The sequence below is a fragment of the Rhinoraja longicauda genome, chromosome 11, assembly GCF_053455715.1.
Source record: "Rhinoraja longicauda isolate Sanriku21f chromosome 11, sRhiLon1.1, whole genome shotgun sequence".
NCBI lineage: Eukaryota > Metazoa > Chordata > Chondrichthyes > Rajiformes > Arhynchobatidae > Rhinoraja > Rhinoraja longicauda.
The window spans coordinates 60076086-60148174 of NC_135963.1; positions in this window are offsets into that span (position 1 = coordinate 60076086).

Here is a 72089-nt window from a genome sequence, read left to right on the forward strand (position 1 = left end):
TTCCACTACGCCACTGTGTCATCCTAAATAATCAGTACAAACCTGCATGTCTCTGGGATGTGGGAGGAAACCATAACGCCCAGAGAAAACCCACATGGTCACAGGAAGAACATACAAACTCCGTGCATTATGCATCAGGTAATAGTAGTAGCTGTGTGGCAACACAGAGCCAACGGCAAATCTAAATATCTCCTTAATGTTTTATTAACAAAGTATATAAAGGCGTTATTGAAATCACACAATTATCGTAAAAGCTGGGGGAAAAAAACACACAGCCATTTAATGTTTAAGTTTAACATTTAAACTTAAAGACTGGGGGGAAAAGCATGCCAGTCTGGATTTGAGCTGGGTATGTGGGCAGTTGTGGTATTCTTTTTGCACTCTTTCAAGCAAATATTTAAGTGCTCCAGGCCTGGTGTAAAGTGGATGAACATCTGGTGATGTATCCTGTATCTACACACTGTGAATGGCTCGATTGTAATCATGTATTGTCTTTCCACTGACCGGTCACCTATGAGGTAGATAATAGTTCAGGACTGCTCTCTGGTTGTGGTAGGATGGTTCAGTTGCCTGATAACAGCTGGGAAGAAACTGTCCCTGAAGCTGGGGGTGTGTATTTTCACACTTCTGCACCTTTTGGCCCATCCATCCACAACCTCCATCCACCTTGGTCTCCAGGGTCAGGACACACCAGGTGATCTGGTTCCTGACTCTTGCCCTGAAGTGGTCATGCCTTGCTACAAGCTGTTCACTGCCATTGCAAGCACCAAGCCCTTCACCTGAAAGGGTCCCGTCTGTCTGTTGCCATCGGGTGCTTGCATCAGCTAGTGTGGCCACACATAAGAACCCTCCTTTGGTCCTGTGCCAGGCTGTTGCTGCCCAGTACCCTGTGTCACACCCACAGCCCGCAGGCCTCCAATCAGGAAAACAACCCTCCGTAAGTACAGCCAGCATGGTGGCACAGCGATAGAGTTGCTGCCTCACAGCACTTTCAGCGCCAGAGATCCAGGTTCCATTATGGCTTTGCAAAGACTCCAGACATTCTCAGCATCTATACATTCATCAGTGTCATCTTCAGTAGTGTTGGCACCTATCTTTAAACAAAATACCCTTGCCACCCTCAGGTAGAGTTGCTGCCTTACAACACCAAAGACCTGGTTCGATCCCAGCTACGAGTGCTGTCTGTATGTAGTTTGTACGTTCTCCCTGTGACCTGCATTGGGTTTCCTCCCACACTCCAAGGACGTACGGGTTTGTAGGTTAATTGGCTTTGGTATAAGTGTAAATTGTCCCTAGAGTGTGTTGGATAGTGTTAATGTGCAGGGATTGCTGGTCGGCGCCGACTCAGTGGGCTCTGTATCTCTAAACTAAACTAAACTAAACTAAACTACCCTTTCAACTTTTGAAATACAATGTGGGAACAGGCGCTTTGGCCCTTCCGAGTCAGTGCCGACCAGCAATCACCGCGTACACTAGCACGATCATACACATTTAGGACAATTTACAAATCTTTACTGATGCCAAAAACTACACATCTTTGGAGTGTAGGAGGAAACTGGAGCACACGGAGAAAACCCACATGATCACGGGGAGAACGTACAAACTCCGTACAGACAGCACCCGTAGTCAGGATCGAACCCGGGTCTCTGGCGCTGTAAGGCAGCAGCTCAACCCGCTGCTCTACCATCCCACCCAAGGGTGTTTTGTTTAAAGATAGGTGCAAACGATACTGAATATGACACCAATGAATGTATACAGTGGATGCTTAGATGCTTAGCCTTTTGTTTTGTATATGTCTTTTATTCTGAATGAAGCTTATTTTTGGAAATAATAAAGAATCACCTTATCTATTGCCCAAGGCTTAATTCTGACTGGGACTCCGGAACATCACAAAGCATGCGGAGGTGGGAACACAAAAAGGGTTGATTCTCTCTACCTTCTCCAGGAAACCTGGATAAATATTCGATGCAGAAGGAAAAATGAAGAGGATTGTGTGATGGAGGTTGCACATTGGTGGTGCCACATGTTCAGTTCTGGGCACCATGTTATAGGAAAGATGTTGTCACGCTGGAAAAGAATGTTGCCAGGTCTAGAGGGTGTGAGCTGTGGGGAGAGGTTGAGTAGGCTGGGACACTATTCCTTGGAGTGCAGGAGGATGAGGGGGGATCTTATAGAGGTGTATAAAATCATGAGAGGAATAGATCGGGTAGATGCACAGAGTCTCTTGCCCAAAGTAGATGAATTAAGGACCAGAGGACATAGGTGAAGGTGAAAAGATTTAATTGGGGTGATTTTTTCACACATAGGGTGGTGAGTGTTTGGAACAAGCTGCCAGAGGAGGTAGTTGAGGCTGGGACTATCCCAACGTTCAAGAAACAGTTGGACAGTTACATGGATAGGACAGGTTTGGAGGGATATGGACCAAACGCGGGCCGGTGAGAATAATGTAGCTGGGACTTGTTGGACCGGTTTCCACGTTGTATCACTCTATGACTCTATGACTATGTGCAGTGAGTTTTGTTTCTTTGACAAAGAATCAATGGTTCATTATTGTCACATATGTGCTGCACAATTAAATTGTTTTTGCATAGCTCACATCTGCACAGTGGCCATATTTTGGCACAATTTGCAATAAGTTCACAGTCCATATGCTGAATGTACTGGAGCGCCCCCAATCCAGGTAAGCCCAGGTAAGCCCAGGTAAGGCCAGGTAAGCCCAGGTAAGCCCCAGGCTGCTGCAGGGCCACCTCCATCACACAAGGGGCCGGATGCAGATGCCAGTTCTGACAACTATAAACCTCTGAAGTTTAGTTTAGTTTAGAGATACAGTGCAGTAACAGGCCCTTTTGCCCACCGAGTCCATGCCTTCCAGAGATCCCCACACACTAACACTACCCTACGCACACTAGGGACAATTTACAATTATACCGAGCCAATTAACCTACAAACCTGTACATCTTTGGAGGGTGGGAGGAAACTGAAGATCTTGGAGAAAACCTACGTAGTCACGGGCAGAAAGGACAAACTCTGTACAGACAAGCGCCCGATCGAACCCGGGTCTCTGACGCTGAGAGCGCTGTAAGACAGCAACTCCACGCTGCGCCTGGTGTGGTTAAGGCTCAGTTCGTTAAGGTTCACGTACGTCTGAATGTGCATCTATTCCTATCGTGGCAGGAAAATAAATAGGTCAATGTTCACCAAAGAGCAGTTCACAGCAGCAGTGTGTTTGGAACCGGCTAAGGAACTGAAGGCAGGAAATGTATTCTCTCAAGGCGGGAGTTCGGGGCTTTCCCAGCGCAGATTGCTTTTTGGCATCATGGTTGGACTTCTGGCACGGCTTCATTCTGCTGTCCCAGCCAAGAGTAACTCCTGCTGGAAGAGTGACAGAGTTTGCAAGTGAAAGTGAAATCAGTTGTTGGGGCTTCAGTGGAATGTTACAAGACCCCCTCAACCACACTCCGATGGAACCATTCACAACACATCAATCCATTATCCGGGCGTCTAGTGAGATGTAGCTCAAGGAATTGCTCATCTCCTTGTAAGATCAGACTTCTCAGGGATTTGGAAGTTACAAGATGGCGCTGGACTCTCTGCGTGCTGTTCCTGAAGAGGATCTATAGTGTTCGTGTATGGTGCGATTTAGTTTAGTTTAGTTTAGTTTAGTTTAGTTTAGTTTAGTGTAGAGCTACAGTGAGGAGACAGGCCCTTCCACACCAACCAGCGATCCATAGATACATAGATACATAGACAATAGGTGCAGGAGAAGGCCATTCAGCCCATCGAGCCAGCACCGCCATTCAATGTGATCATGGCTGATCATCCACAATCAGAACCTCGTTCCTGCCTTCTCCCCGTACCCAGGGCCGTCTTTACAGCATTATGGGCCCCGGGCAAAGCAGTGTACTGGGGCCCCTATGACAACTACTCACAGGAATAAAAATGTAAATGGTAAACTCTCCCCCACCCCCCTTTCCCTACCAGCCCCCCCCCTGTCGTGCCGGCGAAAAGCACTTACCAAAAAGCACTTAGCGATGGACTTAGGGTGCTACATTGTTGCGAAAAGCGCTTACAGATCGCAGTGAGAAGCACATAGGGATGGAAAAGCAAAGCACTTAGGGAGCTAATTGTTGCGAAACAGATCGCTGTGAGAAGCACTTAGGGATGGAAAATATTGCGAAAAAACACTTAGGGACCGAAAATGTTGCGAAAAAAAGCACTTATTGAACCTACATTTTTAAAGTAGTATTTATTTATTGCAAGTCACTTAACATACACAGATCAGCATGGGGCCCCTATGCTCGTGGGGCCCCGGGCAAGTGCCCATCAGGCCCATGCGTTAAGACGGCCCTGCCCATACCCCTTGATTCTGCGAGCCCTAAGAGCTCTATCTAGCTCTCTTTTGAATGCATCCAATGAATTGGCCTCCACTGCCTTCTGAGACAGAGAATTCCACAAATTCACAACTCTGGGTGAAAATGTTTTGCCTCATCTGAGACCTAAATGGCACACCCCATATTCTTAAACTGTGGCTCCTGGTTCTGGACTCCCCCAACATTGGGAACATGTTTCCTGCGTCTAGCGTGTCCAATCCCTTAATAGTTTAATAATTTTATATGTTACCAAACCAAGTGGACCCGTTGGGCCAAACCACTCCTGCATTGGTGCAGCAACCTCTCCCCACTCCCCCATATCCCCCCCCCCCCAAATCCCCCCACCCCTCCTCCCCCTTCCCCTCTCCCCCCACTTCCCCTCCCCTCTTCCCCCTCCATCCCCTCCCCCCTTGCTCCCCTGCACCTCCCCCTCCCCCCTTGCCTCCCTCCCCCTCCCGCCACCCCTCCCCCCTCCCTCCCCCTCCCCCCTCCGTCCCCCTCCCCCCTTCTCTGTCTCCTCACCCTCTCCCCCCCTCTCACTCTCCCCCCTCCTCCTCTCCCACCCTCTCCACTAGGGGTACCTCTCCTGCATTAACGCTCCTCCCCCACTCCCTCCTCCCCCACTCCCCCCTTCCTCCCAAACCCCCCTCCCCTCCCCCTCTCCTCCGCCATTCCTCCTCCCCTCGTCCCTCCCCCTCCCTCCCCTCCTCCCACACCCGGTCCCTCCCCCTCCCTCCTTCCCCCTCCCCCCGTCCTCCCCTCCCACCCTCCCCCTCCTCTCCTCCCCCCCCCTTCCTCCCCACCCCCCACCCCCCACCCTCTCCCACCCTCCCCCTCCCCTATCCTCCACCCCCTCCTTCTGCGTTTGTTCGGTGCACGTGCGGGTGCGTTTGTTCTGTGCACGTGGGACGTGTTTGTTCTGTGCACGCGAGGACGTGTTTGTTCTGTGCACATGCGGGTGCATTTGTTCTGTGCACGTGTGGATGTGTGTGTTCTGTGCACGCGAGGACGTGTGTGTTCTGTGTAACGTGTGGACGTGTGTGTTCTGTGCACGTATGGACGTGTGTGTTCTGTGCACGCGTGGATGCGTTTGTTCTGTGCACGCGAGGACGTGTGTGTTCTGTGCACGCGTGGATGCGTTTGTTCTGTGCACGCGAGAACGTGTTTGTTCTGCGCATGCGCAGGTGCGGTGGCCATCTTCCGTAAGCACCAGACCAACGGAGCCCCAACTGCACATGTGCATTTTTTGAAACTTTAAAATGTGAATAACTTTAAAAATATAGCACCGCTTTCAATGAAACTTCTTCCATAGGACCAGGGGACGACGGTGAGTGAGGTGGGCCTAGAATTGTCACGCTATCGTGTAGCGATTTGGCTGTAGTTCAGGAACAAACAAACAAACGCGAGTTTTAGTACATAGATATGATTCCTGCCGAGAGGGAGAGGGACGGGGACAACAAAGGGGGATCCAGCACGGGATACTTTGCAACTTTGTCCGCGCCCTTTATGTGGCAACTCTTTGCATACCTCGTGTATGTGACTGTGATTTGTCACCCGTGATAATGAAGTATCATTCACTCATTCATAGTCTGAATATAGTCTCTGCCACAAAGAGGTTCTTCCTCTGCATTAGCTGCTTGGTTCCAGATTCATCTTTGGAAGCACCCCTCTATCTCTGGGGCGATGTGCTTCTGTTGTCTCAAGACCACCTGTTGGGCAGTGGAAGGATGGCAAGGGATGGGAAATGGGAGATTGGTATTTCTGTGCTTCTCCTCCTCCAGAATTCCTCGCAAGCAGCCAATGTCTGCTGAATACTCATGACAATAAATCACGATAGTTATGAGATGATTGTTTTCCCTTAATGAGAAAATAGCAGAGCGTTGCCCTAGGGCGCTTTTAATGGTTCCATTACGATGTTCCAAACGACAGATCGTCATCATTTACAGCTAAATTATGAGATTCCACTTCACATAAAAAAAGCAAATGGCTGGCACGAAGTTAACTGTCATTCCATCTCAGGACAGGGATGATATTTACAAAATGCTCCAGCTTTGCTCACACAATTATGTTATTATAAGACCATAAGACATACAAGCAGAATTAGGCCATTCGGCCCATCAATACTACTCCGCCATTCGATCATGTCTGATCTATTTTTCCCTCTCAACCCCATTCTCCTTCCTTCTCCCCAAAACCCTTGACACCCGTACCAATCAAATACCTGGCAATCTATGCCTTGAAAACACCCAATGACTTGCTCCACCACCTTCTGCACAAATATGCTCCTGAATCCCAAGTACTCCTACATGCGTGTGCATGAAGGAACTGCAGATATTGGTCTACACCGAAGATCGGCACAAAAAGCTGGAGTAACTCAGCGGGTCAGACAGTATCTCTGGAATAGGTGACGTTTCTTTAGACTGAGAGTCAGGGGAAAGGGAAACGAGAGATATAGACGGTGAGGTTGAGATATAGAACAAATGATTGAAAGATATGCAAAAGAAGTAACCAAGATAAAGGAGACGGGCCATTGTTAGCTGTGGTGTAGGTGGGAACCAGTCACAGACAATGAGACTCTGAAACTGGTACGACTTTGAAACTGGTACGACTTGGGTGGGAGAGGGATGGAGAGAGGGGGGATGGAGAAGTCAAGCTCATTGTCAGCTGCCCGATTGAAATATGAGTAGCTACCTGTCTAGGATGCAAGGAATCACTGACATTTTGGGTCGAAACTTTTTATTAAGCCACGTTATGGTTTGGAGGAGAGACTGAGTAGCCAGGGGTGTGACTTGGGTACACTTTGGGAGTGAAGCTGGAAATGTCTATTGAAGGATAGATATTAAAAACATAGCAACACAGAAAACAGGTGCAGGAGGCGGCCATTTGGCCCTTCGAGCCAGCACCGCCATTCATTGTGATCATAGCTGATCATCCACAATCAGTATCCTGTGCCTGCCTTCTCCCCATATCCCTTGATTCCACTAGCCCCTAGAGCTCTATCTAACTCTCTTTTAAAATTCATCCAATGAATTGGTCTCCACTGCCCTCAGTGGCAGAGAATTACACAAATTTACAACTCTATGAATGAAAAAGTTTCTTCTCACCTCAGTTTAAATGGCCTCCTCTTTATTCTAGGACTGTGGCCCCTGGTTCTGGACTCGCCCAACATTGGGAACATATTTCCTGCATCTAGCTTGTCCAGTCCTTTTATAATTTTATACGTCTCTATAAGATCCCCTCTCATCCTTCTAAACTCCAGTGAATACAAGCCTAGTCTTTCCAATCTTTCCTCATATGACAGCCCCGCCATCCCAGGGATTAACCTGTTGAACCTATGCTACACTGCCTCAATAGCAAGGATGTCCTTCCTCAAATTAGGAGACCAAATCTGTACACAATACTCCAGATGTGGTCTCACCAGGGCCCTATACAACTGCAGAAGGACCTCTTTACTCCAAAACCCAAATCCTCGTGTTATGAAGGCCAACATGCCATTAGCTTTCTTCACTGCCTGCTGTACCTGCACGCTTACTTTAAGTAACTGGTGTACAAGGACACCAAGGTCTTGTTGCACTTCCCCTTTACCTAATTTGACACTATTGAGATAATAATCTGCCTCCTTTCTTTTGCCGCCAAAGTGGATAACCTCACATTTATCTACATTATACTGCATCTGCCACGCATCTGCCATCTCACTCAACCTGTCCAGATCACTCTGCAACCTCCTAACATCCCCTTCACAGTTTACACTGCCACCCAGCTTTGTGTCATCTGCAAACGTGCTAGTGTTACTTCTAATTCCATCATCCATAGAAACATAGAAACATAGAAACATAGAAAATAGGTGCAGATGGAGGCCATTCGGCCCTTCGAGCCAGCACCGCCATTTATTGTGATCATAGCTGATCGTCCACAATCAATAACCCGTGCCTGCCTTCTCCCCATATCCCTTGATTCCACAAGCCCATAGAGCTCTATCAAACTCTTTCTTAAATCCATCCAGTGATTTGGCTTCCACTGCCCTCTGTGGCAGAGAATTCCACAAATTCACAACTCTCCAGGTGAAAAAGTTTATTCTCACCTCGGTTTTAAATGGTCTCCCCTTTATTCTAAGACTGTGGCCCCTGGTTCTGGACTCGCCCAACATTGGGAACATTTTTTCTGCACTTAGCTTGTCCAATCTCGTTAACCTACGCTGCACTGCCTCAATTACAAGGATGTCCTTCCTCAAATTAGGAGACCAGAACTGTACACAATACTCCAGATGTGGTCTTACCAGGGCCCTGTACAACTGCAGAAGAACCTCTTTACTCCTATACTGAAATCCTATCGTTATGAATGCCAACATGCCATTAGCTTTCTTCACTGCCTGCTGTACCTGCACGCCAACTTTCAGTGACTGGTGTACAAGGACACCCAGGTCTCGCTGCACCTCCACCTTACCTAACCTAACTCCATTGAGATAATAATCTGCCCCCGTGTTTTTGCTGCCAAAGTGGATAACCTCACATTTATCTATATTATACTGCATCTGCCACGCATCTGCCCACTCACTCAACCTGTCCAGGTCACCCTGCAACCTCCTAACATCCTCTTCACAGTTTACACTGCCACCCAGCTTTATGTCATCCGCAAACTTGCTAGTGCTACTTCTAATTCCCTCTTCCAAATCATTAATATATATGGTAAACAGTTGCGGCCCCAACACCGAGCCTTGCGGCACTCCACTCGCCACTGCCTGCCATTCTGAAAAGGACCCGTTTACTCCTACTCGTTTGCTTCCTGTCTGCCAACCAATTTTCTATCCATGTCAACACCCTACCCCCCAATACCATGTGGTCTACTTTGAGTCACCAATCTCCCGTGCGGGACCTTATCAAAGGCTTTCTGAAAGTCTAGATACACTACATCCACTGGCTCCCCTTCATCCATTTTACTTGTCACATCCTCTAAAAAATCCCGAAGTTTAGTCAAGCATGATTTCCCTTTCATAAATCCATGCTGACTTGGACTTATCCTTTTACTGCTATCCAAATGCACCGTTATTACCTCTTTAATAATTGACTCCAGCATCTTCCCCACCACCGAAGTCAGGCTAACTGGTCTGTAATTCCCCGTTTTCTCTCTTGTTCCTTTCTTGAAAAGTGGGATAACATTAGCTATCCTCCAATCCACAGGAACTGATCCTGAATCTATTGAACATTGGAAAATGATCACTAATGCGTCCACTATTTCTAGGGCCACCTCCCTGAGTACCCTGGGATGCAGACCATCAGGCCCTGGGGATTTATCATCCTTCAGTCCCATTATCTACCCAATACTATTTCTCGCCTAATGAAATTTCTTTCAGTTCCTCTACCCCCCCTTGATCCTCTGTCCTCCAGTACATCTGGGAGATTGTTTGTGTCTTCCTTAGTGAAGACAGATCCGAAGTACCTGTTCAACTCTTCTCTGCCATTTCCTTGTTACCCATAATAATTTCACCTGTGTCTGCCTTCAAGGGACCCACATTTGATTTTGCTACTCTTTGTCTCTTAACATATCTAAAGAAGCTTCTTTATATTCTTGGCCAGCTTCTCCTCGTACTTCATCTTTTCAGCCCGTATTGCCCGTTTTGTTACTTCTGTTGTCCTATGAAAGTTTCCCAATCCTCTGGCTTCCGGCTACTCTTTGCTATGTTTATACATTTTCTTTTAGTTTTATTCCATCCCTAACTTCCCTTGTCAGCCACAGTTGCCTCCTAATCCCCTTAAAATTTTTCTTCCTTTTGGAATGAAATGATCCTGCGTCTTCCAGATTATGCCCAGAAATTCCTGCCATTGCTGTTCCACCGTCATTCCTGCTAGGATCCCTTTCCAGTCTACCTTGGCCAGCTCCTCTCTCATGCCTTCATAGTCCGCTTTGTTCAACTGCAACACTGACACCTCTGATTTAACCTTCTCCTTCTCAAATTGCAGATTGAAACTAATCATATTATGATCACTACCCTCCAAGTGGTTCCTTTTACCTTGAGTTCTCCTTATCAAATCTGGTTCATTGGACAACACTAAATCCAGAATTGCCTTCTCTCTGGTAGGCTCCATTACAAGCTGCTCTAAGAATCCATCTCGGAGGCACTCTCGAAACTCTCTTTCTTGGGATCCAGAACCAACATGATTTTCCCAGTCTACCTGCATATTGAAATTCCCCATCACCACAGTGGCATTACCTTTGTTACATGCCAGTTTTAACTCCTGCTGCATCTTACACCCTAATCTGGGCCTTCTATTTTGGGGTCTGCAGATAACTCCCATTAGTGTCTTCTTTACCTTTGCAATTCCTCAACTCTATCCACAGTGACTCCACCTCGTCAGTCCCAATGTCTTCCCTCGTAGGGACTGAATTTCACCCCTCACCAGCAGAGCTACCCCACCTCCTCTGCCCACCTGCCTGTCCTTTCTATAGGATGTATAACCCTGAATATTAAGTTCTCAGGCCCGATCCTCCTGCAGCCACGTCTCTGTAATCCCCACAATGTCATATCTACCAACCTCTAACTGAGCCTCAAGCTCATCTACTTACTTCTTATACTTCGCGCATTCATATACAATACTTTTAAATTCCTCACTCATCTCACCCTTCACATCGATCCCTATTACACCTTGGCCATACTCTCCTATCCCTTTGTGAGCTTTAATATCAAATCATTAATATATATTGTAAATAGTTGCGGCCCCTGCACCGAGCCTTGCGGCACTCCACTCTCCACTGCCTGCCATTCTGAAAAGGACCCATTTATTCCTACTCTTTGCTTCTGTCTGCCAACCAATTCTCTATCCCCTACCCCCAATACCAGGGCGGCACGGTAGCGCAGCGGTAGAGTTACTGCATTACAGCGAATGCAGCGCCGGAGACTCAGGTTCGATCCTGACTACGGGTGCTGTCTGTACGGAGTTTGTACGTTCTCCCTGTGACCTGCGTGGGTTTTCTCTGAGATCTTCGGTTTCCTCTCACACTCCAAAGACGTACAGGTTGGAGATTAATTGGCTGGGCAAATGTAAAAATTGTCCCCTAGTGGGTGTAGGATATGCGGGGATCGCTGGGCAGCGCGGACCCGGTGGGCCGAAGGGCCTGTTTCTGCACTGTATCTCTAAATCAAAATCTAAAAAAATCTAAAATCTAATTTTGCTCACCAATCTCCTGTGTGGGACCTTATCAAAGGCTTTCTGAAAGTCTAGATACACCACATCCACTGGCTCCCCTTCATCCATTTTACGTCACATCCTCAAAAAATTCCAGAAGATTAGTCAAGCATGATTTCCCTTCATAAATCCATGCTGACTTGGACCAATCCTTTTACTGCTATCCAAATGCACCGTTATTACCTCTTTAGTAATTGACTCCAGCATCTTCTCCCACCACCGATGTCAGGCTAACTGGTCTGTAATTCCCCGTTTCTCTCTCACTCCTTTCTTGAAAAGTGGGATAACATTAGCTATCCTCCAATCTACAGGAACTGATCCTGAATCCATTGAACATTGGGAAATGATCACCAATGCATCCACTATTTCTCGAGCCATCTCCCTGAGTACCCCTGGGATGCAGACCATCAGGCCCTGGGGATTTATCAGCCTTCAGTCCCATCAATCTACCCAATACCTTTTCTCGCCTAATGTAATTTCTTTCAGTTCCTCTGTCTCCCTAGATCCTCTGTCCTCTAGTACATCTGGAGATTGTTTGTGTCTTCCTTAGTGAAGACAGACCTGTTCAACTCTTCTGCCATTTCCTTGTTACCCATAATAATTTCACCCATTTCTGCCTTCAAGGGACCCACATATTCACCATCATCAAGTTTAACGATGTGTCTGAACTTGAAACGTTTTAAACCAAGCCCAGGAGTGGTCACTGCTGGGCAGGGGCATTATCACTGCTTGGGCTGGGCTGCATGCACTGCCTCTGGCTGCAAATTCACTCCTACAACAGTTCTTTGTCTTTGCTGAAAATCCAGGGCCCAAGCTTGAGGCCGAGAGATACAAAAACACAAGAACACAGGAGAATAGCAGCAGGAGTAGGCCAACCGGCCCTCGAGCCCGCTCCGCCATTCAATACGATCATGGCTGATCCTACTCTAACCCCCTTCCCACTATCGCCCTTCTTCCCACCCAAAAGAACCGTGTGATCTCCTGGGAGAGGCAAAAAAATGGATAAAAACCCAGGCCAATTTGGGGAAAAAATCCTGGAAATTCCTCTCCGACCCCAAGCTAGGCGATCGAAACTTGTCCAGGAGATTACTCAGGTCTTACTATACTAACAATAGCTCATGTCCACTTCCTGCCCGCTCCCCGTAACCCCTAATTCCCTTGTCTATTAAAAAACAATCTATTTCCATTTTTAATTTATTTAACGATCCTGCTTCCACAGCTCCCTGAGGCAGCGAATTCCACAGGACTAACCACCCTCTGAGTGAGAAGTTTCTCCTCATCTCAGTTTTAAAAGAACCCCCTCTTATTCTAAGACTATGCCCCCTAGTTCTGGTCTCCCCGATCATCGGAAACATCTTTAGTGCATCCACCCGATCAAGGCCCCTCACGATCTTATACGTTTCAATAAGATCGCCTCTCATTCTTCTGAACTCCAATGAGAAAAGTCCCAACCCTACTTAACCTTTCCTCATATGTCAACCCCCTCATCCCTGGAACTAACCGTGTAAACCTTCTCTGCACTGCCTCCAGAGCAAGTACATCCTTTCTTAAATATGGACACCAAAACTGCACACAGTATTCCAAATGCGGTCTTACCAATACTGTATACAGCTGCAGCAACACCTCCCCTACTTTTATACTCTATCCCCCTGGCAATAAAGGCTAAGTCTCCATTGGCCTTCACTTGGCACTTTGTGCACCTGCATACTAACTTTTTGTGATTCCAGTACTAGTACCCCCAGGTCCCTTTGCGTTGTATTACCACTTGCTTTATGATTTATTTTTCCAAAATGCATAACTTCACATTTATCAGTATTAAATGTCATCTGCCAAGTCTGCCCACTCTCCTAGCTTATCTATATCCTTTTGCAGGCTTTTTCTATCCTCCTCACTTCCTGCTTTACCTTGTAGCGACCATAGAGATTAGTCTGGGAGTCGAACCCTCAAATTGGCAGCAAGGTCACGGGTGGGTGCGACCGTAGGATTGGTCCAGGGAGTTGAGCCCGCTGATTGGACAGCATCGTCACGTGGTGGTTTTGCGCCCAAAACCAGTCAGTTAGGAGAGTTCTTCGAAGTGAACAGTTAGAATTAATGGTTGTCTGTAATCTCGTTCGTTATACTTTGTAATCGAATGTTGCTGTCGCAATAAACTTCTTTAACAAAGAACAAGCCTCCAGGCTCGCCATCACCTCCCATTTTTGTGTCATTTGCGAACTTGGATTTATTACACTTGGTCCCCTCCTCTAAGTCATTTATATAAATTGTAAACAGCTGGGGTCCCAGCACCGACCCCTGCGGAACCCCACTAGTCACCGATTGCCATCCAGATTGAGATAGAGAGATAGAGAGAGAGAGGGACAGAGAGAGAGAGAGAGAGGGCAAGAGAGATAGACAATAGACAATAGACAATAGACAATAGACAATAGGTGCAGGAGGAGGCCATTCAGCCCTTCGAGCCAGCACCGTCATTCAATGTGATCATGGCTTGATCATTCTCAATCAGTACCCCGTTCCTGCCTTCTCCCCATACCCCCCTCACCTCCGCTATCCCTTAAGAGCTCTATCCAGCTCTCTCTTGAAGCATCCAACGAACTGGCCTCCACTGCCTTCTGAGGCAGAGAATTCCACAACCTTCACCACTCTCTGACTGAAAAAGTTCCTCATTCTCCGTTCTAAATGGTAGAGAGAGAGAGGTGTGAGATATAGAGAGGAGAGAAGGAGAGACAGAGAGAGAGAGAGCAAGAGAGATAGAGAGAGAGAGGCAAGAGAGAGAGAAGAGAGAGAGAGAGAGAGAGAGAGAGAGAGAGAGAGAGAGAGAGAGAGAGAGAGAGAGAGGAGAGAGAGAGAGAGAGAGAGAGAGAGAGAGAGAGAGAGAGAGAGAGAGAGAGAGAGAGAGAGAGGGATGGATGGAGTGAGTGAGTAAAAATATAATACACTTGTTTGCTCCAGATGACCAAACCAACGGTGGTGGAGTGTGAGGTGAGCTGGTCCCAAGGTGTGGTATATGTTGGCATGGGTTATGCCACAGGTACCAGCTTGCCAACCAACCCCTCTCCCCTCACCCCCCTCCGCAACATGACAAAACCATGGCTTGCACAGACAAGCTCTTTCTGCCAGCCTTCTGTTAGATCCACTACCACTTTCTCGTTAGGAGTGTTGTCGCCACTGCCATCCAAGGCAGAATGGTGGTGCAGCGGTAGAGTTGCTGCCTTACGGCACCAGAGACCCGGGTTCCATCCTGACCTCAGCTGCTGTCTGTACGGAGTTTGGACAGCCTCCTTGAGACTTCATGGGTTTTGTCCGGGTGCTCTGGTTTCCACCCACATTCCAAAGACTTGCAAGTTTGTAGGTTAATTGGCCTTTATAAAACATTCCGAGTTTGTAAGATGAGAAACTGGGATAACATGGTACTGCTGTATGGGTGATCGATGTTCAGCATGGACTCAGTGGGCCGAACGGCCTGTTTCCACACTGTATCTCTAACAAAATTAAACAAATCTAAAGAAAATGATCCCAGGAATGAGTGGATTAACATACGATCAGTGTTTGACAACACTGGGCCTGTACTCGCTGGAGTTTGGAAGGATGAGGGGGGACCTCATTAAAACGTACAGAACAGTGAAAGGCCTGGGTAGAGTGGATGTGGAGAGGATGTTTCCACTAGTGGGAGAGTCTAGGACCAGAGGTCATATCCTCTGAATTAAAGGATATTCCTTTAGGAAGGAGATGAGGAGGAATTTCTTTAGTCAGAGGTGGTGAAACTGTGGAATTCATTGTCACTGAAGGCTGTGGAGGTCAAGTCAATGGATACGTTTAAGACAGAGATAGATAGATTCTTGATCAGTACGGGTGTCAGGGGTTATGGAGTGAAGGCAGGAGAATGGGGTTAGGAGGGAGACATAGATCAGCCATGTTGCATGGCAGAGTAGACTTGATGGGCCGAATGGCCTAATTCTGTTCCATCACTTATGAACTTTTAAACCATTGAGGTCAACTGCTTCTTTTAAGTGAAAATGAACTTATTAATTAGAGGAAACTCTCATAACATAACAGGCATTGTTTTCCGGTAATTCATAACTGTTTATGATTTGTATTGATTATGCATTCACAAAATGCTGGAGTAACTCAGCAGGTCAGGCAGCATCTCAGGAGAGAAGGAATGGGCGACGTTCAGGTTGAGACCCTTCTTCAGGACTGAACTTTCTGAATTATGTATTGATTATGTGGTGGTTATTAATTTATCTGCTGTTATGCTTTACTGATGGCCACTCAGGCCTCTGCTGTGAGAGCCTCTTGTCAGCAAAATAAACTGTGAAGAGAAGTTATAAGTGGCAAAGTCCCCACCACAATGCAGCATAGTTGTCTTTGGGAAGTGTTCTTATGCCTATAATGTAATGCAGGACTCTGAGCAAATCTCACCTGTGCTCTTTGAATTCCTACTTCGATCAACCGACAAGGTGGGGCAATGGTAGAGTTGCTGCCTCACAGTGCCAGAGACCCGGGTTCCATCCTGACTACGGGTGCTGTCTGTACGGAGTTTGTACGTTCTCCCCGTGACCTGCGTGGCTTTTCTCCGAGATCTTTGGTTTCCTCCCACACTCCAAAGACATACAGGTTTGTAGGATAATTGGCTTAGTATAAATGTAAAATTGTCCCTATTGAATAGATTACTTTATTGTCACACGTGACAAGTTATTTGCTTGCATACCCAAGGTATACAAATAGTCGCCAACAAAGGGTGCTTGCAAAGTAACAAATCCCCCTCCCTGCACCAGTTCCCCCTTTATCCTTCTCCCCCTCATCCCTCCCCCACACCATGTCCCCATTGTCCATAGTTCCTTCCCTCGGCAGCGGCATCCTCACTTCAACATGTCCGTCCTCATCCATCGATCAGCGCCATCATCGACCGCCGCACCGACCTCTCTCTCCACTATCGCCACTGGGTCCTCTCCAGACGCTTCTGTGGCATCGACCCAGGCCCCAGCCCCTGGCTCCACAGGCCCCAGCCCCTGGCTCCACAGGCCCCAGCCCCCTGGCTCCACAGGCCCCAGCCCCTGACTCCACAGGCCCCAGCCCCTGGTTCCACAGGCCGCAGCCCCTGGCTCCACAGGCCCCAGCCCCTGGCTCCACAGGCCCCAGCGCCTGGCTCCACAGGCCCCAGCCCCTGACTCCACAGGCCCCAGCCCCTGGTTCCACAGGCCCCAGCCCCTGGCTCCACAAGCCCCAGCGCCTGGCTCCACAGTCCCCAGCTCCTGGCTCCACAGGCCCCAGCCCCTGACTCCACAGGCCCCAGCCCCTGGCTCCACAGGCCCCAGCCCCTGGCTCCACAGGCCCCAGCCCCTGGCTCCACAGGCCCCAGCCCCTGACTCCACAGGCCCCAGCCCCTGGCTCCACAGACCCCAGCCCCTGGCTCCACAGGCCCCAGCCCCTGGCTCCACAAGCCCCAGCCCCTGGCTCCACAGACCCCAGCCCCTGGCTCCACAGGCCCCAGCCCCGGGGTCCACAGGCCCCAGCCCCTGGCTCCACAGACCCCAGCCCCTGGCTCCACAGAGCCCAGCCCCTGGCTCCACAGACCCCAGCCCCTGGCTCCACAGACCCCAGCCCCGGGGTCCACAGACCCCAGCCCCTGGCTCCACAGACCCCAGCCCCTGGCTCCACAGTCCCCAGCCCCAGGCTCCACAGGCCCCAGCCCCGGGGTCCACAAACCCCAGCCCCTGGCTCCACAGACCCCAGCCCCGGGGTCCACAGACCCCAGCCCCTGGCTCCACAAGCCCCAGCCCCGGGGTCCACAGGCCCCAGCCCCTGGCTCCACAGACCCCAGCCCCTGGCTCCACAGGCCCCAGCCCCTGGTTCCACAGGCCCCAGCCCCTGGCTCCACAGGCCCCAGCCCCAGGCTCCACAGGCCCCAGCCCCTGGCTCCACAGTCCCCAGCCCCTGGTTCCACAGGCCCCAGCCCCTGGCTCCACAGGCCCCAGCCCCTGGTTCCACAGGCCCCAGCCCCTGGTTCCACAGGCCCCAGCCCCTGGCTCCACAGGCCCCAGCCCCTGGTTCCACAGGCCCCAGCCCCTGGCCCCACAGGCCCCAGCCCCTGGCCCCACAGGCCCCAGCCCCTGGCTCCACAGGCCCCAGCCCCTGGCTCCACAAGCCCCAGCGCCTGGCTCCACAGTCCCCAGCTACTGGCTCCACAGGCCCCAGCCCCTGGCTCCACAGGCCCCAGCCCCGGTGTCCACAAACCCCAGCCCCTGGCTCCACAGACCCCAGCCCCGGGGTCCACAGACCCCAGCCCCTGGCTCCACAGGCCCCAGCCCCTGACTCCACAGGCCCCAGCCCCTGACTCCACAGGCCCCAGCCCCTGGTTCCACAGGCCCCAGCCCCTGGCTCCACAGGCCCCAGCCACTGGCTCCACAGGCCCCAGCCCCTGACTCCACAGGCCCCAGCCCCTGGTTCCACAGGCCCCAGCCCCTGGCTCCACAAGCCCCAGCGCCTGGCTCCACAGTCCCCAGCTCCTGGCTCCACAGGCCCCAGCCCCTGACTCCACAGGCCCCAGCCCCTGGCTCCACAAGCCCCAGCCCCTGGCTCCACAGGCCCCAGCCCCTGGCTCCACAGGCCCCAGCCCCTGACTCCACAGGCCCCAGCCCCTGGCTCCACAGACCCCAGCCCCTGGCTCCACAGGCCCCAGCCCCTGGCTCCACAAGCCCCAGCCCCTGGCTCCACAGACCCCAGCCCCTGGCTCCACAGGCCCCAGCCCCGGGGTCCACAGGCCCCAGCCCCTGGCTCCACAGACCCCAGCCCCTGGCTCCACAGACCCCAGCCCCTGGCTCCACAGACCCCAGCCCCTGGCTCCACAGACCCCAGCCCCGGGGTCCACAGACCCCAGCCCCTGGCTCCACAGACCCCAGCCCCTGGCTCCACAGTCCCCAGCCCCAGGCTCCACAGGCCCCAGCCCCGGGGTCCACAAACCCCAGCCCCTGGCTCCACAGACCCCAGCCCCGGGGTCCACAGACCCCAGCCCCTGGCTCCACAGACCCCAGCCCCTGGCTCCACAGACCCCAGCCCCTGGCTCCACAGACCCCAGCCCCGGGGTCCACAGACCCCAGCCCCTGGCTCCACAGACCCCAGCCCCTGGCTCCACAGACCCCAGCCCCTGGCTCCACAGGCCCCAGCCCCTGGCTCCACAGGCCCCAGCCCCTGGCTCCACAGGCCCCAGCCCCTGGCTCCACAGGCCCCAGCCCCTGGTTCCACAGGCCCCAGCCCCTGGCTCCACAGGCCCCAGCCCCAGGCTCCACAGGCCCCAGCCCCTGGCTCCACAGTCCCCAGCCCCTGGTTCCACAGGCCCCAGCCCCTGGCTCCACAGGCCCCAGCCCCTGGCTCCACAGGCCCCAGCCCCTGACTCCACAGGCCCCAGCCCCTGGTTCCACAGGCCCCAGCCCCTGGCTCCACAAGCCCCAGCGCCTGGCTCCACAGTCCCCAGCACCTGGCTCCACAGGCCCCAGCCGCTGACTCCACAGGCCCCAGCCCCTGGCTCCACAAGCCCCAGCCCCTGGCTCCACAGGCCCCAGCCCCTGGCTCCACAGGCCCCAGCCCCTGACTCCACAGGCCCCAGCCCCTGGCTCCACAGACCCCAGCCCCTGGCTCCACAGGCCCCAGCCCCTGGCTCCACAAGCCCCAGCCCCTGGCTCCACAGACCCCAGCCCCTGGCTCCACAGGCCCCAGCCCCTGGCTCCACAGGCCCCAGCCCCTGGCTCCACAGGCCCCAGCCCCGGGGTCCACAAACCCCAGCCCCTGGCTCCACAGACCCCAGCCCCGGGGTCCACAGACCCCAGCCCCTGGCTCCACAGGCCCCAGCCCCTGACTCCACAGGCCCCAGCCCCTGACTCCACAGGCCCCAGCCCCTGGTTCCACAGGCCCCAGCCCCTGGCTCCACAGGCCCCAGCCCCTGGCTCCACAGGCCCCAGCCCCTGACTCCACAGGCCCCAGCCCCTGGCTCCACAAGCCCCAGCGCCTGGCTCCACAGTCCCCAGCCCCGGGGTCCACAAGCCCCAGCGCCTGGCTCCACAGTCCCCAGCTACTGGCTCCACAGGCCCCAGCCCCTGGCTCCACAGGCCCCAGCCCCTGACTCCACAGGCCCCAGCCCCAGGCTCCACAGGCCCCAGCCCCTGGCTCCACAGTCCCCAGCCCCTGGTTCCACAGGCCCCAGCCCCTGACTCCACAGGCCCCAGCCCCTGGCTCCACAAGCCCCAGCGCCTGGCTCCACAGTCCCCAGCTACTGGCTCCACAGGCCCCAGCCCCTGGCTCCACAGGCCCCAGCCCCTGACTCCACAGGCCCCAGCCCCAGGCTCCACAGGCCCCAGCCCCTGGCTCCACAGTCCCCAGCCCCTGGTTCCACAGGCCCCAGCCCCTGGCTCCACAGGCCCCAGCCCCTGGCTCCACAGGCCCCAGCCCCTGACTCCACAGGCCCCAGCCCCTGGTTCCACAGGCCCCAGCCCCTGGCTCCACAAGCCCCAGCGCCTGGCTCCACAGTCCCCAGCACCTGGCTCCACAGGCCCCAGCCGCTGACTCCACAGGCCCCAGCCCCTGGCTCCACAAGCCCCAGCCCCTGGCTCCACAGGCCCCAGCCCCTGGCTCCACAGGCCCCAGCCCCTGACTCCACAGGCCCCAGCCCCTGGCTCCACAGACCCCAGCCCCTGGCTCCACAGGCCCCAGCCCCTGGCTCCACAAGCCCCAGCCCCTGGCTCCACAGACCCCAGCCCCTGGCTCCACAGGCCCCAGCCCCTGGCTCCACAGGCCCCAGCCCCTGGCTCCACAGGCCCCAGCCCCGGGGTCCACAAACCCCAGCCCCTGGCTCCACAGACCCCAGCCCCGGGGTCCACAGACCCCAGCGCCTGGCTCCACAGTCCCCAGCACCTGGCTCCACAGGCCCCAGCCGCTGACTCCACAGGCCCCAGCCCCTGGCTCCACAAGCCCCAGCCCCTGGCTCCACAGGCCCCAGCCCCTGGCTCCACAGGCCCCAGCCCCTGACTCCACAGGCCCCAGCCCCTGGCTCCACAGACCCCAGCCCCTGGCTCCACAGGCCCCAGCCCCTGGCTCCACAAGCCCCAGCCCCTGGCTCCACAGACCCCAGCCCCTGGCTCCACAGGCCCCAGCCCCTGGCTCCACAGGCCCCAGCCCCTGGCTCCACAGGCCCCAGCCCCGGGGTCCACAAACCCCAGCCCCTGGCTCCACAGACCCCAGCCCCGGGGTCCACAGACCCCAGCCCCTGGCTCCACAGGCCCCAGCCCCTGACTCCACAGGCCCCAGCCCCTGACTCCACAGGCCCCAGCCCCTGGTTCCACAGGCCCCAGCCCCTGGCTCCACAGGCCCCAGCCCCTGGCTCCACAGGCCCCAGCCCCTGACTCCACAGGCCCCAGCCCCTGGCTCCACAAGCCCCAGCGCCTGGCTCCACAGTCCCCAGCTACTGGCTCCACAGGCCCCAGCCCCTGGCTCCACAGGCCCCAGCCCCTGACTCCACAGGCCCCAGCCCCTGACTCCACAGGCCCCAGCCCCTGGCTCCACAGACCCCAGCCCCTGGCTCCACAGACCCCAGCCCCGGGGTCCACAGACCCCAGCCCCTGGCTCCACAGACCCCAGCCCCTGGCTCCACAGTCCCCAGCCCCAGGCTCCACAGGCCCCAGCCCCGGGGTCCACAAACCCCAGCCCCTGGCTCCACAGACCCCAGCCCCGGGGTCCACAGACCCCAGCCCCTGGCTCCACAGACCCCAGCCCCTGGCTCCACAGACCCCAGCCCCTGGCTCCACAGACCCCAGCCCCGGGGTCCACAGACCCCAGCCCCTGGCTCCACAGACCCCAGCCCCTGGCTCCACAGACCCCAGCCCCTGGCTCCACAGGCCCCAGCCCCAGGCTCCACAGGCCCCAGCCCCTGGCTCCACAGTCCCCAGCCCCTGGTTCCACAGGCCCCAGCCCCTGGCTCCACAGGCCCCAGCCCCTGGTTCCACAGGCCCCAGCCCCTGGTTCCACAGGCCCCAGCCCCTGGCTCCACAAGCCCCAGCCCCTGGCTCCACAGTCCCCAGCTACTGGCTCCACAGGCCCCAGCCCCTGGCTCCACAGGCCCCAGCCCCGGGGTCCACAAACCCCAGCCCCTGGCTCCACAGACCCCAGCCCCGGGGTCCACAGACCCCAGCCCCTGGCTCCACAGGCCCCAGCCCCTGACTCCACAGGCCCCAGCCCCTGACTCCACAGGCCCCAGCCCCTGGTTCCACAGGCCCCAGCCCCTGGCTCCACAGGCCCCAGCCCCTGGCTCCACAGGCCCCAGCCCCTGACTCCACAGGCCCCAGCCCCTGGCTCCACAAGCCCCAGCGCCTGGCTCCACAGTCCCCAGCTACTGGCTCCACAGGCCCCAGCCCCTGGCTCCACAGGCCCCAGCCCCTGACTCCACAGGCCCCAGCCCCTGGTTCCACAGACCCCAGCCCCTGGTTCCACAGGCCCCAGCCCCTGGTTCCACAGGCCCCAGCCCCTGGCTCCACAGGCCCCAGCCCCTGGCTCCACAGGCCCCAGCCCCTGACTCCACAGGCCCCAGCCCCTGGCTCCACAGGCCCCAGCCCCTGGTTCCACAGGCCCCAGCCCCTGGCTCCACAGGCCCCAGCCCCTGGTTCCACAGGCCCCAGCCCCTGACTCCACAGGCCCCAGCCCCTGGTTCCACAGACCCCAGCCCCTGGTTCCACAGGCCCCAGCCCCTGGTTCCACAGGCCCCAGCCCCTGGCTCCACAGACTCCGGGGCCTAGGCTTTATTGATCCGTGGGGCTCCACCTCTGACCCGCGAGGCTCCACCTCTGACCCGCGAGGCTCCTCCTCTGACCTGCGAGGCTCCACCTCTGACCCGCGAGGCTCCACCTCTGACCCACGAGGCTCCACCTCTGACCCGAGGGGCTCCACCTCTGACCCGCGAGGCTCCATCTCTGACCCGCGAGGCTCCAGCCTGAGGGGTTCTGTCTTCGGCTTCTCAGCGGCAGCTCCAGAAGGCGTTGGAGCCCCTGTGTAGTGTGTGCAGAGTAGTGTTAATGTATGGGGATCGGTGGTCGGCGCGGCCTCAGTGTGCCGCAGGGCCTGTTTCGTGCAGTATCTCTAAACTAAACTCAGCTCAACTGCTTCAATGAGATGACTTCTTTTCAGTCATAGAGTCACAGAGCCGTAACAGCAGGGAAACAGGCCCTTCGGCCCACCTTGTCTCTGCTGACCAAGGCGAGCTAGTCCCATTTGCCTGCAATTGGCCCAAAGCCCTCCCAACCCTTCCTATCCATACATGTGTCCAAATGTCTTTTAAACATCGTAACTGTATCTGCTTGGCTAGCTTGCTCCGGCAGCTCGTTCCAGATATGGACCACCCTCTGAGTGGAACGATTGATCCTGAAATCTATATACTAAAACTCTCGTTTGTTTGTTTATTTGTGATCGAACTACAGCCAAAACGGTACCCGATAGCGCGACAATTTTAGGCCCACCTTACTCACCATCATCCCTTTAATGGTAAAGCAAGTAGTTTTATTGAAATCGGTGTTATATTTTTTAAGTTATTCACATTTTAGTTTAAATCTATCTCCTAGGGAGGGAGGAGGGAGGGAGGGAGGGGGAGGGAGGGAGGGAGGGAGGGAGGGAGGGAGGCAGGAGGGAGGGAGGGGGAGGGAGGTGGGGGGGAGGGAGGGAGGGGGAGGGAGGTGGGGGGGGAGGGAGGGAGGGGGAGGGAGGTGGGGGGGAGGGAGGGAGGGGGAGGGAGGTGGGGGGGAGGGAGGGAGGGGGAGGGAGGTGGGGGGGAGGGAGGGAGGGGGAGGGAGGGAGGGGGAGGGAGGTGGGGGGAGGGAGGGAGGCAGGAGGGAGGGAGGGGGAGGGAGGTGGGGGGGGAGGGAGGGGGAGGAAGGTGGATAAGGGGGGTTGGGGGATGGCGAGGGGGAAGGGGAAGTGGGGAGGGGAGGGGAAGTGGGGAGGGGAGGGGGAGGGGGAAGGGGGTTAGGAGAAGGTGCTGCATCAATGCAGGAGAGGTTTGGGCCCAACGGGTCCACTTGGTCTAGTCCCTCTTAAATCTCTCCCCTATCTCCTCGTGTCCCTCACTTCCTAATTCGTATTATTCCATTTCCCAGCTTCAACAAAAAATAAACGTTTACAATATTATAATATAAATCTTGGTGGGCTCGTGTGTTATCTGGGATTGGGATAATGGTTCAGTGGAAGTCTCACGCGGATACCATCGCCATGGCAACCGATAGAAAGAAGAGCCATCGGTATTACTCCCCCCTTCTCCCCCTGGGAGAATAAGGCTGGAATTCTCAAATGACATTTATGAACAGCTTTCTGGCACAACTTTTGTTTTTGTTTTATCCATGGTCTCTAGATTAACGTTGTCGCTGGGAGCGTTTTATGCCGTTTGACTGAGAATTGTGCCGATCAAGCAGAAATTGTCAGTGCAGCCCCTGATACTAAACTGCGTAAATTGGCAGCTGCCTACTGTGCCAGCTTCTCCCCACCCTGCAATTAAACCAGTGTGAGAGCTGACTTACCATCTATTTATCCCGATGACCTCTTTGATAAAACCTCTTCAGATTAAGCCAAGAGGTGACTGCCTTGTGGGTCTAGTGTGACTCTGCACTCTTGCGGTTAGTAGCATTCCGAAGATTCCCAATGCAAGAAATGTCTAGACAAGTCATCGAATGGTACAATGTTGAAACAGGCCCTTCGGCCCAACTTGCCAACACCAATCTACATGTCCCAGTTACACTAGTCCCACCTGCCCGCGTTTGGCCCAAATCCATCCTATCTATATGTCTTCCCAAATGCCTCTTAAATGTTGCGATAGTCCCTGCCTCAACTACCTCCTCCAGCAGCTCGTTCCACACATCCTTCCCATTTGTGTAAACATGAATACTTGACTGTGATGTTAAATTTATTAATCTGAAGAGGAATGCATGAACTATTCAGAATGTATGTCTGGGCATCTTTGACAACACGGTGGTGCAGCGGTAGAGTTGCTGCCTTGCAGCACCAGAGACCCAGGTTCCATCCTGACTGTGGGTGCTGTCTGTACGGAGTTTGTACGTTCTCCCGTGACTTGCATGGGCTTTCTCCGAGATCTTCGGTTTCCTCCCACACTCCAAATACGTAGGCTGATTGGCTTGGCATAAATTTAAATTGTCCCTAGTGTGTGTTAATGTGCGGGGATCGCTGGTCAGTGCGGACTCGGTGGGCCGAAGGGCCTGTTTCCGCGCTGTATCTCTGAAAGTAAATAAGCAATAAGGAATTTCTATCTCCTGCTAAAGAAGTCTCCGTCTCCCCTTTAATGCCTGCAGTTTATTTCTCATACATCACCAAATCAAAAGTGGATTTAACTCCAGTTGAACACTCCTTAGAGATTTTATCTTGACACAAGATTATAAAACTGGTAAAGCACTTGGAGATATATTGATTCTAGCTGAGTGGCCATAACAGCTGCCAGAGGTCATAGTTAAGGCAGGTATCGGAACAGCATTTAAAAGACATTGAAGAAATCAGATGAATTGGGGCAGCACAGTGGTCCAGTGGTCCAGTGGTAGAGCCACTGCCTCACTGCCTCACTGCGCCAGAGACCCAGCTTCCATCCTGACCAAGGGTGCTGTCTGTGTGGAGTTTGCAGGTTAATTGCTTTCTGCAAATTGTCCCTAATGTGTTAGATGAAACTAGTGCGCGGTGATCGCTGGTTGGCATGGACTCGGTCTGCTGAAGGGCCTGTGTCTCTAAACGAGCTAAACAAGCAACCAGATTTCCAAGTCGAATTTCCAAGTTGGGTGCCAGAATGGTGGAAATGTTCATCTTCTGCACCAGTGGACTGAGGGAAACAAGGAGATGGATTTTCAACTTCAATGACATTCTGGCATTCTCCTGCTGTTCACCCACTCCCCCCCTCAGCTTACGTGTGAAGGCAAGTCCAAGGTCGATAGTAGTTCAGCTATTTACCTCATTGGTGACCCACGGAATATCCTTGATCGGACTTTGCTGGCTTTACCTTGCACTAAATCATGTATCATATCATATCATATCATATCATATATATACAGCCGGAAACAGGCCTTTTCGGCCCACCAAGTCCGTGCCGCCCAGTGATCCCCGTACATTAACACTATCCTACACCCACTAGGGACAATTTTTACATTTACCCAGCCAATTAACCTACATATCTGTACGTCTTTGGAGTGTGGGAGGAAACCAAAGATCTCGGAGAAAACCCACGCAGGTCACGGGGAGAACGTACAAACTCCTTACAGTGCAGCACCCGTAGTCAGGATCGAACCTGAGTCTCCGGCGCTGCATTCGCTGTAAAGCAGCAACTCTACCGCTGCGCTACCGTGCCGCTGACTGGCTAGCACGCGACAAAAAGCTTTTCACTGTACCTCTGTACACGTGACAATAAACTCAACTGAACTGAACTGAACTCAAGGTCTCTGGTCACAGCCCTGCCATAGAATAGTCCCTCGAGTCTAATGTGGGATGGAACTGCAGATGCTGGTTTAAACCAAAGATAGACACAAAATGCTGGAGTAACTCAGCAGGACATGCAGGATCTCTGGAGAGAAGGAATGGATGACTTTTCGGGTCACCCATTCACCCACGTCACCCATTCCTCCCCAGAGTCTTGCCTTGGATTGTAAACGGAGTGTGAGGGAACAGACACAAGGAGTAAACCTACACTTGGAATAATGTATCTGAGTCAGGAGTTGAGTTTAGTTTAGAGACACACAGGCCCTTCAGCACACTGACCAGCGATCTCTGCACATTAACACTATTCTACAATAGTGACAATTTTACATTTACACCAAGCCAATTAACTAACAAACCTTTACGTCTTTGAAGTGTGGGAGGAAACCGGAGTACCCGGAGAAAACCCACCCTGTCACGGGTAGAACGTACAAACTCTGTACAGACAGCACCCGTAGTCAGGATGGAACCCGGGTCTCTGACTCTACCGCTGCGCCACCGTGCCGCCCATTAAGAGCTCTCTAAACAATTGGTGCAATAGTTCAACAATGAACTGAAAAGAGACTGCTGATGCCAAATAGTCATCGAAACCTCCCAAACAACATGCAGCCTAGCCTATTCCTGTGCCCATTTATAAAGGTCATTTAAACCTCTTTTACTCTTCATTAGACATTAGTTTCAACACCAGCTTCGAACTTCAGAGATATTTATTTCCTTCACATCCTTCTGACATTGTAAATAAGAGCATAAATTTACATTAAGGACTGTTTCAAAATTAACAAACCAGATTCTTGAAGATAAAAGTGACTGATATTTCTCAGTGAGCCATGGTAAAACAGATCTAAAAGTTAATGATTGAAAAAACGGAGGCAGGAGGGAGTGAGTGCCCAGCTTATGTATAGAATACGTCCACACGTTTGCTATGTTTATGTGTTTAGATAGAGTCACAGAGTCATCGAGTGATACGGCCTGGAAACAGGCCCTTCAGCCCATCTTATTAAACTTCGACCCAAACATTATTAAAGACCCCAGCCATCTCCATCACGGACTGTTCACCCAGCTGCCCTCTGGTCAAAGGTACTGCAGCACACAGAGCAGAACAGCCAGGTTCTGCAATAGCTTCTCCCCCCGAGACATCAGACTCTCGAATTCACAATAATCCGCCGCAAACAATATGTTTGAGTTACTTATTTATTTTGTAATCAATTTTTATTATTTGGTGTTACATTGTGAGCCAGACGCAATGGAAGTATGTTCAAATATGCACTCGTCTGTATAGTTTTGAATGACAATAAAGTTATATTCATTCACTTGCCCACACCAACCAACATATCCCAGCTACACTAGTCCCACCTGCATGTGTTGAGTCCATATCCCTCCAAACCTGGCCTATCCATGTACCTGTCCAACCGTTTCTTAAACTTTGGGATAGTCCCAGCCTCAACTACATCCTCTAGCAGCTTGTTCCATACACCCACCACCCTTTGTATGAAAAAGTTGCCCCTCAGATTCCTATTAAATCTTTTCCCCTTCACCTTGAACCTGTGTCCTCTGGGCCTAGATTCCCCTACTCTGGGCAAGAGACTCTGTGCATCTTCCTGATCTATTGCTCTCATGATTTTATACACCTCTATAAGATCAGCCCTCATTCCCCCTGCGCTCCAAGGAATAGAGTCCCAGCCTGCTCAACCTCTACAGCTCAGACACTAGTCCTGGCAATATCCTCATAAATCCTCTCTGTACCCTTTCCAGCTTGACAACTTCCTATAACATGGTGCCCAGAACTGAACACAAAACTCTAAATGCGACCTCACCAACATCTTATACAATTGCAATCTGACCTCCCAACTTCTATACTCAATACACTGATTGATGAAGATATGGTGTGTGTCCCTGTGGAACTAAGTCAGTGTATAGGGCATTTAAGGCCAGCAACAGGTTCCACAGAGAAATACAGAAACATAAAAAATAGGTGCAGGAGGAGGCCATTTGGCCCTTTGAGCCAGCACCTCCATTCATTGTGATGATGGCTGATCGTCCACAATCAGTAACCAATCAGTAATCTTTCCTCATACGACAGTCTCGCCATCCCGGGGTTTATCCTCGTGAACCTACGCTGCACTGCCTCAATTACAAGGATGTCCTTCCTCAAATTAGGAGACCAAAACTGTACACAATACTCCAGATGTGGTCTCACCAGGGCCCTGTACAACTACAGAAGGACCTCTTATAGGGGGGCGTGGCTGTGTTCTGCAGCTGTGGCTCACCGGCAGTCTCTCTGTCTTTTTTTTGTTTTTGTCTTTGTTATCGTTTAAATGTTTCTTTTGATTTATTTTTAACTCTGTATATGTGGGGGGGGGGGGGGAGGGAAACCTTTTTTTCTAATCTCCTCCTCAACGGAGATGCGACCTTTACCGTGTCGTATCTCCGTTCGTGCTACGGCCTAACACCGTGGAGTCGGCGGCCTCCAGCTGGGATCGACCTTGAAGACTCCGGTCGCAGGGCCTGGACTTACCATCTCGGAGGCTTCGGCCGTGGGCCCTGCAGACCGCAACATTGGGAGCTCGCAGGTCCCTGGCTGGCGACCGGCTTTCAGGAACTCCAGCCGTAGCAGCTTCGACCGCCCCGGAGCGCGAGGTTTGATCGACCCGCTCGCAGGCCCCTCATCGCCCTGCGTGGCTCGGCCGCGGCACTTTCCATCGCCCGGTGGGGGATCAGGACCTTCATCGGCCTGCTCGGCTCGGCTCGGCCCTGGGACTTTCCATCGCCCGGCGGGGGCTTCAAAAGTTGGGAGCCTCAATCGCCTCGAGGCACCACGGGAGAGGAATGAGCAGGAGATAAGACTTTTCTTTGCCTTCCATCACAGTGAGGGTGTGCCTGGAGCAATCACTGTGATGGCTGTTTGTGTTAAAAACTGTAATTGTGTGTCTTGTGTTCTTTATTGTCTACTGCCGGACCCTGACGTGAGAGGACGCTGGCGATATTGGTTCGCCGCTTCTCCGTCAGGACAGTTCGTTTGTTTGTTTTTATGTCTTGACTGTTTTTGTAAAGCGTCTTTGAGCATCTGGAAAAGCGCTATATAAAATAAATGTTTATTATTATTATTATTATTATTATTATTTACTCCTATACTCAAATCCTCTCTTGAAGAAGGCCAACATGCCATTTGAGCTGCAAGGTTTATGATGGTGGTGTCCCTGTTGAAATAAATGGGTCAATATAAGCAGTTTCCAGGTCCCCTTTCAAGTTGGGAGGTGAGATTTGCAAATACCAGATTGAATAAGGAGTTTGAACATCTCATAAGAAACAAGAATCAAATCATGTCAGTGAATCCAACAGTCTTTGGCAAAGTTAGACACAGAATGCTGGAGTAAATCAGTGGGACAGGCAGCATCTCTGGAGAGGAATGGGCGATGTTTCGGGGTCGAGACCTTCTTCGGACTGTCAGGGGAGAGGGAGACACAGAGGATGAGATGTGAAAACGAGACCGCAAAGGGGATGCAGTTCAAGGAAAATGTAGAATAGATCGTTGTTGACTGGGAGAAGGTGACAACAAAGCAAACAGAAATAATATGTCATCAGGGACAGTCAGACTGGTGGGAGAACTGGGAAGGGGAGGGATAGAGAGAGAGAGAGAGGGAAAGCAAGGGTTACTTGAAGTTAGACAAGTCAATTCATACCACTGGGTTGTAAGCTGCCCAAGCAAAATATGAGGTGGTGTTCATCCAGTAGAGTGTGGAGCTAATAATTTGGCTTGAGTTCTGCCTCTGCTTTGGCAAGCAGGGACCTTCATTTTGATGGGTGTAATATTTTGGAAATGCTGTCAGTACTCAGGTTTGGGCGTTAAAAGCTTGGCTTGCATTATAGAGTTTTCATCATTTACTGAAGGTACAAATGGTTTATGGTTTAAAAATGTATTTTACTGGTGCTGAATCATTTCCTGGCGTACTACTTGTGTAATACATGTGTAGGAAGGAACTGCAGATGCTGGTTTAAATGGAAGGTGGACACAAAGTGCTGGAGTGGGACAGGAAGCCTTTATGGATGGAAGGAATGGATGAGGCTTTGAGTCTAGACCCATCTTCAGACTGAGAGTCAGGGGAGAAGGAAACGAGAGAAAAAGATGGGGAAATGCAGAGATGTAGAACAAATGAATGAAATATGTGTAAAAAGTAACGATGATCAAGGAAAGGTGGAGCCCACAATGCTTCATTGTTTGCTGTGGAGAAGGTGATAACAAGTTATACAGACAATGAAACACAACAGGACGACAGTAAAACTAGTATGACGACTGTGGTGGGGAGGGACGGAGAGAGAGGGGGATGCAGGGGTTACTTGAAGTTAGATTCACACCTCTGGGGTGTAAACTGCCCAAGTAAAATATGAGGTGCTGTTCCTCCAATTTGCGTTGGGCCTCAATCTGACAGTGGAGGAGGCCCAGGACAGAAAGGTCAGTGTGGGAATGGGATGGGGAGTTAATGTGTTGAGCAACCGGGAGATCAGGTAGGTTTAGGCGGACTGAGCGGAGTTGTTCAGCGACACGATCGTGAGTCTGCGCTTGGTCTCACTGATATACAGGAGTCCACACCTGGAACAGCGGAAACAGTAGATGAGGTTGGAGGAGGTACAAGTGAATCTCTGCCTCACTTGAAAGGACTGTCGGGGTTCCTGGACAGAGTCGAGGCAGGAGGTAGAGGGACAGGTGTTGCATCTCCTGCCTTTGCTGGGGAAGGTAGCTGGGGAGGGGATGGTTTGGGAGGGACCGGATGAGTAAACCAGGCCGTTGCGGAGGGTGATGTTTTGGGTTGAGACATTTCTTCAGACTGAGTCTGAGACTTAGATTAAGTTCCTCAGTCTGAAGAAGGGTCTCGACCTGAAACGTCACCCATTCCTTCTCTCCAGAGATGCCGCCTGTCCCGCTGAGTTACTCCAGCACTTTGTGTCTATCTTCGGTGTAAACCAGGATCTGCAGTTCCTTCCTACACTACTCCCTTCCATGATTCCATTTATACCTCACGCTGCCTCGGCAAGGCCAGCAGTATCATCAAGGATAAGTCGCTCCCTGGCCACTCCCTCTTCACCCCTCTCCCATCGGGCAAAAGGTATAAAAGTGTGATAACGCACACCTCCAAATTCTGGGACAGTTTCTTCCCATCTGTTATCAGGCAACTGAACCATCCCACCACAACCAGAGAGCTGTGCTGAACTACCATCTACGTCATTGGTGACTCTTGGATAGTGCTTGATCGCACTTTGCTACCTTGTAATAAACATTATTCCCTTGTCGTGTATCGACACACTGTAAATTACTCGATTGTAATCATGCATTGTCTTTCCGCTGACTGGTTAGCACGCAACAAAAGCTTTTCACTGTACCTCGGTACACGTGACAATAAACTACACTGAACTGAACTTTTGAACACCTTGGAATATTTTCCCAGGTTAGTCTGGATAAATTGATGATTGAAATGAATTCACTGGGGAAGCACGATCACCCGTCGGTAGGCCATGGAATGATGTGGAGCTTGGCGATATCGAGCCTGGCACTGCAGGGGCTATGGTGACCCAACAATAGAGCTACTGCCTTCCAGCACCAGAGAACCTGGATCGACCCTGACTACCAGTGCTGTTTGTCAGTGTGTAGCCAGGTTCTAAAGTTAGGGGGAGCGAGCACATAAAAAAGATGCCATGCCACATACCAAACAAATTTAAACTGCTGCGTAATGCCACTTTTCAGTGGTCTTCAACAGAAAATCACAACAGTCCATGTCCCCCCCCATTCTTTCCCACTACCCCCACCCCCACTCTACCCCCACTCCTGACCCCCCCCTACTCCCCTCCACCCTTTCCCCCGACTCCCGCCCTCCCCCCACTCCCGACTCCCGCCCTCCCCCCTCTCCCCTTTCCCCCCATTCCCACCCTCCCTTTCCCACCTTTCCCCCCCACGTCCACTCCCCCTCCCCTCCTCCCCCTCCCATCCTCCCCCACCCCCTCCCACCCCAATCCCCTCCCACCCCCACCCCCCCTCCCGACCCCCCCTCCACTGCCCCCCTCCCGCACACCCCATCCCCTCTCACTATGCAGTGAGGCGAGCCCATGGGCAAGGCGAGTCGGGGCCAGCGGCGAGGGGAGGCGGGGCCAGTGGCGAGGGGAGGCGGGGCCAGCAGCAACGGGAGGTGGGGCCAGCAGCGAGTCGGGGCCAGCAGCGAGGGGAGGTAGGGCCAGCAGCAGGTCGGGGCCAGCGGCGAGGGGAGGCGGGGCCAGTGGCGAGGGGAGGCGGGGCCAGCAGTGAGGGGAGGTGGGGCCAGCAGCGAGTCGGGGCCAGCAGCGAGGGGAGTGGGGCCAGCAGCGAGTCGGGGCCAGCGGCGAGGGGAGGCGGGGCCAGTGGCGAGGGGAGGCGGGGCCAGCAGTGAGGGGAGGTGGGGCCAGCAGCGAGTCGGGGCCAGCAGCGAGGGGAGGTAGGGCCAGCAGCGAGTCGGGGCCAGCGGCGAGGGGAGGCGGGGCCAGTGGCGAGGGGAGGCGGGGCCAGCAGTGAGGGGAGGTGGGGCCAGCAGCGAGTCAGGGCCAGCAGCGAGGGGAGGTGGGGCCAGCAGCTAGTCGGGGCCAGCGGCGAGGGGAGGCGGGGCCAGTGGCGAGGGGAGGCGGGGCCAGCAGTGAGGGGAGGTGGGGCCAGCAGCGAGTCAGGGCCAGCGGCGAGGGGAGGCGGGGCCAGTGGAGAGGGGAGGCGGGTCCAGTGGCGAGGGGAGGCGGGGCCAGCGACGCGGGGAGGCGGGGCCAGCGGCGAGTGGAGGCGGGGCCAGTGGCACCACTTTTCAAACATGTGCTGAAGGGATGCTGTCACTCCCCTCACTCCCCCATTAGCTCCGCCACTGCTGTCTGTACGGAGTTTGTACGTTCTCACCGTGACCTGCGTGGGTTTTCTCCGAGATCTTCGGTTTCCTCCCACACCCCAAAGACGTACAGGTGTGTAGGTTAATTGGCCCACCGAGTCCGCACCAATTGAAGCCAATTAACCTACAAACCTGATTGCCTTTGGAGTGTGGGAGGAAACCGGAGCACCCGGAGAAAGCCCACGCAAGTCATGCGGAGAACGTACAAACTCCGCACAGACAGCACCCATAGTCAGGATCGAACTCGGATCTCTGGTGCTTAAAGGGAGGAAGTCTACCGCTGCACCAGTGTACCACCTCTCTCACATGAATGACACAAACCTCAACCCTTGATGCCAGGTGTGTCTAGTTGTGTCTACAGTGTGGAGAGGATCTGGTATTGCACTGCAACTACTTGTACAGCAACAAACTCACGGACCATTTGAGGATGTTGCTGGGACTCAAGGGCTTGAGCTACAGGGAGATGTCGAGCAGGCTAGGACTTCATTTCTCAGTGTGCAATAGGCCGAGTGGTGATCTTATAGATGTGTATAAAATCATGAGGGGAAAAGACAGGGTGGTTTACCTGAGTATTTTACCTTGAGAAGGAGAATCAAGAACCAAAGATTTAATAGGAACAATTCGAACAGGTACATGGAAGGGAAAGGTTTAGAGGGACATAGAGCAATGGGCAGGCAGGTGGGACGAGTATAGATGGGTCAGCCTGGGTAGGTTGGGCTGAAGGGCCTGTTTCCGTGCTCTGCAGCTCTATGACGCAATGTGCCAAAGTCTTCCTTGACAAATGAGCCTTGGGGAACATTGTGCCATGACCATTCAAACTGGAGAAGGTTGTCAGTCACGAGAGGGTAAGGAGGGCCGGATGTCCACATAGACCCCCACAGTCCCAGCAGGAAGTGTCACTCCCCTAGTCCCAACAGTGGGGCAGCTTCACTACCGGATGGACCTGTCCCTACCGGAAGGGCCCCAGTCCCTTCATGCCTTTCTTGTGCTGATATCCCTAATTGGGCTCACGGTAGAGCAGCAGTAGAGCTGCTGCCCTACAGCACCGGTGATCCGGCTTTGATCCCGATCTCGGGTGCTGTCTGTACGGAGTTTGTACGTTCTGCCCATGACCTGTGTTGCTTTTCTCCGAGATCTTCGGTTTCCTCCCACTCCAAAGACGTACAGGTTTGTATGTTAATTGGCTTGGTATAAATGTAAATCGTCCCTAGTGTGTGTAGGATAGTGTTAATGGGGGGGATCGCTGGTCGGCGTGGACTCGGTGGGCTGAAGGGACTGTATCCACACTGTATCTGTAAACTAAACTAAACTAAATCCGGTGCTGTATATTGCTGGTCCAAGTCCTCACCCTCCCACACCCCAGAACACAGTGAGTGCTGCCGCAGTCTCTGTCATTGACAGCGATTTGTAAGGTGCTATGTTGACTTGCACATCAACTCTCTGTGGCTCATTGCACATCAACTCTCTTGCCGCGTGCCTGCCAGGCTTGCCCATGCCTCTCCTGCCGCTGTCCTCATTACTTCAGAGTTATTTATAATCAGCGCTCATCCTCAAGTCTGCTTGCAGCGAACTTGTTGGGTCCAACATATTGTACATAATACAATTTGACTGTGCACATAACATTTGAGAGAATCTAGGCCATTGGATTAAAAATGCACTCCGGGCACAGTGAGTACATTCCATTCCATGTGATATTAAATTTACATTCTTTTTATGAAATTTGATGGGAAAATGACGGCATTTTTGGTTCCAAATCCAATACAAAAAGGCTGACTGCACAATCCTGGAGCTGGCAATGGACCTGGAAACTAATGTCCAGGTTCAGGAACAGCTTCTTTCCCACAGCCACCACGCTATTAAACACTACAACCTACAATAAACTCTGAACTACATTGAATATCATTGTTATTATTGCACTATTATTCTTTGCTTATTTTGTATGTGTACATATGTGTGCCTGTGTGTGTGTATGTATATCTATATCTATCTACAGTGCATTCAGAAACAACTTCACTTTTTCCACATTTTGTTACGTTACAGCCTTATTTTAAAATGAATTAAATTAATTTTTTAATCACAAATCTACACACAATACCCCATAGTAAAAAAGCGAAAACAGGTGTTAAAGAGAAATAACTGAAATATCACATTTACATAAGTATTCAGATCCTTTACTCAGTACTTTGTTGAGGCACCTTTGGCAGCGATTACAGCCTCAAGTCTTCTTGGGTATGACGCTACAAGCTTGGCACACCTGTATTTGGGTAATTTCTCCCATTCTTCTCTGCAGTTCCTCTCAAGCTCTGTCAGGTTGGATGGGGAGCGTCAATGCACAGCTATTTTCAGGTCCCTCCAGAGATGTTCCATCGGGTTCAAGTCTGGGCTCTGGCTGGGCCACTCAAGGACATTCACAGACTTGTCACGAAGCCACTCCTGCGTTGTCTTGTCTGTGTGCTTAGGGTCGTTGTCCTGTTGGAAGGTGAACCTCTGCCCCAGTCTGAGGTCCAGAACACTCTGGAGCAGGTTTTCATCAAGGATCTCTCTGTACTTTGTAACAAAGGTAATGCCACTGTGGTGATGGGGGATATCAATATGCAGGTAGACTGGGAAAATCAGGTTGGTTCTGGACCCCTAGAAAGAAAGTTTTCAAAGTGACATCAGGCAGAGATGGATTCTTAGAGCAGCTTGTACTGGAGCCTACCAGAGAAAAGGCAATTCTGGATTTAGTGTTGTCCAATGAACCAGATTTGATAAGGGAAATCAAGGTAAAGGAACCGCTTGGAGGTAGTAATCATAATATGATTAGTTTTAATCTGCAATTTGAGAGGAAGGTTAAATCAGAATTGTCAGTGTTGCAGTTGAACAAAGGGGACTATGGAGGCATGAGAGAGGAGCTGGCCAAGGTCGACTGGAAGGAATGACGGTGGAACAGCAATGGCAGGAATTTCTGGGCATAATCCGGAAGACACAGGATCATTTCATTCCAAAGAGGAAGAAAGATTCTAAGGGGAGTAAGAGGCAACCATGGCTGACAAGGGAAGTTAGGGATGGAATAAAACTAGAAGAAAAGATGTATAACATAGCAAAGAGTAGCGGGAAGCCAGAGGATTGGGAAACTTTCAAAGGACAACAGAAGGTAGCAAAAGGGGCAATGCGGGCTGAAAAGATGAGGTACGAGGGGAAGCTGGCCAAGAATATAAAGAAGGACAGTAAAAGCTTCTTTAGGTATGTTGAGAAAAAGATTAGTAAAGACAAATGTGGGTCCCTTGAAGACAGAAACGGGTGAAATTATTATGGGTGACAAGGAAATGGTGGAAGAGTTGAACAGGTACTTCGGATCTGTCTTCAACAGTTCAACAACAGTTCAACAGTTCAACAGAGCTTTATTTGTCATTCGGTACCAAGGTACCGAACGAAACTACATAGCAGTCACACACAAAAAAGAACACAAGACACATGACCCCCACACAAATGTCCATCACAGTAACTCCAAACACCCCCTCACTGTGATGGAGGCAACAAAACTTCCACTCTCTTCCCCACGCCCACGGACAGACAGCTCGTCCACAACCGACCCGCACAGTCCCCGCAAGGGGATGGAAGTCCCCGCGGCCGAGTCGCACCGGGCGCTGAAACGTCTCGCGGCCGAACCGGGCGGTGGAAGGCCCCGCGACCGAGCCGTGCGCAGCTAAGTCCCGCGGCCGAGCCGCACCGGGCGATGTTAGGCCCCGCGGCCGAGCCGCACCGGGCGATGGAAGGCCCCGCGGCCAAGCCGCACCGGGCGATGTTAAGTCCAGCGGCCGAGCCGCACCAGCGATGAAAAGTCCCGCAGCCGAGCCGCACCAGCGATGAAAAGTCCCGCGGCCGAGCCGCACCGGGCGATGGAAGGCCCCGCGGCCAAGCCGCACCGGGCGATGTTAAGTCCAGCGGCCGAGCCGCACCAGCGATGAAAAGTCCCGCGGCCGAGCCGCGCCGGGCGATGTTAGGCCCCGCGGCCCGGGCACTGTTAAGTCCAGCGGCCGAGCCGCACCAGCGATGTTAGGCCCCGCGGCCGAGCCGTACCGGGCACTGTTAAGTCCAGCGGCCGAGCCGCACCAGCGATGTTAAGTCCAGTGGCCGAGCCGCACCCCGCGCCGTGAGGAAGAGACCTAAAAGAGAAAGGTTTCCCCCACCCCCCCCACCCCCGCCACCCCCCCACCCACACCACCACCCCCCACACATACACAACCAAAAAAACAAAAAAACATCCCAACACCGACACACAACAAAAAAAAAAGGAAAAAAGACGAACAGACTGCTAGCGAGCCGCAGCCGTTAGGCGCCGCCACTTCCGCTTCACTAAGGAAGACACAAACAATCTCCCAGATGTACTAGTGGACAGAATATCTAGGGAGACAGAGGAACTGAAAGAAATTTGCATTAGGCGAGAAATAGTATTGGGTAGACTGATGGGACTGAAGGCTGATAAATCCCCTGGGCCTGATGGTCTGCATCCCAGAGTACTCAAGGAGGTGGCTCTAGAAATTGTGGACGCATTGGTGAGCATTTTCCAATGTTCAACAGATTCAGGATCAGTTCCTGCGGATTGGTGGATAGCTAATGTTATCCCACTTTACAAAAAAGGACCGAGAGAGAAAACGGGGAATTACAGACCAGTTAGCCTGACATCGGTGGTGGGGAAGATGCTGGAGTCAATTATTAAAGAGGTAATAACGGCGCATTTGGATAGCAGTAAAAGGAATGGTCCAAGTCAGCATGGATTTATGAAAGGGAAATCCTGCTTGACTAATCCTCCGGAATCTTTTGAGGATGTGACAAGGGGAGCCAGTGGATGTAGTGTATCTAGACTTTCAGAAAGCCTTTGATAAGGTCCCACATGGGAGATTGGTGACTAAAATTAGAGCAAATGGTATTGGGGGTAGGGTGGATAAATAATTGGTTGGCAGGCAGGAAACAAAGAGTAGGCCTTTCACCTGCCTATTCTGGCCACTAACCTTTCCTGCACCACCCTCCATAGCATCCTCTAGCCTCTCACGTGCCTCTGTCCTGCACGAGATCCCACGCCCTTGCCAATTTAGTTTAAACCCTCCCGTGTAGCATTAGCAAACCTTCCCACTAGGATGTTGGTTCCCCCTCCAGGTTAGGTGGACGGTAAAAGGGTAATCTGTCCCTTTTATACAGGTCACCCCTGCCCCAGAAGAGATCCCAATGATCCAGAAATGCAAATCCCTGCCCCCTGCACCAACCCCTCAGCCACACATTCATTTCCCGTATCTGCCCGCTCTTACCTTCACCAGCACGAGGTACTGGAAGCAATCCTGAGATCACTACCCTGCAGGTCCTGCTTTTCAGTCTTCTATCCAATAACCTAAACTTGTGTTGCAGAACCTCCTTCCTCTTCCTACCTCTATCATTGGTGCCAACGTGCACAACAACCTCTGGCTGCTCCCCCTCACTCTTGAGGATGTCGTGCAGCCGCTCCGAGACCTGCTGGACCCTGGCACCAGGGAGGCAACACACCATCCTGGAGTCTCGCCTGCTGCCGCACAATCTCCTGTCCGCACCTCTGACGATGGAGTCTCCCACCACTATGGCTCTGCCTGACGTCACTCTTCCCCGTTGAGCCTCGGCACCAGGGTTGGAATCACAGCCCTGGCGACCACTCAATCTTGTCGTGCCGTCCGCTCCGACAGCTGCCACGAGGGTATTTATTCACAAAATGCTGGAGTAACTCAGCAGGTCAGACAGCATCTCAGGAGAGAAGGAATGGGTGATGTTTCGGGTCGAGACCCTTCTTCAGGCTCGCTCCCACGAGGGTGTACCTGGGGGCTCCGGACTCCATGTTTACCTCTCTTCCTCGTTGTCACCCACCTTTGCTCTTCCTGTATCCTCCATGTGACAACCTCACTGTAAGTCTTGTCCAGGAAACTCCCATTTTCCTGGATGGTCCTGAGGTCATTGGGAAAACGAAATGATTACAATCAAGCCATTTACAGTGTGTAGATACATGATAAGGGAATAACGTTCAGTGCAAGGTAAAGCCAGCAAAGTCCCATCAAGGATAGTCCGAGAGTCTTGGGTCCGGATTGTCCGGGAATGTCATTGTTCTATCTGGGACATATGACAATAAAACACTCTTGATTGTTGGCTCTTGAATCAATGGACTAGCCTCCTGAATACATAGTGATTCTAATTTCTCGTAGTTTCAGCATCCTCTAAACAGCAGTCTCTCATCACTGGTAAATAATTTAATCTACAAACCTCTTGGTATCAGATGGAGATGGTTAAATCTGTACAATGTGGGTGCTGAACATGATCTGGTTCATTCAGAAAGAACCCCATGCTCCCCCACGAGTGTGTGTCGTTTAAGGATCAAAAACATCATTAAGAAAAGCACCTCAGATAATAGTGGTAAACATATCAGTTGGGAGGCACAGCTGGTAGAAACGTTGCCTCACAGCGCTGGAGACCCCGCTTCGATCCTGATCTTCAGTGCTGTCTGTGTGGAGTTTGTACGTCCTCCCTGTGATTGTGTGGGTTTCGTTCGGGTGCTTTGGTTTCCTCCCACATCCCAAAGACATGCCCTGTGCGAGTTTGTAGGTTACTACGCCTCTGTGAATTGGGATAAGGAGTGGGATAATTTAGACCTAGTGGTCGGCGTGGACTCGGTGGGCAGAAGGGCCTGTCTCTGTGCTGTGATTCTCAACTCAACTAAAGGTGTCTGTGATCGAAGTCTTTGTCAGAACAGATTTAGCTGTGTGGGTCTCGCTGAGACTGGAAGGACTGCTGGAGATTGCGGCTAGTTTTGATGCAGTGAAGGCATGCACTGGGCCCTCAGTGTAGTGCAGGACGAGTGGGGTAGATGACAGATGATGAGACGGTTGCTGCTTGCAATGTGACTTAGTGGGGGTGTCGCGGGATACAAGGGTGATGTGAGGCAAGAAGCAGCCCGGAGTAGACATGGAGCCGCTGCACAGGCAAGCAAGCGGGACAGTGCAGGAATGACATCACGTGGGGCAGCAGTGTTGAACTACTGTCTACCTTATTGGTGACCCCCAGACTATCCTTGATCAGACTTTGCTGTCTTTACCTTATCATGTATCCACGCACTGTAAATAGCTCGATTGTAATCACGTAAATCTTCTCTGCACCCTTTCCAGCTTGACAACATCTGTCCTATAACATGGTGCGCAGAACTGAACATCTATATACTAAACTCTCGTTTGTTTGTTTGTTTGTTTGTTTGTTTGTTTGTTCCTGAACTACAGCCAAAACGGTACACGATAGCGCGACAGTTTTAGGCCCACCTTACTCACCGTCGTCCCTTTGGTACTAATGGAAGAAGTTTCTTGAAATCGATGTTATATTTTTAAAGTTATTCACATTTTAAAGTTTAAATCTATCTCCTAGGGAGGGGAGGGAGGATGGGCAGGGGGGGGTTGATTAGGATGGAGTGGGGGGAGTGGAAAAGGGGAAGGGGGCAGGGGAAGGGGGCAGGGGAAGGGGGAGGGGGAGGGGAAGGGGGGAGGGGGAGGGGAAGGGGGGAGGGGGAGGGGAAGGGGGGAGGCGGGGGGGGGGGAGGGGAGGATCTTTGTAAGCAAATATGTTTTTTTTTGCTGTATTAAAAAGCAGTTGATATTCTTACTGTGATGACCTCAGTGCAAAGTCCTTGCAACAGATGGAGCAAAGTATTACATATTTTATAATTATTCAGATTTCTCGTCGACTCTTCTGCCAGTTCGACTTGAATAGGTTTAGTTATTAATAATACACTGCGATGCAGTGTGATTGGGTCTCACTTTTAAACCTTACATTAAAAAGCTTTTAAACATCCAACTGCCACGGGATTCTATTTCAGATTGTTGTTTAGTTAAACCCATGGGATTAAGTTAATGGAAGCTTTCGACTGAAAGTGCATCAGTTTATGTAGCTTGCAGTTGATACAGCTCTGTGCTGGCAGAGATAGGCTTGGAGCATGGAACAGCATGTTCTTAACATTTCATAGAAACATAGAAAATAGGTGCAGGACGAGGCTATTTGGCCCTTCAAGCCAGCACTGCCATTCATTGTGATCATGGCTGATCATCCACAATCAGTAACCTGTTCCTGCCTTCTCCCCATATCCCTTGATTCCGCTAGCTCCGAGAGCTCTATCTAATTCTCTTTAAGTTCATCCAGTGATTTGGCCTCCACTGCCCTCTGTGGCAGAGAATTCCATAAATTCACAACTTTCTGGGTGAAAAAGTTGCTTCTCATCTCAGTTTTAAATGGCCTCCCCTTTATTCTTAGACTGTGGCCCCTGGTTCTGGACTCCCCCAACATTGGGCACATTTTTCCTGCATCTAGCTTGTCCAGTTCTTTTATAATTTTATACGTTTCTATAAGATCCCCTCTCATCCTTCTAAACTCCAGTGAATACAAGCCCAGTCTTTCCAATCTTTCCTCATATGACAGTCCCGCCATCCTGTTGATTAACCTTGTGAACCTACGCTGCACTGTTTCAATAGCAAGGATGTCCTTCCTCAAATTAGGAGACCAAAACTACACATAATACTCCAGATGTGGTCTCACCAGAGCCCTGTACAACTGCAGAAGGACCTCTTTACTCCTTTACTTCAAATCCTCTTGTTATGAAGGCCAACATGCCATTAGCTTTCTTCACTGCCTGCTGTACCTGCACGCCAACTTTCAGTGACTGGTGTACAAGGACACCCAGGACTCACTGCACTTCCCCTTTACCTAACCTGACACCATTTAGATAATAATCTGCCTCCTTGTTCTTGCGACCAAAGTGGATAACCTCACATTTATCTACTGCATCTGCCACGCATCTGCCCACTCACTCAACCTGTCCAAGTCACCCAACAACCTCCTAGCATCCTCTTCACAGTTCACACTGCCACCCAGCTTTGTGTCATCTGCAAATTTGCTGGTGTTACTTTAAATTCTATCATCTAAATCATTAATATATATTGTAAATAGTTGCGGCCCCAGCACCGAGCCTTGCGGCACTCCACTCGCTACTGCCTGCCATTCTGACAGGGACCCATTTATTCCTACTCTTTGTTTTCTGTCTGACAACCAATTCTCTACCCATGTCAATACCCTACCCCCAAATACCATGTGCTCTAATTTTGCCCACTAATCTCCTGAGTGGGACCTTATCAAAGGCTTTCTAAAAGTCCAGATACACCACATCCACTGGCTCTCCTTCATCCATTTTACTTGTCAAATCCTCAGAAATGTCATGAATTTTTAAACAGTATTATTACATTAGCCTTCCATGGGGGACTTTATTAACTGCCTTACTACATTCCACTGCCCACCTCTCCTTCATCACCTCCTTCAAAACATGATCAAATCAGCAAGACCTGATCTGCCACGTACGAAGCAATGGCAGTCTCGCCGACAGTCTGCCTGTCCTTTCTTCGGTTTTGTTATTTTAAGTACGTGTTAAAGAGTATGTTTTAGTGTTCTCTAGTTTGTTTTATGTGGGGGTGGGGGAGGGGGGAGGGGGAAACTTTTTTCAATATCTTACCTTGCCGGAGATGCGATTGTTTTCCGGATCGTATCTCTGTTTTCTCTGCGGCCTAACATCATGGAGCTGGCGGCCTTGCTCGGGGCTGACTTTGAGCCCCACCGCAGGGCCGTGGACTTGCCATCGGAGCCTGCGATCCCTTGCCTGGGATCGATGCTCCAACCGTGGCCTACGGATTTCAACATCGAGGAGCTCGCAGTCTCGGGTAGAGACTGATGTCGGGAAGCTCCAAGCCGCAGGGGGTTCGACCAGCCCCGACCCAGGGTCTGATTGCCCAGTGTAGGGAGCTGAGATCCCCCGATGTGGGAGTTTGATCGCCCCGATGCGGAGGGCTCGACTGCCGGTTGTGGGAGCCATGATCGCCCTGACAACGGAAGGTTCGAGTGCCCCAACCGTGGGAGAACAAAGAAGGGAAGGAGATTGAACTTTTTTTGCCTTCCATCACAGTGAGGAATGTGGGGCAGTCGCTGTGGTGGGTGTTCATGTTAACATTTTATTTGGGTCTCTTGTTGCTCTTTATTGGTGTGACTGTATGGCAATCTGAATTTCACTGTACCTTAATTGGTACATGTGACAATAAACAAACCTTGAACCTTGAACCTTGAACCTTGTCCTGAATTAACCCCTTCCCCAATTCGCCCATTCACTTCCCAACATCAAAGCAAAAAGCATTAGCTTTAGTCAATATAAGAAAATAACTGCAGATGCTGGTACAAATCGAAGGTATTTATTCACAAAATGCTGGAGTAACTCAGCAGGTCGGGCAGCATCTCGGGAGAGAAGGAATGGGTGACGTTTCGGGTCGAGACCCTTCTTCAGACTGATGTCAGGGGGGCGGGACAAAGGAAGGATATAGGTGGAGACAGGAAGATAGAGGGAGATCTGGGAAGGAGGAGGGGAAGAGAGGGACAGAGGAACTACCTAAAGTTGGAGAAGTCGATGTTCAAGTCAAGATGCCTTAGTCAAGATCTCTCGCCAAAGCAAACAGTCCTCAATTTGAAGATAGCCACACAATGCTGGAGTAACTCAGCGGGACAGGCAGCATCTCTGCAGAGAAGGAATGGGTGACGTTTCGGGTGGATCAACTCCAGAATTGTTGAGGTCTGTCTGATCCCATCTGGCTCCTCTTATGGCCCACGGTTTAATGACAAGTCCTTCTGAACAAGAGGCTGACTTTCCAAACCACACCACCGTCAGTGTGCAGACTCACCACACTTTCCACTGAGGAAACTCTTTACATTCCAGAACCAAGGATGTTGATTTCTTTTGGCGTCCTTCCTTCATGTTTGTCCATATTTATCCAGGGTGGGGATGAGACATGGTTTCTGGGCTCTCCCTTGTTTGATTCGTTGGTCAAGACTCCATCCAGGACGTTCTGCCTCACAGACATGGCTGCACCACTGACTCATCATGGCTAACTCCCAAAATGCATGTTAAACATGTCACACGCCAAACACAAGTGACCAGCATGAAAACCACACCAGGTACAATCTGTACTATCTTTAGTAAAACCAACAAGGGAGGCTGGGCTCAAATTACAACTTCATACTTGGATTTAACACAACTTTCTTAAACTATAAAGCATGATGAGCGTTTGATGGGCCTGTAGAAGGATGAGGGGGGACCCTTACCGAATGTACAGGTCCCCCCTCATGAAATGCACCGAATAGTGAGCGGCCTGGATAGAGCGGGTGTGGAGAGGATGTTTCCACTAGTGGGAGAGTCTAGGACTAGAGGTCACAGCCTCAGAATTAAAGGACATCCCTTTAGGAAGTACAGGAGGATTTCCTGTCGTCAGAGGGTGGTGAATCTGTGGAATTCATTGCCACAGACAGCTGTGGAGGCCTTCAGTGGGTATTTTTAAACCAGAGATTAACAGATTCTTGATGAGTAAGTGTGTCAAAGGTCACGGGCAGAAGGCAGGAGAATGTGGTTGAGAGGGAAAGATAGACCAGCCATGCTTGAATGGTATAGTAGACACGATAGGCCAAATGGCCTACTGCTTCTCTTGTGACATGAACTTATGAACTTTATTGGATTGGATGACTGTCAACAATTATAGTTTATAGGAAGACCATAATTAAATTATAGCAATACGGCGTGCCTGTTCACTGCATGTTATGTTTGCAAAAGGATTGATAAAGTGTGGCACAAGGGCGCAATGCCAGAGACACAGGTTCCATCCTGACTACGGGTGCTAGCTGTACAGAGTTTGTACGTTCTCCCCGTGACTACATGGGTTTTCTCAGAGATCTTCAGTTTCCTCCCACAGAGGTTTGTAGCTTAATCGGCTTGGTATAAATGTAAATTGTCCCTTGTGTGTGTAGGATAGTGTTAATGTGCAGGGATCGCTAGTCGGTGCGGACTCGGTGGGCCGAAGGGCCTGCTTCTGCACTGTATCACTAAAACTAAACTAACATTTCCCACAGTATATTAGTGCCACTTAGCTATAACCAGATATACTTATTGCAAAAGATAAATGAACTGTGATTAACAAATCCATCAACAGTGAAGAGTATTTGAGGAGTATTTGATTGTCATCTGTATCGACAAGGGAACCGACATTTATACATGCCACAACATTATGGGCTCATTAATGCCACAACACACAGATAATATATAACAATCAATACTACAATTAATTAATAATCATAATACTTGGTAACTTTTTAAAGGGTAAAACCAAATTCTGTAGTGCAACAAAAGACACAATTAAAGATTACAGTGGGTGGCTAGTATTGTGCAATGTTCAACAGCATGGTTGCTGGGAAGAGGCTGTTCTTGAACCTGGAGGTGGGGGAAAATATCTGCAGATGCTGGTTCAAATTGAAGGTAGACACAAAATGCTGGAGTAACTCATCGGGTCAGGCAGCATCTCAGGAGGGAAGGAATGGGTGACGTCTCGGGTCAAGACACTTCTTCTGGAGGTCATGGTTTTGAGGCTCCTGTACCTTCTTCCTGATGGTAGCAGCGAGATGAGAGTGTGGCCAGGGTGGTGTGGGTCAGTGAGAGTGTGGCCAGGGTGGTGTGGGTCAGTGAGAGTGTGGCCAGGGTGGTGTGAGTCAGTGAGAGTGTGGCCCGGGTGGTGTGGGTCAGTGAGAATGTGGCCAGGGTAGTGTGGGTCAGTGAGAGTGTCCAGGGTAGTGTGGGTCAGTGAGAGTGTGGCCAGGGTGGTGTGGGTCAGGGTGGTGTGGGTCAGTGAGAGTGTGGGTCAGTGAGAGTGTGTCCAGGGTAGTGTGGGTCAGTGAGTGTGTGGCCAGGGTGGTGTGGGTCAGTGAGAGTGTGGCCAGGGTGGTGTGGGTCAGTGAGAGTGTGGGTCAGTGAGTGTGGGTCAGTGAGAGTGTGGCCAGGGTGGTGTGGGTCAGTGAGAGTGTGGGTCAGTGAGAGTGTGGCCAGGGTGGTGTGGGTCAGTGAGAGTGTGGCCAGGGTGGTGTGGGTCAGTGAGATTGTGGCCAGGGTGGTGTGGGTCAGTGAGAGTGTGGCCAGGGTGGTGTGGGTCAGTGAGTGTGTGGGTCAGTGAGAGTGTGGCCAGGGTGGTGTGGGTCAGTGAGAGTGTGGCCAGGGTGGTGTGGGTCAGTGAGAGTGTGGGTCAGTGAGAGTGTGGGTCAGTGAGAGTGTGGCCAGGGTGGTGTGGGTCAGTGAGAGTGTGGCCAGGGTGGTGTGGGTCAGTGAGAGTGTGGCCAGGGTGGTGTGGGTCAGTAAGAGTGTGGCCAGGGTGGTGTGGGTCAGTGAGAGTGTGGCCAGGGTGGTGTGGGTCAGTGAGAGTGTGGCCAGGGTGGTGTGGGTCAGTGAGTATGTGGGTCAGTGAGAGTGTGGCCAGGGTGGTGTGGGTCAGTGAGAGTGTGGCCAGGGTGGTGTGGGTCAGTGAGAGTGTGGCCAGGGTGGTGTGGGTCAGTGAGAGTGTGGCCAGGGTGGTGTGGGTCAGTGAGAGTGTGGCCAGGGTGGTGTGGGTCAGTGAGAGTGTGGCCAGGGTGGTGTGGGTCAGTGAGAGTGTGGCCAGGGTGGTGTGGGTCAGTGAGAGTGTGGGTCAGTGAGAGTGTGGGTCAGTGAGAGTGTGGCCAGGGTGGTGTGGGTCAGTAAGAGTGTGGCCAGGGTGGTGTGGGTCAGTGAGAGTGTGGGTCAGTGAGAGTGTGGGTCAGTGAGAGTGTGGGTCAGTGAGAGTGTGGCCAGGGTGGTGTGGGTCAGTGAGAGTGTGGCCAGGGTGGTGTGGGTCAGTGAGAGTGTGGCCAGGGTGGTGTGGGTCAGTGAGAGTGTGGGTCAGTGAGAGTGTGGGTCAGTGAGAGTGTGGGTCAGTGAGAGTGTGGCCAGGGTGGTGTGTGTCAGTGAGAGTGTGGCCAGGGTGGTGTTTCTGATATTGCTGGATGCCTTTTTGAGGCAGCCCCTCCTGCAGATCCATTCGATGGTGGGGAGGTCAGTAGCTGTCATGCACCAGGCAGTGTCCACCACTCTCTGTAGTCTCCTTCGTTCCTGGGCATGGGAATTGCCGAACCATGCCTTGTCACAACCGGTCAGTACAACAGGGCAATGATGTCAAAGGTGGATGATGAGAATCTAACATGTCTAAGCAATCTACTGGAAGAAGCACGGTGGCGTAGTGGTAGAGCTGCTGCCTTACAGCTCCAGAGACCCGGGTTCGATCCTGATTATGCGTGCTTGTCTGTGTGGAGTTTGTACGTTTTCCCCGTGACCATCTGGGTTTTCTCCGAGATCTTCGGTATCCTCCCACACTCCCAAAACGTACAGGTTTGTAGGTTAATTGGCTTGGTATAAATGAACATTGTCCCGACTGTGTGCAGGATAGTGTTGGTGCGCAGGGATCACTGGTCGGTGCGAACTCAGTAGGCCGAAGAGCCTGTTCCCTGCTTATCTCTAAACCAAACTCAACTAAATATCTAACATCTGTTGTTAACGTTGTATAATAGATAGTTGTTTTTAATGGGATATAAACATAATGAAACAACAATTCCATTTGAGATAACATTCTATTACATTTAAGGAAATTGAAGTTTGATGAATAAAAAGTCATACGGTGATCCTCCAAATAGCAAATATGTTTGACATAGAATCATCTTACTGTATGCACATGCAGAAAAAAATTATTATTTCAAAATGTTAGCTCATTTTCCAGCATTGAGTACAAATGTGCTAATTCAGAAACAATTACAGAGGAGGTTTTAGTTAATGAATTCCAATACAAAGAACAACTACAAGGATTTATTCAATATTTAAATCAGCAAAAAAGTAGTTAAGAATTATGCTAATTTGGATTGAATAATTATTTCCATCTTCAACATTAATTCAATACATTGGATTTATTCTCTCCCAGCCAAATAGACAAAGTGCCAGGAATAGACACAGAGTGCTGGAGCAACTCAGCGGGTCAGGCAGCATCTCTGGAGAACATGGATAGGTGACATTTCACAGAGTGCTGGAGTAACTCAGTGGGTCAGGCAGCATCTCTGGAGAACATGGATAGGTGACGTTTTGGGGCAGGACCCTTCCACAGACTTTCTCCAGAGATGCTGCCTGAACCGCTGAGTTACTCCAGCACTTTGTGTCTATCTTCGGTGTAAGCTGGCATCTGCAGTTGTTTTCCACACAGAGTGCCAGGAATGTTGACGACACAATCTTGCTTGTTCCCAATCAGCAGTGCTGTGCCTCTTGTGCTGAGCCTCGGTACGTAAGCATCAGTGTGTTGGGAGTGGTGCCAGGCAAGGCTATGGACCATCACCTGATCTCCACTCTAGAGATGCTGCAGACTGCGGCACAACACAACAACGTCTACGGTTTTACAGAACGTGCTTCCTTGCTCTTTGGGTGGACACTTGACATTTTTGCCTGCCAGTATTTCTGAGCAAGACTTGGTGCGTCTGAGGAAGGGTCTAGACCCAGAACGTCACCCATTCCTTCTCTCCAGAGATGCTGCCTGATCGCTGAGTTACTCCAGCTTTTTCTGTCTATCTTCAATTTTAACCAGCATCTGCAGTTCCTTCCGACACATCAAGGGTTTCCTATGGCTTTGGTTTTCCTGTTTCCTTGTATTCTGGTCTGTTGGCCATGCGTTAGTACTGGGGTTATTGATTTATTGAACCTTGTTTATTATATATTATTTATGTCAATTGTGGTACCAGCCTGTTATGCTGCTGCACGTAAGAATGTCGTGTTCCATTATCAGTACAGACGACAATTAAACATCCAGTCTGAAGAAGGGTCTCGACCTGAAACCTATTCCTCCTATTCCTTTTCTCCAAAGATGCTGCGTTACTCCAGCATTTTGTGTTTATCTTTGGTGTAAACCAGCATCTGCAGTTCCTTCCCACACAATTAAACACTATTGAGGTATGATGTTGCCAGAGGAGGTAGTTGTGGCAGGTACCATAACAACATTAAAATACTTTTGGACAGCATCTCTGCAGAAAAAGGATGGGTGATGTTTCGAGTTGGAACCCTTCTTCAGACTCAAACCGTCACCCATTCCTTCTCTCCAGAGATGCTGCCTGTTCCGCTGAGTTACTCCAGCACTTTGTTTCTATCTTTGGTATAAACCAGCATCTGCAGTTCCTTTCTACACATTCTACAATCTGTCAATGCTCTTTCCTTGCCTCCACTAGGCACAATAAACACTGATTTGTACCGCGGGAGCAAAGAGCTTTATGCAGAAGTAATTTATGTCAATTTTAATCTTTTGAAAACCATTCAAATCGCAGTCAAAAATCTGGAGAATTATTAACATTTTAATTTAATATTAAGACGTTTTCTGTTGTGGATTAAGGCATGGATCTAAAGGCAACTCCAAACAGGCATAATCTTTTTTTAAACCAGTCCCATCAATTGGTACTGAATGCCATAAACAAAGCAATTACTATCTTAATATAACTTCCTCGTGAGCTGTCCTACAATATAATCGAAACAGATTACAGGCAAAAATAAAGGGGATTGTCTTTGGCTGGGAATTAAATGGTGCTTGTAATAGCATGGACAGGAAATAAGAAGGAACAGGAAATCATTGATGTATTCAGCCACTGCAACATGTTATAGTCTCTCTCTCTCTCTCTCTCTCTCTCTCTCTCTCTCTCTCTCTCTCTCTCTCTCTCTCTCTCTCTCTCTCTCTCTCTCTCTCTCTCTCTCTCTCTCTCTCTCTCTCTCTCTCTCTTTCTCTCTCTCACACACACACACTCTCTCTCTCTATGTTTCTCTCTGTCTCTGTTGCGCTCTCTCTCTATATTTCTATCTGTCTCTGTCACTATCTCTCACTGTTCCTCTGTCTCTCTCTCCTCTCCCTGTCACTATCTCTCATTCTGTTTCTGTCTCTATCTCTGTCTGTCTGTCTCTCTCTCTCTCTCTCTCTTTCTAGCTCTCTCTCTCTATTTCTATCTGTCTCTGTCTGTTTCACTTTCTGTCTCTTTCTCTCTGCCTCTCTCTGCCTCTCTCTGTGCCTGTCTGTTTCTCCCTCCCTCTCTCTCCCGAGCCACCACTCTTTTCCTTTCCACAGCTCATTTACAATTGATTTACAGTGTCTGTCTTGTTTTATTACTGGCACTTTGTCTCATCATCCAGTGGAATGTGAAAATTAATCCCACAAATCATCAGCAATTTGTGCATTGGTTTCCACTGTTCCTCTACACTCAAACCATCTGATCTTATCTCCATAAAACATTACAGCCAACAAGTACAGCACAGGAAACTGAAATCCTTGCCAGAACAAGTCCCAATATAATTACACAGATTCCTAACTGCATTTCCACTATGACTATGTTCATCTGTCTGGAGAGAACAGATATAAAGCCCACAATAGACAGTTCAAGGAGATTGATCAGGATGGGAATGGATGAATCAGTCAATGGCCACCACTGATTCATGTCTTAGGCTTGAGAGAGTGCCCTTCCTTAGAACAATACTTGATTCAATGATTCAATCATACCTCGTTGTCACATGTACCTCAGTACAGTGGAATTCTTTGTTTTTCCACACAATCTTTTACAATTTAAGGGTGGCACGGTGGCGTAGAGGTTGAACTACTGCCATACAGTGCTTACAGCATCAGAGACCTGGGTTCCATCCTGACTATGGGGGCTGTCTGTATGGAGTTTGTACGTTCTCCCCGTGAGGTGCAAGGGTTTTCTCCGAAATCTGCGTTTCCTACCACACTCCAAGGACGTACATGTTTGTAGGTTAATTGACTTGGTAGAAATGTAAAAATTGTCAGTAATGTTAGTGTTAATGTGCGGGGATCTCTGGTCAGTGCGGACACGGTGGGCTGAAGGGCTTGTTTCCGCGCTGTACCCCAAAACTAAACTAAACTAAATCTGGTACAGTCATTCAGCTGACCTCACCAAGGCAGAACGCAAAGAGTTGTGATGTTTCTGGCTCCAACAAAGTTTCAAAAGTTCTTAGTACAGTCTTATCTTCTGCCTGCCATTGCACATGGCTATAGGTGCTCCCCAACCCCCTCGCCAGAACCCTCTTCACTCTCCCCCCAAGCACCAGGTCCCAAAGCTTTTGTGTCGTACTATCCAGTCAATGGAAAGGCAACACATGATTACAATCGAACCATTCACTGTGTACAGACACATAACAAGGGAATAACGTTTAGTGCAAGGTAAAGCCAGCAAAGTCCAATCAAGGATAGTCCAAAGGTCACCAATGAGGTAACATAGAAACATAGAAACATAGAAACATAGAAACATGGAAAATAGGTGAAGGAGGAGGCCATTTGGCCCTTCGAGCCAGCACCGCCATTCATAGTGATCATGTCTGATCATCCACAATCAGTAGCCTGTGCCTGCCTTCTCCCCATATCCCTAGATTCCACTAACCCCTAGAGCTCTATCTAACTCTCTTTTAAATTCATCCAGTGAATTGGCCTCCACTGCCCTCTGTGGTAGATAATTCCACAAATTCACAACTCTCTGGGTGAAAATGTTTTTTCTCACCTCAGTTTTAAATAGCCTCGCCTTTCTTCTTAGACTGTGGCCCCTGGTTCTGGACTCCCCCAACATTGGGAACATTTGTCCTGCATCTAGCTTGTCCAGTCCTTTCATAATTTTATACGTCTCTATAAGATCCCCTCTCATCCTTCTAAACTCCAGTGAATACAAGCTCATTTCTTTCCAATCTTTCTTCATATGACAGTCCCTCCATCCCAGGGATTAACCTTGTGAACTTACGCTGCACTGCCTCAATAGCAAGGACGTCCTTCCTCAAATTAGGAGACCAAAACTGCACACAATACTCCAGATGTGGTCTCACCAGGGGCCCATACAACTGCAGAAGGACTTCCTGGCTCCTACACTCAAATCCTCTCGTTATGAAGACCAACATGCCATTAGCTTTCTTCACTGCCTGCTGTACCTGCACGCTTACTTTCAGTGACTGGTGTACAAGGACAACAAGGTCTCGTTGCACTTCCCCTTTACCTAATCTGACACCATTTAGATAATAATCTGCCTCCTTATTTTTGCCGCTAAAGTGGATAACCTCACGTTTATTTACATTATACTGCATCTGCCATGCATCTGCCCACTCACTCAACCTGTCCAAGTCACTCTACAACCTCTTAAAACCCTCCTTGCAGTTCACACTGCCACTCAGCTGTGTGTCATCTGCAAACTTGCTAGCGTTATTTCTAATTCCATCATGCAAATCATTAATATATATTGTAAATAGTTGCAGCCCCAGCATCGAACCTTGCGGCACTCCACTCTCCACTGCCTGCCATTCTGAAAAGGATCCGTTTATTAGGCAATAGACAATAGACAATAGGTGCAGGAGTAGGCTATTTGGCCCTTCGAGCCAGCACCACAATTCAATGTGATCATGGCTGATCATTCTCAATCAGTACCCCGTTCCTGCCTTCTCCCCATACCCCCTGACTCCGCTATCTTTAAGAGCTCTATCTAGCTCTCTCTTGAAAGCATCCAGAGAATTCCACAGATTTACAACTCTCTGACTGAAAAAGTTGTTCCTCATCTCCGTTCTAAACCCCTTATTCTTACTCTTTGTTTCCTGTCTGCCAACCAATTCTCTATCCATGTCAATACCCTACCCCTAATGTCATGTGGTCTATTTTTGCTCACCAACTTCCCGTGTGGGACTTTATCAAAGGCTTTCTGAAAGTCTAGATACACTACATCCACTGGCTCACCTTCATCCATTTTATTTGTCACATCCTCAGAAAATTCCAGAAGATTAGTCAAGCATGATTTCCCTTTCATAAATCCATACTGACTTGGACCAATCCTTTTACTGCTATCCAAATGCGTCGTTATTACCTCTTTAATAATTGACTCCAGCATCTTCCCCACCACCGATGTCAGGCTAACTGGTCGATAATTCCCCGTTTTCTCTCTCACTCCTTTCTTGAAAAGTGGAATAACATTAGCTATCCTCCAATCCACAGGAAATGATCCCGAATCTATTGAACATTGGAAAATGATCACCAATGCGTCCACGATTTCTAGAGCCACCTCCTTGAGTACCCTGGGATGCAGACCATCAGGCCCTGTGGATTTATCAACCTTCAGTCCCATCAGTCTACCCAATACTATTTCTCGCTTAATGCAAATTTCTTCCAGTTCCTTTGTCTCCCTTGATCCTCTGTCCTCCAGTACATCTGGGAGATTGTTTGTGTCTTCCTTAGTGAAGACAGATCAGAAGTACCTGTTCAACTCTTCTGCCATTTCCTTGTTGCCCATAATAATTTCACCCATTTCTGCCTTCAAGGGACCCACATCTGTCTTTACTAATCTTTTTCTCTTAATATACCTAAAGAAGCTTTTACTATCCTTCTTTATATTCTTGGCCAGCTTTGCTTCGTACCTCATCGTTTCAGCCCGCATTGCCCTTTTTGCTACCTTCTGTTGTCCTTTGAAAGTTTCCCAATCCTCTGGCTTCCCGCTACTCTTTGCTGTGTTATACATCTTTTCTTTTCATTTTATTCCATCTCTAACTGCCCTTATCAGCCATGGTTGCCTCTAACTCCCCTTAGAATCTTTCTTCCTCTTTGGAATGAAATGATCTTGCATCTACTGGATTATGCCCATAAATTCCTGCCATTGCTGTTCCACTGTCATTCCTGCTATGATCCCTTTCCAGTCAACCTTGGCCAGCTCCTCTCTCATGCCTTCATATGCCTCTTTGTTCAACTGCAACACTGACACTTCTGATTTAACCTTCTCCCTCTCAAATTGCAGATTAAAACTAATCATATTATGTTCACTACCTTCTTTTCCTTGAGTTCCCTTATTAAATCTGGTTCATTGGACAACACTAAATCCAGAATTGCCTTCCCTCTGGTAGGCTCTTGTATAAGCTGCTCTAAGAATCCATCTCAGAGGCACTCTACAAACTCTCTTTCTTGGGGTCCAGAATCAACCTGATTTTCCCAGTCTACCTGCATATTGAAATCCCCCATCACCACAGTGGCATTACCTTTGTTACATGCCAGTTTTAACACCTGCAGCAACTTACACCCTACACCCGGGCTACTGTTTGGGGGCCTGTAGATAACTCCCATTAGTGTCCTCTTACCTTTACAATTGCTCAACTCTATCCACAGTGACTCTACATCGTCAGTCCCTATGTCACCTCTCGCAAGGGACTGAATTCCATCCCTCACCAACAGAGCTACCCCACCTCCTCTGCCCACCTGCCTGTCCTTTCTATAGGACGTATAGCCCTGAATATTCAGTTCCCAGACCTGACCTTTCGGCAGCCATGTCTCTGTAATTCCCACAATGCCATACTACAAGGTAGATTGTAGGTCGGGGTGATCGCTGGTCGGTGCAGTCTAGGTGGGCCGAAGGGCCTGTTTCTGCACTGTATCACTGAAGTCTAGTATCTCATCATCGGTATGTACTAACCTTTCTCTGAATTGCCACATCTGCAGTCTATACTTCTGGTCTGAATATCACCAATTTGTGGCTCAATGAACCATTGAATTCGCTCATGTGTACACTTTGCATATCATGTGGTTCACTACCGCCATGAGTCCCAAGGGGACGTGTTGGCTCATGTTTGTCGAACATTTCCTTGCATCAATCTGTCGTGCTACTTCCCCTTTCTGCCTTCTGTGGTGCACCTGTCTGTGATGTGGTATTATCTTCAGTAACGGATGTCTGCTCACAGCTCTTTCCAAAATTAAACTAACGCCTAGCCCATCAGTCAGAGTTAGACACAAAATGCTGGAGTAACTCAGCGGGACAGGCAACATCTCTGGAGAGGAGGAATGGGTGACGTTTCGGGTTGAGGCCCTCTTCAGGCTATTTTGCAACAACTCATCATTCAATTGTGTATAGAAGTTGGGAGGAAATGTTGCACAGTGAATGGCGGGCCTCAGAGGAGTGTTGTAGTGCAGAGAGATCTAGGAGTGCACATGCATCATGTGTGTAGAGCAGAGGGATCTAGGAGTGCACATGCATCATGTGTTATAACAATATAACAATATATAACAACTACAGCATGGAAACAGGCCTGTCCGGCCCTACCAGTCCACGCCGACCTTTCTCCCTGACCTAGTCTCATCTACCTGCACTCAGACCATAACCCTCCAATCCCCTCCTATCCATATACCTATCCAATTTACTCTTAAATAATAAAATCGAGCCTGCCTCCACCACTTCCACTGGAAGCCCATTCCATACAGCCACAACCCTCTGAGTAAAGAAGTTCCCCCTTATGTTACCCCTAAACCTTTGTCCCTCAATTCTGAAGCTATGTCCCCGTGTTGGAATCTTCCCAACTCTCAAAGGGAAAAGCCTACCCACGTCAACTCTGTCCGTCCCTCTCAAAATTTTAAAAACCTCTATCAAGTCCCCCCTCAACCTTCTACGCTCCAAAGAATAAAGACCCAACCTGTTCAACCTCTCTCTGTAGCCTAAGTGCTGAAACCCAGGCAACATTCTAGTAAATCTCCTCTGTACCCTCTCCATTTTGTCGACATCCTTCCTATAATTTGGCGACCAGAACTGCACACCATACTCCAGATTCGGCCTCACCAATGCCCTGTACAATTTCAACATTACATCCCAACTTCTATACTCGATGCTCTGATTTATAAAGGCAAGCATACCAAACGCCTTCTTCACCACCCTATCCACATGAGATTCCACCTTCAGGGAACAATGCACAGTTATTCCCAGAGTTGTAGAGCAGAGGGATCTAGGAGTGCACATGCATCCTGTGTTGTAGAGCAGAGGGATCTAGGAGTGCACATGCATCATGAATTTTTCGAGGATGTAACTAGTAGAGTGGATAAGGGAGAACCAGTCGATGTGTTATATCTGGACTTTCAGTACAAACTTAAAGCACACGGTATTGAGGGTTCAGTTTTGAGGTGGATAGAAAATTGGTTGGTGGACAGGAAGCAAAGAGTAGGAATAAACGGGTCCTTTTCGGAATGGCTGGCAGTGACTAGTGGGGTACCGCAAGGCTCAGTGCTGGGACCCCAGTTATTTACAGTGTATATTAATGATTTGGATGAGGGAATTGAATGCAACATCTCTAAGTTTGCGGATGACACGAAGCTGGGTGGCAGTGTTAGCTGCGAGGAGGATGCTAGGAGGCTGCAGAGTGACTTGGATAGATTAGGCGAGTGGGCAAATGCATGGCAGATGCAATATAATGTGGATAAATGTGAGGTTATCCACTCTGGCGGCAAGAACAGGAAAGCAGAGTATTACCTGAATGGTGAACGATTAGGAGAAGGGCAGATGCAACGTGACCTGGGTGTTATGGTGCACCAGTCATTGAAAGAAGTGCAGGTGCAGCAGGCAGTGAAGAAAGCGAATGGTATGTTGGCATTCATAGCAAGAGGATTTGAGTTTAGGAGCAGGGAGGTTCTACTGCAGTTGTACAGGGCCTTGGTGAGACCGCACCTGGAGTATTGTGTGCAGTTTTGGTCTCCTAATCTGAGGAAAGACGTTCTTGCCTTACAGGGAGTACAGAGAAGGTTCACTAGATTGATCCCTGGGATGGCGGGACTTTCATATGAAGAAAGACTGGGTAGACTTGGCTTATACTCGCTGGAATTTAGAAGACTGAGGAGGGATCTTATAGAAACATATAAAATTCTTAAGGGGTTGGAGAGGCTAGATGCGGGAAGATTGTTCCCGATGTTGGGGGAGTCCAGAACCAGGGGTCACAGCTTAAGGATAAGGGGGAAGTCTTTTAGGACCGAGATGAGAAAACATTTCTTCACACAGAGAGTGGTGAATCTGTGGAATTCTCTGCCACAGAAGGGAGTTGAGGCCAGTTCATTGGCTATATTTAAGAGGGAGTTAGATGTGTCCCTTTTTGCTAAAGGGATCAGGGGGTATGGAGAGAAGGCAGGTACAGGTTACTGAGCTGGATGATCAGCCATGATCATATTGAATGGCGGTGCAGGCTCGAAGGGCCGAATGGCCTACTCCTGCACCTATTTTCTATGTTTCTATGTTTCTATGTTTCTATGTTTCTATGTTGTGGAGCAGAGGGATCTAGGAGTGCACATGCATCATGTGTTGTAGAGCAGAGGGATCTAGGAGTGCACATGCATCATGTGTGTTGTGGAGCAGAGGGATCTAGGAGTGCACATGCATCATGTGTTGTAGAGCAGAGGGATCTAGGAGTGCACATGCATCATGTGTTGCAATCTGATTGAACTCTGTCCAAGATGAAAATATATTGCACAAGCTACTATTTTTTAGTGTAGGAAGGAACTGCAGATGCTGGTTTATACCGAAGATAGACATAAAATGCTGGAGTAAATCAGGCTTCTTCAGGTTTGAAGAATTATCTCGAGCCGAAACGTCACCCATTCCTTCTCTCTAGAGATGCTGCCTGTCCCGCTGAGTTACTCCAGCATTTTGTGGCTGTCTTTGGCTTTTCTTTCATCTCTAAACATGTCGGGGCAGCAATGGGAAATTCCTCAGTGCTTCCTCTTGAAGCTGTGGCCGTGGGCATTAACAATTGAATGAAGAATGCAGATTATCTACACAACCTCCGGGACTCAGCACACCTCACCATTCCCTCACACGCAGACTGCTGGCAACTTGCCACTGAACTGTTTCAACACCCACACGTGCCCTACCGCAACTCGAGCAGTGATGAACTACCATCTACCACATCGGTGACCCTCCGACTAGACATGATCGGACTTTGCTGTCTTTACCTTGCACTAAACGTTATTCCCTTGTCATGTATCTATACACTGTAAATGTTGCGATTGTAATCATGTATTGTCTTTCCACTGACTGGTTAGCACACAACAAAAGCTTTTCACTGTACCTCGGTACACGTGACAATAAACTACACTGAATTACGTTCGACACCTCTAGTTCTGGCACCGAGCGGCACCTTGTAGGAACAATATTGGTGAGTAATGAGTTAGTTTGAGCATGTTATACCGAGTGAATTGGGTGGCACGGTGGCGCAGCGGTAGAGTTGCTGCCTTGCAGCACCAGAGATCTGGGTTCAATCCCAACTATGGGTGCTGTCTGTATGGAGTTTCTAAGTTCTCCCCGTGACCACATGGGTTTTCTCTGAGATCTTCGGTTTCCTCCCACATCTTAATATTGCAATCAACCGGGTTCCCCATTGAAGGCCAGCTATACTTGTCATTTGTGCTTGGGCAGCTGACAATCCAGCAGTACAAATTTTGATTTCTTTAACTTCAAGTAACCCTTGCTTTCATTCTCTCTCTCCATCTCTCCCCCATCCTAGTTCTCCGACCAGTCTGACTGTCCTCCTGATTAAATTTTATCTTTGTATACCTCGTTGTCAATTACCCCCAGCTAACAATGATCTTTTCTACATTTTCCATGAATTTCACCCCCTTTGATCTGTTGTTTTCACACCTTACCTCTTCCATATCTCTAAACTCCCTCTCTCCTGACTCTCAGTTTGAAGAAGGGTCTCGAGCCAAAACATCACCCATTTCTTCTATCCAGAGATCACTGATGTATCCAGTTGGGGCCATTCTTCAGACTGCAGTTCTTTGTTTCTACATACTAAGGTGCAATGTTAGCAAACTTTCTTGGTATTCCAGTTAAATAATTATTCATAGAACTGCAACACCTTTTCATCCTGGTGTTATTGGAGTCTGTGCCATGAAGATGGGCCCTGACCCGAAATGTCACCTATCCATGTTCTCCAGAGATGCTGCCTGACCCGCTGAGTTACTCCAGCACTCTGTGTCTATTCTGTGGGGAGTGATGTTTATTTGGGAAAAGCAATAAGCTGCAACATCGTTATTGTGAAGCTTGTCAGCAAATGTTGTTATGTTTCTGGATTATGTGCTGTGTAATAACACAGAACATAAAACATTACAGCACTGGAACAGGCCCTTCGGCCCACAATATCTGTGTCGAATATGATATCTTGTCTGCCTGCACGTGAGCCACAATCCTGCATTCCCTGTATATCCAGGTGCTAATGTAAAAGCCCGTTCATCACCACAACTGTATCTGCCTCCACCACCAACCCAGCAACATGTTCAACGCACCCACCTGCCTCCATGTAAAGATCCTGCCTCACACATCTGCTTTAAACTTCCCCCCCCCCCCCCCTCACCTTACAGCTACCCCCTGTATTATTTGATATTTACACCCTGGGTGAAAGTTCTGACTGTCCACCCTATCTACGCCTCTCTGTCCACCCTATCGATGCCTCTCTGTCCACCCTATCGATGCCTCTCTGTCCACCCTATCGATGCCTCTCTGTCCACCCTATCGATGCCTCTCTGTCCACCCTATCTATGCCTCTCTGTCCACCCTATCGATGCCTCTCTGTCCACCCTATCGATGCCTCTCTGTCCACCCTATCTACGCCTCTCTGTCCACCCTATCTACGCCTCTCTGTCCACCCTATCGATGCCTCTCTGTCCACCCTATCTACGCCTCTCTGTCCACCCTATCGATGCCTCTCTGTCCACCCTATCGATGCCTCTCTGTCCACCCTATCGATGCCTCTCTGTCCACCCTATCGATGCCTCTCTGTCCACCCTATCTACGCCTCTCTGTCCACCCTATCGATGCCTCTCATCATTTTATACACTTCTATTTGGTCTTCCCTCAACATCTGATGTTCCAGGGAAAATAGTCTGTCCAAGCTCTCCCTGTAGCTGACAGCCACTAATCCAGACATCATTCTGGTAAACCTTCTCTGCACCCTCTCCAAAGCTCCCACATCCTTCCTGTAATTGGGCGCCCAGAACTGCACGCAATACTGGTAATACAGCCAATGCAGCCCAACCTCATTGAAACATACAGAATAGTGAAAGGCCTGGTTAAGGTGGATGTGGAGAGGATGATTCCACTAGTAGGAGAGTCCAGAACTAGATTTTAGATTTAAATTTAGAGATACAGCGCAGAAACAGGCCCTTCGGCCCTCCGGGTCTGCGCCGCCCAGCGATCCCCGCACACTAACACTATCCTACACACACTAGGGACAATTTTTACATTTGCCCAGCTAATTAACCTACAAACCTGTACGTCTTTGGGGTGTGGGAGGAAACCGAAGATCTCGGAGAAAACCCACGCAGGTCACGGGGAGAACGTACAAACTCCGTACAGACAGTGCCCGTAGTCGGGATCGAACCTGGGTCTCCGGCGCTGCATTCGCTGTAAGGCAGCAACTCTACCGCTGCGCCACCGTGCCGTCGAACGTGCCGTATGAACTAGAGGTCATAGCCTCAGAATAAAAGGATTTTCCTTTAGGAAGGAGATGAGGAGGAATTTATTTTGTCAGAGGCTGGTGAATCTGTGGAATTCTTTGCCACTGAAGGCTGTGGAGGCAAAGTCAATGGATTTTTTAAAGGCAGAGATACACAGATTCTTGATTAGTACGGGTGTCAAGGGTTGTGGGGAGAAGGCAGGAGAATGGGGTTAGGAGGGAGAGATAGATCAGCCATGATTGAATGGCCATGTAGGCTTGATGGGCCGAATGGCCTATTCTGCTCCTCTCACTTATGACCTTATGAGCCAAAGTCCTACCATGACCTGCTGCATCATGACCTCCTGACTTGACCAATGAAGGCAAGTGCAGCATATGTCTTCTGTACCACTCTAATAAGTTTGTGAATGGATGACTGATGCATATGCAGCCCATGGTCCACTGTGTACAGGGGTCTTGGCTAGCACAACACAACAGTGCCAATGCTGACCAGTGCCAGGGGCCATTGAGGGTCCCCTGACATCAAGTCCTGGCCACATACGTGTGCATGACAAAAACACGGAGTGACCAGGAGCTCGGCTACCAATACAACGAGTATGGGATAAATACCACAATCACAATGACAGCCTTCCTATTCGCCTGTTCTTCCCAGCTGTTATCAGGCAACTGAACCATCCTACCAGAGCAGTCCTGAACTACTATCAACTTCATTGGTGGCCCTTGGACTATCTTTGATCAGACTTTGCTGGCTTCACCTTGCACTAAATGTTATTCCTATCATATATCTTTCTATACACTGTAAATGGCTCAATTGCAATCATGTATTGTCTTTCAGTTCAGTGTAGTTTATTGTCACATGTACCGAGGTACAGTGAAAAGCTTTTGTTGCGTGCTAACCGGTCAGCAAAAAGACAATATGTGATTACAATCGCGCCATTTACAGTGTACAGATACATGATAAGGGAATAACGTTTAGTGCAAGGTAAAGCCAGCAAAGTCCGATCAAGGATAGTCCGAGGGTCACCAATGAGGTAGAAGTAGTTCAGCACTGCTCTCTGGTTGTGGCAGGATGGTTCAGTTGCCTGATAACAGCTGGGGAGAAACTGTCCCTGAATCTGGAGGTGTGTGGTATCACACTTCTGTACCTTTTGCTCGATGGGAGAGGGGAGAAGAGGGAGTGAGACTGGTCCTTGATGATGCTGCTGGCCTTGCCGAGGCAGCATGAGGTGTAGATGGAGGCAGTGAGAGGGAGGTTGGTTTGTGTGATGGTCTGGGCTGCTGGCCTTGCCGAGGCAGCGTGAGGTGTAGATGGAGGCAGTGAGAGGGAGGTTGGTTTGTGTGATGGTCTGGGCTGCTGGCCTTGCCGAGGCAGCGTGAGGTGTAGATGGAGGCAGTGAGAGGGAGGTTGGTTTGTGTGATGGTCTGGGCTGCTGGCCTTGCCGAGGCAGCGTGAGGTGTAGATGGAGGCAGTGAGAGGGAGGTTGGTTTGTGTGATGGTCTGGGCTGCTGGCCTTGCCGAGGCAGCGTGAGGTGTAGATGGAGTCGGTGGAAGGGAGGTTGGTTTGTGTGATGGTCTGGGCTGCTGGCCTTGCCGAGGCAGCGTGAGGTGTAGATGGAGGCAGTGAGAGGGAGGTTGGATTGTGTGATGGTCTGGGCTGCTGGCCTTGCCGAGGCAGCGTGAGGTGTAGATGGAGGCAGTGAGAGGGAGGTTGGATTGTGTGATGGTCTGGGCTGCTGGCCTTGCCGAGGCAGCGTGAGGTGTAGATGGAGGCAGTGAGAGGGAGGTTGGATTGTGTGATGGTCTGGGCTGCTGGCCTTGCCGAGGCAGCGTGAGGTGTAGATGGAGGCAGTGAGAGGGAGGTTGGATTGTGTGATGGTCTGGGCTGCTGGCCTTGCCGAGGCAGCGTGAGGTGTAGATGGAGGCAGTGAGAGGGAGGTTGGATTGTGTGATGGTCTGGGCTGCTGGCCTTGCCGAGGCAGCGTGAGGTGTAGATGGAGGCAGTGAGAGGGAGGTTGGTTTGTGTGATGGTCTGGGCTGGGACCACATTTCGCTGCAGTTTCTGGCGTTGCTGCCTGGTTAACACGCAATAAAAGCTGTTCACCGCACATGACAATAAACTGAGACTGCGTGCTGGGTGCAGACATCAATGATCTTTCTGTTGCTTTCCACGCTGCGTTCAGCGGAGGGAGCAGAAACTCCAAATCAAGCCTGGAACTTTCCGGATGCACGAGCAGCTAACGGGGCGTGTGGGAGCTGATCTCTCCCCTCTGGGCTCAGGTGCCAGCGAGCTGCAGAAGCTGCTCTGTGTGTTGCTGTGGGCAAGTGTCTGCTTCAGGTTCCTGGCCAGCAGCATCATCAAGGTGCAGGCACACTGCAGCCACAGGCTTGGCCTGGCATCAGTGGCGTATCTAGGATATGGCACGTGTGGCACGTGCCCTGGGCGCCACTTGAAGCAGGGCGCCAGTGACACAAGGGACAATTTTACATTTAATACCAAGCCAATTAACCTACAAACCTGTACGCCTTTGGTATGTGGGAGGAAACCGGAGCACCCGGTGAAAACCCACGCAGGTCACGGGGAGAACGTACAAACTCCGTACAGACAGCACCGGTAGTCAGGATTGTAAGGCAGTAGCTCCACCACTATGCTGCCGATAATGAGTGCCTTAGTCCAACTGATCTGTGATACCATTAACCCTTTACGCAAGACATAGTAAAATATTAAATGGTGCTTTGTAACTGGAGGTTTTGTTCCACTCCACAGTTATACACATATAGACTTTTCAAAGGCTAGCAGATCACCTCTGGTCTAGGCTGTTGTTGGAACCTCTGATCTAGGCTGTTGTTGGAGTACAGGCCTACCACTGATTTTCAAAGGCTAGCAGATCACCTCTGGTCTAGGCTGTTGTTGGAGTACAGGCCCACCACAGATTTCCTGGCACCATTGGTTCCAGAGCCTTGCCAAATTATCCGTTTTGTCGGACCAACAGAGGTCACGGTCTGACCTGTAAAGCCGGCCTCAGAGGTCGGCTAAGGAGACAGATCTGCCGGCTCCGGCTGGGCCAGAGTTCCAGAGCCCCAGCCGCAGGGAGCAAATTCGACCCGCTGATTGGCACGGAAACCCCGATGAAGTCATAGAAACATAGAAACATAGAAAATAGGTGCAGGAGGAGGCCATTCGGCCCTTCGAGCCAGCACCGCCATTCATTGTGATCATGGCCGATCATCCACAATCAGTAATCCGTGCCTGCCTTCTCCCCATGTCCGTTGATTCCACTAGCCCCTAGAGCTCTATCTAACTCTCTCTTAAATCCATCCAGTGATTCGGCCTCCACTGCCCTCTGTGGCAGAGAATCCCACAAATTCACAACTCTCTGGGTGTAAAAGTTTCTTCTCACCTCTGTTTTAAATGGCCTCCCCTTTATTCTTAGACTGTGGCCCCTGGTTCTGGACTCGCCCAACATTGGGAACATTTTTCCTGCTTCTAGCTTGTCCAGTACAGGTCGAGATCGGCCGCCTCACCATGCTTGGGCACAACGTTTTTGGGGGTGGGGGGGGGGAGGACTTCCAGGGAGGGATTTCAAGTGTGCTCTCTGTCCGGATTAAAGGGGGGGGGGGTGTGGGGCTGGACCACCGGTTGCCAGGAAATCGGCAGTGGACCAGTAGCACCTGTACGACCTGTGGGGCAGCGGTAGAGTTGCTGCCTTACAGCGAATGCAGCGCCAGAGACCTGGGTTCAATCCCGACTACGGGCACTATCTGTACGGAGTTTGTACGTTCTCCCCGTGACCTGCGTGGGTTTTCTCCGAGATCTTCAGTTTCCTCCCACACTGGTGAGGCCACAGCTGGAGTATTGTGTACAGTTCTGGTCACCACATTATAGAAAGGATGTGATAGCTTTGGAGAAGGTGCAGAGGAGATTCACCAGGATGCTGACAGGGTTGAAGGGCCTCGGCTATGAGGAGAGACTGAGCAGACTGGGGTTGTTTTCCCTGGAGCAGAGAAGGCTGAGAGGGGACATGATCGAGGTGTACAAGATCATGAGGGGCATAGATAATGTAGATGGCGGGGAACTTCTTCCACTGGTGGAAGGTTCAACAACGAGGGGACATAGATACAGGGTAAGGGGAGGGAGGTTTCGGGGGGATGTGAGAAAGAACTTTTTCACCCAGAGGGTGGTTGGAGTCTGGAACTCACTGCCTGGGGTGGTGGTGGAGGCGGGAACACTCACAACGTTTAACAGGCATTTGGATGGGCACTTGAAATGCTACAACATTCAGGGCTACGGTCCAAATGCGGGAAAATGGGATTAAAATTAGACTGTGTTTGGTAACGGGCGGCGCGGATACGATGGGCTGAAGGGCCTCTTTCCGTGCTGTAGGACTCTATGACTCTATGACTCTATGACTCCAAAGACGTGCAGGTATGTTGGTTAATTGGCTTGGTAAATGTATAAATTGTCCCTAGTGTGTGTAGGATAGTGACAGTGTTAATGTGCGGGGATCGCTGGTCGGTGCGGACCCGGTGGGCTGAAAAGGCCTGTTTCCGCGCTGTATCTCTAAACTATATCCCCACGCACGCCCAGGACCTGGTCTGTGCCAGATGTTTGGACAGGGGTGCAGTTTCAGTGCTTGCCATGGGCGCTATTTCCGTAGATACGCCTCACACTGGCGAGGTGCTGGCATTGGCTCATACTGTATGGAAACCCTCTTGAGTCTAAAGAAACATCACCCATTCCTTCTCTCAAGAGATGCTGCATGTCCTGTTGTTTCTCCAGCATTTTGTGTCTACCCTCAGTGAAAACTTGCAACCGCAGTTACCTCCTCCACTATATAAGATTCATAGACTCATAGAGTGATACAGTGTGGAACAGGCCCTTCAGCCCAACTTGTGCCACTAGACTCTTACAATGTATGAACTTATGTTGCTCATGCTGGAGTGAAGGAATCCCAAGCAATGGTATCTGTAAACGCGTGAGGGTGCAGAGAAGATTTACGAGGATGTTGCCAGGGTGGTGCAGCGGTAGAGTTACTGCCTTACAGCGCCAGAGACCTGGGTTCGACCCTGACTACGGGTGGTGTCTTACAGAGTTTGTACATTCTCCCTGTGACCGCGTGAGTTTTCATCAGGTGCTCCAGTTTCCTCCTACACTTCAAAGACGTGCAGGTTTGTAGCTTAATTGGCTTCGATAAATATGCAAAAAAGTAAAGGAAACAGGCCATTGTTAGTTGTGGGGTAGGTGAGCCTAGGTATGCTAGATCTCATTGTCTGTAACTCGTTTTCACCTAGCCCACAGCTAACAATGGCCGCTTTCCTTTATTACTTTTTTGCATATCTTTCACTCATTTGTTCCATATATCTGTATATTTCATCTTTCCCCTGACTCTCAGTCTGAAGAAGGGTCTTGACCTGAAACGTCACCTTTTCCTTGTCTCCAGAGTTGCTGCCTGACCTGCTGAGTTACTCCAGCATTGGTGTCTATGTTCTGGATGTTGCTGTGTTAGCATTTGGGCAGAGCGCTAAAGGGAACAAGATATTCATAACTGTATTTTTGTTGTTGTTGGTATTATTTTACCTTACATTACACAAAGTCAAACTCCACATTGTTCCATCCTTCACATTGCACACTTTCTTATTTCCTGATTAAAGTTCCATTCCACTGGATTTATTCCCATGTAGGCCTGGATAGAGTGGATGTGGAGAGGATGTTTCCACTAGTGGGAGTGTCGAGGACTAGAGGTCACAGCCTCTGAATTAAAGGACGTTCCTTTAGGAAGGAGATGAGGAGGAATTTATTTAGTCTGCGGGTGGTGAATCTGTGGAATTCATTGCCACAGAAGGTTGTGGAGGCCAAGTCAATGGTTATGTTTAAGGCAGAGAAAGATAGATTCTTGATTAGTACAGGTGTCAGGGGTTATGGGGAGAAGGCAGAATGGGGTTAGGAGGGAGAGATAGATCAGCCATGATTGAATGGCAGAGTAGACTTGATGGGCCGAATGGCCTAATTCTGCTCCTGTCTCTTACGAACTCATGAACTTACAGTCAGCTTAATATTGATGTCTGCGTGATTTCACTGAGGTTAGTACAGTGGCCAAGAGAAATAAGGTGGTAATCAATACACCAACATTGCTTTGATGAGTGAGGTGATGTTATGTTGCCCCCCTCGATACAGACTCAGCTGCCTGAAGGATTCAAAGGCATTGGGCAAGTAACAAAGAGGAAAGTGTATAGCAAGGCAAGGCACAGGATCATACAACAGGCAGCAACTGTAGCAATTAAAGAAATCTCCTTCGGAAATCTGAGAATGATGCAGAGCTGCCTGTTTGTGCAAGGGCTCAGTACTGAGAACCAAAGGAGGTAGAGTCAGGAATGAAAAGGCTTGGTTGGAAGGGAAGGTGTACCTGTATTAAAGCAATGCTCCCCCCCTTCTGCTTTGATCCCTGCACGGCTTAATTTGAGATGTCATTTTCCATCTCCCGCCAAGCCTCCGGTTAATAACTTTATTTTAGAGCCAGCCTTTTACAATCCTCTCATTTTACTGAGCAGCAGATGCATTTTTGATGTATTTATGTCCATCACTTCAATGCTGAAACACCTCAAACTTCCAGGTGGAATGGATAACTAAAACCAGGGAACGGCGCGCTGAGTTGGAATGCACCAATCTTTGACACTTTGATACTGGAGAAAGGGAAGGAAAATGCCTGCCTCGCTTGTTCAATCTCATATTAATACCACATGCCTGAGGAACACATCTGATGATTTATGGAAGCTAACTGTTTAGATTTTTTAAGCTGTACTGATTGACTTTCTGTACATCAGTGTGTGTTATAAGGTGATTGTTGTTGTGATGAAAATGCTGAAGCGTTGCCTGAAGGTTGCGGGGAGGGGGTGGGGGAGAGGGGAGTGGGGGAGAGGGGAGAGGGGAGAGGGAGGGGAGTGAGTGCGGCAGTAATGTGCTACAATGCCTTGGAGCAAAGTCGCAGCGCACCACTGCACATTCAGGTCAGTCTGCTGCCACTCACAGAAACCCATCTCATTCACAGCACTTGGAATAGACACACACACACGTGTGCACACGCAAGCACGTGCACACACACACACACACACACACACACACACACACACACACACACACGAGCGCACACACACACACACACACACACACACACACACACACACACACACACACAGAAATACACAAATACACACACTCCCACACTGGGTCAGTGATAGTCTCACTGTCCGCCACACTGGGCCAGTGGTGAAGTTCCATGCCCCCACAGTGGGCCAGTGGTGATGGTCTCACTGTCCCCACACTGGGCTAGTGGTGGTCACACAGTCCCCACACTGAGCCAGTGGTGAGAGTCTCACTGTCCCCACACTGGGCCAGTGGTGACGGTCACTGTCCCCCACTGGGCCAGTGGTGGTCTCACTGTCCCCCACACTGGGCCAGTGCTAATGGTCACTGCCACAAAACTGGGCCAGTGGTGAGGGTCACTGCCCCCTCACTGGCCAGTGGTGACGGTCACACTGTCCCCACATTGGGCCAGTGGTGACGGTTTACTGTCCCCCACACTGGCCAGTGGTGGTGGTCACACTGTCCCAGCACTGGACCAGTGGAAAAGGTCACTGTCTCCCACACTGGACCAGTGGTGGTCTCACTGTCCCCACACTGGGCCAGTGGTGAAGGTCACTGCCCCCACACTAGGCCAGCGGTGATGGTCACTGTCCCCCACACTGGCCAGTGGTGGTGGTCACATTGTCCTGGCACTGGACCAGTGGTGAAGGTCACTGTTCCCCACACTGGACCAGTGGTGAAGGTCATTGTCTCCCACACTGGGCCAGTGGTGGTCTCACTGTCCCCACACTGGGCCAGTGGTGAAGGTCACTGCCCCCACACCAGGCCAGCGGTGACGGTCACTGTCCCCCACACTGGCCAGTGGTGATGGTCACACTGTCCCAGCACTGGACCAGTGGTGAAGGTCACTGTTCCCCACACTGGACCAGTGGTGAAGGTCATTGTCTCCCACACTGGGCCAGTGGTGGTCTCACTGTCCCCACATTGGGCCAGTGATGAAGGTCACTGCCCCCACACCAGGCCAGCGGTGATGGTCACTGTCCCCCACACTGGGCGAGTGGTGAAGGTCACTGCCCCCACACCAGGCCAGCAGTGATGGTCACTGTTCCCCACACTGGACCAGTGGTGAAGGTCATTGTCCCCCACACTGGGCCAGTGGTAGTCTCACTGTCCCCACACTGGGCCAGTGGTGGTCGCAATGTCCCCACACTGGGCCAGTGGTGAAGGTTCCACTGCACCAGGCTGCCACTGTGGGGCAGTGAAGGAGCCATTGCTCGTTGAATGTGGCAGTGGTAGAGTTGCCGCCTTACAGCGCCAGAGACCCGGGTTCAATCCTGACTACGGGTGCTGTCTGAACGTTGTTTGTACGTTCTCCCTGTGACCCATGTAGATTTTCCCAGGGTTTCCTCCCACATTCCTCCCACAAAGACGTACAGATTTGTAGGCTAATTGGCTTCTGTAAAATTGTAAATTGTCCCTTGTGTGTTGGGGGCAGTGTTAGTGTGCGGAGATCGCTGGTCGGTGTGGGCTCGATGGGCCGAAGGGTCTGTTTCCGCGCTGTATCTCTAAACTAAACTAAACTTCCAATAGAAAAAGAAACTGTTCTCTGTAGCAGCCGCGACATTACAGTGGCCTGTTGTGTGTGGGCTATAAATGGTCTGTACAGTTAGGTTGCTGATGTGCCACATCAAGGTAGCTGGGAATGATTTATAGCTTTGTAACAGTTTGGGCAAGTGTAACCAGGAAAGAAACCAGCTGAGATTTAGAGGCAAGTCTGAGGAATTTCCATTGACTGAACATGAAACAAAATATAATTCATTAATATTCTCTTGACTGCTGCTTGCAATGCAAGTGTTGCAGATTGACCATGTGTAAATTCAACTTTTCTTATGAATTATGTTGCGTTACGTAATCGATACGAAACGATACAAAAACTGTTTCGGGTTTAGCGATACAGCGTGGAAACAGGCCCTTCGGCCCACTGAGTCCGTGTCGACCAGCGATCCCCGCATATTAATACTACCCTACATACACTAGGGACAATTTACAATTTTACCGAGCCAATTAACCTATAAACCTGCATGTCTTTGGAGTGTGGGAGGAAACCGGAGCACCCGGGGAAAACCCACACAGGTCACGGGAAGAACATATAAACTCCACACAGACAGCACCTGTAGTTAGGATCGAACCCGGGTCTCTGGCGCTGTGAGACAGCTATTTTACCACTGCACCACCCAAATGTTGATGTTAGAATTATGGGAATTTAGCAACCATCTAACCCTGATATAAACACTCATGCACTTGCCCAAACCGGAAGCAGGAAGAGCTCAGAGGAAAGTTTGCAGAGTTCTGGAAGCCGTGCTCTATCTCTGTGGGGCCAGGAGTCTCTGTGCTCTAGTTCTGTGGGGCCAATAGTCTCTGTGCTCTAGTTCTGTGGGGCCAATAGTCTCTGTGCTCTAGTTCTGTGGGGCCAATAGTCTCTGTGCTCTAGTTCTGTGGGGCCAATAGTCTCTGTGCTCTAGTTCTGTGGGGCCAATAGTCTCTGTGCTCTACCTCTGTGGGGCCAATAGTCTCTGTGCTCTAGTTCTGTGGGGCCAATAGTCTCTGTGCTCTAGTTCTGTGGGGCCAATAGTCTCTGTGCTCTAGTTCTGTGGGGCCAATAGTCTCTGTGCTCTAGTTCTGTGGGGCCAATAGTCTCTGTGCTCTACCTCTGTGGGGCCAATAGTCTCTGTGCTCTACCTCTGTGGGGCCAGCAGTCTCTGTGCTCTAGTTCTGTGGGGCCAATAGTCTCCGTGCTCTAGTTCTGTGGGGCCAATAGTCTCTGTGCTCTACCTCTGTGGGGCCAATAGTCTCTGTGCTCTAGTTCTGTGGGGCCAATAGTCTCTGTGCTCTAGTTCTGTGGGGCCAGCAGTGTCTGTCTGCCCTGACACTTCAAACCTCCCCCACTTGTGATAAATTATCCACAAACAAAGCAGGGAAAAAGGAAACCAATTTATTAGCATCAAACGCCCAAGAAGGTCCAATATCTACGAGCAATGCTCCCTTGCAATGAGGCACGTCTCACCCTGTGTACATGGTGAAAAAACGTTCTCTCCTTCTGATCCTCCAGGACGTTGAGAGATATTCCCTAGACCGCTGCCAAAGTTGAATGTCACGGCATTAGCTTTAGAGATACAGTGTGGAAACAAGCCCTTTGGCCCACCGTGTCCACAGTGAACATTGGTCACCCGTTAACACTAGTTCTATGTTATCCCACTTTCACATCCACTCCCGATACACGAGGGGCAATTAACATAGGGGCAATTAATATACAAACCCACGCATCTTTGAGAGGTGGGAATTTAGTCAAGATACAGCGCAGAAACAGGCCCTTCGGCCCACCAGGTTGGCACTGACCAGCGATCCCCACAGACTAACGCTTTCCTACACACACTAGGGATTTTTACATTTATACTAAACCAAGTAACACACAAACCTGCATGTCTTTGGAGAGTGGAAGAAAACCAGAGCACCCAGAGGAAACCCATGAGGTCACAGGGAGAACGTGCAAACTCCACACAGACAGCACCCAAGGACAGGATTGAACCTGGGCCTCTGGCACCATGAGACAACAACTCCTCACCATGTCGCTGCACATTAGTACCAGAAACATCTCAGCTACCTGCAATTATAAAGCCTGGCAATGATTGGAAGATGGCATTGATTGTGAGAGAGGAAACAAGAATCAAGAGTAGTTGCCGTGGAAGAGAACCATGAAGACCAGACTTAGATTTTTAAGTTTAGTTTAGAGATACAACTCGGAAACAGGCCCTTCGGCCCACTGAGTCTGCACAGACCAGCGATCCCCACACATTAACACTATCCTACACTACACTACGGACAAATTACACTTTATACCAAGGCAATTAACTTACAAACCTGTACGTCTTTGGAGTGTGGGAGGAAACCGAAGATCTGGGAGAAAACCCACGCAAGTCACGGGGAGAACGTACAAACTCCGTACAGACAGCACCCGTAGCCAGGATTGAACCCAGGTCTTTGGCGCTATAAAACAGCAACTCTACCGCTGCGCCACCGTGCCACCCTTACTACGTGCAGCAGTGTTAGTCTACTCCTGGGAAGGGCTGCTTAAAACAAGTGCAATGGCTTCTCTTTTAGTGCCCGGTCCAAGTGTGTTGGTCCCACTTCTGTTAAAGAGAGACACAAAAATCTGGAAAAACTCAGTGGGACAAACGGCATCTCTGGAGAAAAGGAACAGGTGACGTTGTGGGTCGAGACACTTCTTCAAACCGAGAGTCAGGGGAAAGGGAAATGAGAGACAGTGATGTCGAGAGATATAGAACAAATGGATGAAGGATTTCCAAAAGGTAACGACGATAAAGGAGACAGGCCATTGTTAGCTGTGGGCTAGGTGAGAACGAATACAGACAATGAGACACAACAAGATGACTTTGAAGCTGGTACAACTTGGGTGGGGGAGAAATGGAGAGAGAGAGGGGATGCAAGATTTACTTGGTTAGAGAAGTCAATATTCATACCATTGGGTTGTGAACTGCCCAAGCAAAGTATGAGGTGCACTTCCTCCAATTTCCGCTGGACCTCACTCTGACAGCGAAGGAGGCCCAGGACAGATAGGTGAGTGTGGGAATGTGTCCCATTGCTGTGTTCTAGGGGTCTCTGCCTGGCCCAACCAGATAGTTCATTGATGCCCTCATGTCCCACTGAGGTGCTGGTGAAAGGGGCCCTGTCTCAGGGAACACCCTTGCAATTCCTTGACAATTACTCCGGGCTCTCTACTCTTCAACAAGCAGCCAAGGAGAAATTGCGGCATTGTTATAAACTTTATGTATGTTCTTTGTTTTCCTTGAGCCCATTCCACTTATTAAGTC